The sequence below is a fragment of the Candoia aspera genome, chromosome 3, assembly GCF_035149785.1.
Source record: "Candoia aspera isolate rCanAsp1 chromosome 3, rCanAsp1.hap2, whole genome shotgun sequence".
NCBI lineage: Eukaryota > Metazoa > Chordata > Lepidosauria > Squamata > Boidae > Candoia > Candoia aspera.
This window is the reverse complement of record NC_086155.1, coordinates 163,233,362-163,294,309: the sequence shown is the minus strand read 5'-3', so window position 1 is coordinate 163,294,309 and position 60,948 is coordinate 163,233,362. Positions and strand designations below refer to the sequence as shown.

The window sequence follows — 60,948 nt, the reverse complement described above, 5'->3', positions numbered from 1 at the left end:
CCTCTACATTAATACTATATTTTCTGAATTCCTTTCATATTCCACCCTGCCCCTCCAGGCTGCCAACACCATTGAGGAGAAGAGAGCAGACCTCCACTATTTAACTTGGGAAGAAGTGGGGGTCATACTCATGCAATTTTGCTGTAACAATACTATGAAATGACCAGAGCAGTCCTCTATTATTGCATATAGACAATAAAAAGGACTGCGTTAGCACAACTCTGCTTTAATAATATTTTGAATTGGTATCAGTGGGTATCTTTTCTTAAGATGCAGCTGCCCCTCTTTTCCTCATTGCAATGTCCAGAAAATAATGAGGAATTTTTGTTGCTTAGAATCATAAAGTTGAAAGGGGCCTTTTAGGCCATTGAGCCCAATTCCCTGTTCAGTGCAGGAATCCAAATTAAAGCATCCCAGACAGATGGCTGAATCCTCCATTTAAAGACATTGAACAAAGGGGAGCCCACTAGTTCTCTAGTCAAAGGGTTCTTATGGTTAGGAAGGTTTTTTTTGAACATTCAGAATCTGCCTTGCTGTAATTTAAATTCATTTCCCTGCATCCTGCATTCTAGAATGAGGGAACAGGTGTTGACCTTTTTATGTGCGACAACCTTTCAGATTTTTAAAGAGTATATCATATCTCTGTTCAGTTGTCTTTTCTCAAATACTCAGTGCCTTTGATCTCTCTTTATAGGATTCAGTTTTTAGTCTTCTGATCATTCGCATAGCCTTTCTCCTAACCTGTTCCAGGTTTCTATGAAGCCTTCAAATGTGGTGCCTAGTACTAGACACATGACTCAGAACTGGGCCTGACCAAAGCAGAATAAAACAGAAAGATCCCAAGATTTGGAACTAATACTTTTGTTAAGGCAGCCTAAAATTGCACTGTTGGCTCATACTGTATTGTTTGCAATCTACTGTTCCAAACCCTTTTTCACAGCTACAATTATCAAGCAGATATCCTATATTCTGTATGTACACATTTGATTACTGTTTCCTAAATGAAGAATATACTTATTTCTGTTAAATTTAATTCTGTTGATTATGGGCCATCAAGTAGTTTTCACATATGCGTAGCAACTACATAGATAGATTTTCTCCATTATGATCTATTCCTAAGTTGACTATTGTCTGTCTTGCATTAAAGACTGTGTGGCAAATAATTAGGGGCATTATTAATAATTATTCATTTCTTATTTTTATTATTATAGAATAGCAAGGATATTGCTATTAGTTCAGTAAATTAAGAAATGTAATTAAATAAGATTTTTGTTTTTCAAAATCCAACTTTTTTTGCTTCCAGTAACTGGATTTCTGTGTTACAAAGCTAGGTCCCTAATAATTTTGTACCATCTAGTAAGTTTTACATGAACTAGAGACAGTATCGGACAAATTTGATTAACTCTAGCCGTACAAATCCAAATGTTAGCTTTTTTTGGTCCAGACTGACTGAAAACAGAACGAGATAAAAGCTTTATTTTTTCTTTTGGAGAGCTGTTATAAAAACAGTTCTGCCACTACCCTAACTAGTTATGATGTAAATAAATCATAGTTTAAAAAAGGGTATCTTCCACCCTATTAAAAACAAGACTAAATTCTCAATCTACCAAAGTACGCAGCAAAAATATCATTGACAGAAAGGTCAGCCAAGATTTCAACTAAAAATTGCTTTAGTACTTGAGTTCGAAACTATTTTTTTTTCATTCTACCCCTCGTGATCTATAAAATAAAAGTGACTCACTCTCCCAAGGCAGAATGGACTGAACCAACGCTGAGACAAGCGGGGAACAGACATGGGTCTACCATAACCATCGCCCCCCTCCTGCCAAGTCGTAACATTTGTTGTAGCTCTAGACCTCGGAGAAAGTCGGGTAGTAGGAATGTACTACTTTCGTAGGGGGTAGTGCACTCATTGTAACGTTCTCAGAAATGCCTTGGATCATGAAAACAAATACTTTCATTTTTAAAAAAGACAACGATTTTTCAAAGCGTTGAGTAAAACATCACGCTGCTCAGTTCCACTTGGTGAAAATAGCAGTCCCGCCTACCCCCCGTTTTTTAAGGCAGGAAATGGCTCGACCCAACGGGTAACTGCTTCCTCCTTCAAGTTGCCCGTCTTTTCTAGAGATTTTTTTTGGCTGCCCGCTGCGTGAGAGGCCGGAGAGGCGTCTTCAGGCGGGGCCCAAGATGTCCGTGGCGTTCGCAGCCCCCCGGCAGCGGGGCAAAGGCGAGATAACGCCGGCTGCCATCCAGAAGGTGGGCTGTAGGGCCTAGCCCGGGAAGGCCGACTGCTTCGCGTCCCTTTCCCAGTGTAGAAGGGGGTGGGGAGGGGAGAGTCGCGGTTCTGCCTCGTCTCTCCCCGTGCGTGGGCTGAGCTGGAGGTGGGTCGAGCCCGGTGCTCGTGACCTGGTAGTAATATTGGACGCTATCTTCATTTTGATGCCACCCTTCTTTTTTCTCTCCTTGTTTTTGGCAGTCTGGGCGTTTCGAGGCTTTAGGTATGGACTGTGGGACGAAGTGTGCTGAAAACATGGGAATTTGCTCCTCTGTGGAGCAAAGAAACTGTGTTTGCCTGACACGCTAGACCAGCCACGTTGTGGCATAACTTGTACGATCCCAGCTTGTCTAGTAAGCTTGCAGTTCAAACTCAGAATGGGGTTGTGTAAGTCATGGTTTAATGAACCGAGGGAGAATGTATCCTGCGAGCACAGCAAATAGATGGGGATGGGATTCAGTTGTAAATTTAGGTGCCCTAGACCAACTCCACAGTCGTTAAAGCAAGGGAGTGGCTGTGACTTCTCTAAGAGGCCTGCGGGGATAGTGAGGTGGCTTAGCTGCCCTGGGAGCTCTTGTTGATTTTATAAGGATAGTTGTTGAAGTAACCATATAGCTTCTTTTGGTCTTGCTACAGATAGGAATAGTCCATATAACTTCCTTACTTAGTTGAAAAAGAAACCAGGGATAGAGTAAGCCTATCTTCTCAGTATTTTCTAGTCTATTGCATTTCAGCTGTTTTTAATAGCTGGGTGGATTATGGAAGTTTGCATACAACCTTGGTCAATACCACATTGGTGGAAGGCCGATATAAGGTATCAGAAAAGATTTGAAGTGTGAATGATAGTTTATTGTGTTGAGAATTAGCCAGTTGTTTACTCAGTAAGCCAAGATTGAGCAAACTGTAACTAGTGTGCTTTGTGAACATAGCAACATACTTAAAAGGCCTAGTACAGAAGGAAATGAATTAAATGAGAGAGATAAAATGTGTCAAAGGAGCTCAGGTAATGTTTTGGGCTCAAGAAGGTGGGGACATTTTTGACATATATAACAGCATGTTAGTGTTAATTGCCAGTTATTAGTGGAATAAATAATGAGAACAAGAGCCAGCATTATACTAATTCATATGTTTCACAGTAAAGCATGGTGATTCTTTTTGGACTCCAAAGAACCTTAGAGGTAGCCAGTGCTTGCAAGAACAGGATTTTAAGATCAACCAAGGTCATTTAGGTGCTGCCACTTGCTGAGGCAAAGTATTAAAGTAAGATTTAATTAAATAGGTAAAGTAAGATTAGTTTTGAAGCTTTGGGGTACTACTTTTGTCTGAGGATATGTTCAAATGTTTTTGTTGCAAGTTAAGCAGTATAGATACTCAAAGTGTCACTATAGCATAGGATCAGTATGCTTCATATAAAAAAGGATAGAGGACAGCGGACAGACAGTAATGTGTGTATTTTTGTTTCTCTTTTAATATTGTCTAGGACTAAAAAGATGTAGTTAAATGTGAGCTAATGGTTTGTGCTAAGTGCTGTGGGAAATAGGTTAATAGATTTTATCCATTTCTCCTGTGATTTGCTGTTGAACAGTGTTTTTGTAGTTGTAGGACTGGAAAAACTGCTCTAAGAATCTGATTATTACAGCTGCTCATACTGTAGCCTTAAAGAAAAATGTAAAGTTCTTGTTGGTGCATGTTACAAACATGAAGGCTTAAGTCACTGGTACTGTTCAAGGCCTATAGTGGTTTAAAAAAAAAACTCAGCTAAAAAACATGAAATCTTGGGCCATTAATCAGTATCTGCTCAGACTACTTCCTTCCCTACCTATAATATTTGACCAATAATTTTAATCTAAAAGTTAATTAACATTTAATTAAAATTAATGTGAAACATTTCAGAGCTTTCAAAAATGAAATATTGATACTAAATATTGATTTGATTTCCATTAAAAAGTAGCTTGTATGAACCAAGCAATTTTAATTCATTTGTGAACTCTTGTAGCTACTCTTTCCAACGAAAATATAAAGATGCTTTTAATAACTAAAGTAATAAAATTTAGTAGATCTATTAAAAACAATTTATTTTATCTGTTGTAACTGATAGAAGATAGAAGAACTGATAGAAGAACTTTGGATTTTTCCTCCTGAAACCGAGCCATGAAATACAGTTGACACAATGACAGAAAACAGTCATTTATTTAAGAGTAGTGAATGAGAATAATATAAAATTGTTTTCAAATGTTGACCATATTTAAGTGAAGCTTTTTCCTATTCTGATTTTGTATAACTGACTTGTCCAATTCTGATATTCTTAATTCTTCTTTCCAAAGCTAAATATATCTACTTTGAAGGAAACTTTTGCTTTCTATGCAAAGTGATTGGTGTAGGTGTGTGTCAGACTGGTATGATAGAACAGTTTTCATTGTCAAAACTAGGCTGTTTCTTGCTTTTTTGTTCCTTTCTTTCAACTAAAAGAAAAAGTATCAGAAACTGTAGCCCTATAAAGAAGTTGGAGAGAGATCTTATAACTCAGGGAGCCTTTTTTGATGTAGTTTTTTATTATGAATATGATTATGAAAATTTATTAAATTTGTATGCCGCCCAACTCCTAGCAACTCTGGGCGGACTCTTATGCAACAAAGAGGTCTGATTTTACATTTTCTTGCTACAGAAGATCATGCAGGACTGCAAGGAGAGGTGTAGAGGCTACAACAAGGGAACAGGGCAAGAGCTCATCCCTGCTATTGCCCTCCTATTCTGTTCACTTGGGTTTGTGATAAAAAGTAATATTATGAAGCTGAACTCAAGACTTCTGAAGAGATGCCTGTTAAGCATATGATCTTATTAGAATGGGAAAAATGATAAATTATAGCTTTAATTTGGTTAGCAATCTTGTCATAAGTAATTGTAGGGAAATGATCAGTCTTTTGCAAAACTTCCAGAAATAATGCATGGCTTAAGTACAGCTGTTAAAGAACATATTTTGGCAAACCAAAGTTACTAGTTTTTTAAGCTTCATTTTGAATATCCTTCTTTAAGATAAAATACTCAGGTTAGATCTCAGTCAGCACTAGAATATCTCATTGTAAAAATCTGTTCTGTTATTTCAGATGTTGGATGACAATAATCACCTTATTCAGTGTATAATGGACTACCAGAATAAAGGCAAAACTTTGGAATGCTCTCAGTAAGTTAATGTTGACTTCAATAGTTCCTTAGAGAAGCTGCCATAAGTGGACACAGCCATAAACTGGGCATTATGGGAGTCATGGTCCAGTATACTTGGCAGGGATTAATTAGGGGAGTATTAAGTCAAATCACTTTGAATCAGCCTGGACTCCTAGTGATTGTATGAATATGTCCACACTGTTTTCATGGCAACAATACAGAAGTAGTTTGCCATTATTTTCCTGGAGTATTTTAAAAAATTTCCCTGTTTAGTGTACATCACAGGGATCTTGTCCAAGTCCTAGAATGTTTGGGAGAACAGGTCTTTCTGGTGCACAAGATAGGTTGAGCAAAGTACTGCATAGCAGGTATTTAGAAAAATCTGAATCAGTTTCTAATTACACAGTATTAGTATCAACTAAGCTGTTGGCAATAATATATTTGAGGCAAATTTTTTGCCACTGGATTGGTTTTGTAACATAGAGGTATGAAGAATTGTTCAGTAGGTAAATTAAAATAAAAGTGTTCCTCTGTAAACTTAGAGGAAAGCAAAACAGGCCTTAGCTGAGTGTTTTAAAAAGGATACAAATGAAAAGGTCCTGTCATTTTCTTTCTCCAGTCTGGTTTTCCTAATGGTAGCATACTTCCAAGTAGTGTGAATTTTAATTCTCAGAATTCTCATCATGTCCTTGAGTTTGGGATTTCTGGGACTGAAGTTAACACATTGGGAAGGAGCCCAGATTGGGAAAAAGCTAGCTGATAGGATCTCACTATTCAGAATCAACATTATGTTAAGCCAAACTGTCATTTGTTTCTGGCTTGGATGGGAAACCCAATCATTGTGGTTTGCAAACCATGGCTTAATATATGTGTGAATCCAGGCACTGTGATATAATCAGTCTCTTCCCTCCCAACAGTTAAATTATGGCTTAGCTATATTTGTCAACCCACCCACTCAGTCTTTTGTACAAGAAAACCAGTACAGTCAGTCTTCAACTTAACAACCACAATTGGGATCAGAATTTCTATCTTAAGTCACTGCAGTTGTAAGACGAGTCACCATATGACCAGACCTGATTTTACAACCATTTTTACTGTGGTCGTTAAGCAAATCACCATGTTCTTTAAGCAAATCCGGCTTCCCCAATGGATGTTTTTTGCTGGAAAATGGCAAAAAATGTTGCAAAACACAATCACATGACCACAGGATGCTGCAACTGGTCATAAATGCAAGCTGATTGCCAAGCACCTGAAATGCGATCATGTGACCATGGGGAGGGTGCAACATTTTGTGACACTTGGAAGTGCTTTACTGTCTTAACTTTGGACTGTTGCTAAACAGAATGGTTGTAAGTCAAGGACTCCCCGTATAGAAGATTTTTATGTAGAATTATTGACCTCAAGGCTGTGAGTGAAAGATAGGTAAAGGTTTCCCTTGACAGTCGTGTCTGCCTCTAGGGGGCGGTGCTCATCTCTGTTTCAAAGCCAAAGAGCTGGCGTTTGTCCGTAGACACTTCCGTGGTCATGTGGCCGGCATGACTAAACGGAACGCTGTTACCTGCCTGCCAAAGCGGTACCTATTAATCTACTCACATTTGCATGTTTTTGAACTGCCAGGTTGGCAGGAGGAGTGAAAGATAGCCCTACCCTTAATTAGTAGCAAAAATATTCTGTTACCTTGCAAATTACCTTATTGACAGTAGATTATTGAATTATTTTATCATTTCTGTACTTTTTCCCAATTATACAGTTGAAAATTATAGAAGTATACAGTTATTATAACCTATATATTGGTGGAAAGTGGTAATATGGATTTTTTTGTAACTTCAATTTTTAAAAAAAAATCTTTTGTTTAAAATTAGGTATCAGCAGGTGTTGCATACAAATTTGGTCTACCTAGCCACAATAGCAGACTCCAATCAAAACATGCAAACTATATTGCCACCAGTAAGTACCATGCAAAAACAATTGCATTCTCTGAGAAACAAAGATATATTGAACAAAAAAGTGCTGTAATACATATAGTTATGGTTTTCTCTGTGTAACACTATGAGTATTGTATTTCATGACTATAATTTTTTATAATGTAGAATTATATTATAAAATCTCATGCATACTTAGACATATATCTTTGAGTATTATATGCATCTTTTTGTTAGGTGAGTCCTTGTAATTTTTCATTTGGAATTTTTCAGTTCTAGGTTATCTCTTGAGCATTCAAGTATGAGATAAGTAGATCTTATCCAACTGTTTTGTGAATTCGATCACATCTTTTGTCTTTATTAAAATATTTTAAAAGTCACATCTTAAAATACTAAGTTCATTGGCAAATAAAAATTTCTAAATTCATAATGTTTGGAAAGACTTAACTCTTACTTTCTGTGAGAAATAATTTATGTGGAAGTGTATGAACATTATTTTAATAAAAACTACTAAAATACTCCAGAGGTATACCAAACTATATTTCAGTGTAGAGAAATTTTGCATCTTGTGTTAGAAAAGCAAAATTAGAGAAAGTTAGAAATTCCTCTGCTTATGCAAGGAATTATATAACTTGTAATGTTTGAACCCAATTTGTATGAAAGCTATCCTTTTTTCACAACATTTAATCAATCTAGATTTCTATATTAGCATGCTTAAGTTACAACAATTAGAAGGGCTATGATCACTATCAGAAAGACTATAGTCTTTTCTGTTAGATCCATTTCAAACCATAAGAATCAGGGATTTGCAATTTAAAGATCTGATTACCATTTAAGGATGCTTTAGAGCAGGGGTGAATGAATTCATCTGTCTTAAAGAGTTTTTCCATTTTTGTCTTGGGGCAGTTTGATGTGCTGTAGTTTTGAAGGACATCAGTTCATTGCCATGGTCAGATGACTAGCTAGTGTCACCCCACCTAATTGAGAAAGAGGGCCTATTAGATTGGCTTGCCATAGCTGGGTTTCGGAGGGAGCTGGTGGGGTTAGATAGCATCAATATGGTGATGATACATCTTGATGCCACAGAGACCAAATGATGCTGTCAGAGTCATGACCCAGTGCCTGGAGGACTCAGGCTCAATCCTGACAAGACTAAGTGGCTTTGTTTGTTTGACACCCGGATTCCAGAAACCTTCCATCTTTAGATTTAATGGGTTGTACTTCCCCATGTGAGTCTAGTGGACACTCTGGAGGTTCTCTTGGACTCACAGCTGATGATTGAAGAACAGGTGGCAGCTGTAGCCAAGAAGGCCTTTGTCCAAGTTCACCTTTTACCAGTTGTGCCTGTTCCTGGACTGGGAGACCCTTCAGACAGCCACTCGGCCTTGGTCACCTCTTCATGGACTACTGTAATCCACATGGCATTGCCCTTGAAGACCACTCAGAAGCTACAGCTGGTCTAGAATGCAGCTGCATTGGTTATCATTTGGCTTCTGGGTGCAATTCAAGGTGTCATCTTGCAGAACCTAGGAAGTGTGGCTTCTTGGTGATGGCTCCTGCCCTGTAGAACAATATACTCACAGGGATTCATATTGCTTCTACTGTTTTGACTTTCCACAAAGTGCTAAAAACCTGGTTGTTCTCCCAGGTCTTGTGTTAGGATGGTAGTTGAGCCCCTTTGTGTGTGTGTGTGTGTGTTTTGCTCTTAAGTCTTTGCTGTTGTTCTGTCCCCTGGTGTTCTTTGCTTGATATACTTGTTTTTTTCATTTGTAAGCTGCTCAGAGTCACTGTGGAGATGAGCAGCCAATAAAATAAAATTTCAGTCAGTCTATTTATTTATCTTTTCATAAAGTGAGGAAAAGATGGAACCATGAGAGAACCCCTAGGAAATACTTAGACTGATTGACATCACTGCTCTTTACAGTCGTCTTATAAGTTTCTAGTAGGATAGTCTTCCTTCAGTTCCACTGTTCCCCACACTACATCTGATGGGCTGCCATGAGGCATACCAAGTACAAAATTGAGAAAATGTATTTTTCAAAATTTGAAATATGAAAATGTCACTCAGATTCCTAGGTCTGAGACCAAGCTAGAATAAAACAGTAGCTCCTAGTTTTGCCAGAAAAATTAAATTGTTTGGGGCCTGGGGCTTAGTCAGGCATGAAGGTTGAAAGTCAAAACTAAATCCTGTTACACTTCTGTTGATGACATTAGGGACACAACAAGTTCCGGTTTAGGTTCAGAACTGGATCCAAAATGACAAAGTTATTTTTCAAGTACAGGGAAAACCGATTTTTTTTAAAGCCCAGATACAATCCTGACTAGTTTTACATAACTAGAGGATGAAATAGAAATACTGCTCAACAATAATTGAAGAAGTAGAGAATAGTCGAGCAAGGAATGGAAGAAGTAAGCTCTTCTGGGCTTCTCCAGCAGGGCAAAAAGGAAAGAAAAGCAATATTGTGGATCTGGTCCACCCATGACATATTCCTAATCACCACTCTTTTTGCTTCTACCAACTTTAGAGCAGCAAAATATTCAAATTTCTGGAAAGTATAAGGAGGGCACCAAGGGCAAATACTTTCTATTTAGAACAAAAGCCACCTGTCCAACAACCACTAAGATGCCTTCCCAAGGATTGTTTATGTCATGCCAACTCTTAGCAACCATATAGTTTTCTCCATGACAATCTGTCCCTAACTTGGTCTTTCAGGTCTTCCAACAGTACATTCATCGCCACTGTAACTGTGTCTATGCATCTTGATGCTTGGTCGTCTTCTTTCCTTCCACCTTTCCCAGCATTAGAGCCGCCTTCAGAGAGCTAGGTCATTGCACAATCTGTCTGAAGTAGGATAATTTGAGCCTGGTCATTTGTGCATCAAGTGGGAACACTGAGTTAATTTGTTCCATTTGATTGTTTTCTTGGCTGTCCACTGTATTCTCAAGAATCTTCTCCAATACCAGAGTTCAAAAGCTTCAGTTATTCTTCCTATCTTGTTTCTTAAAAGTCCAACTTTCACTTCCATGGAGTATCACAGGGAATACTATGGCTTGTCGGATTCTGATCTTTTTAGGTATAGACACATCATGGCATTTGAACATCTATTCTTTTAAATATAATTTTACTAAGTTTTTTGATTACAATAGTAAAAGCTAAAACAAACTAACTTAGAGAAAGAAAAGTGAAGAGAAAAAAATAAAAACGTAAGAGAAAAATGAAGAAAAAGAAAAGAAATATATAAATAAGTGACTTCTACCTTAGTCACAACAAGTATAAACAAATTTAGTAACTCTTTACCCCCTATAAGGTTACAAACATATCTCTTCATCCCATATTCCATCCCTTATCTATAAGCAAATCCATAGAACATCAACTTTTCAATCCTGATGTCAGCAAAAAGTCCATAAAGGCTTGCCAGAACTTTGCAAAAAAAAAGTGTCTTATTTTAACCTTGATCAAATAAACTAACTTTATATTCCTTCCTTTTACTTCTAACAGTCTTAATCTTTAATTCAATCAAATATTATCATAGGATTTGATTTCTCTTCAATTTTTTATCCCCATTGCACAGATTTCTTTAAGGCCTCTTTTGTAGATCCTGTAAGAAAACATTTTCCAGGTCACTCTCATTGGTTTATCATTTGTATTTCCCTTTTAATTTTTAAAACTTCAGCCAGTTTCTTTTGTATATCTAGTAAGGTGTCCTTTTCCAAATCATTATCTTGGCCTGTCATTTGTAGTTCCATTTTCAGTACTTCCTCTGTCTTGTCAGATAAATTTGTTGCACATCTGTCATTCCTTCATTGACATATTTTCGACAGACTATCCATATAAGCAGACATCATTACTGACAGTGTTGATATTGTAGTTACTAATTTCTGGCTCCATTCTTCAAAGATCTCCTTTAATATTTCCAATATTATAATGTTTTGTGTCATTTTGTAAGTCCCAGTGTTAACTGACATCAAAAACAGGCTTGGATTTTTTTTCCCTTCTGTTTAGAATCTTTAGTCCCCTCTAGTGTCCAGTTTTTAAAATCATAAAATAACATATTTTTATTACGAAGTGCAATAGCTGGGATAGCCAAAATAAGTCTGTTTCCCACAAGAAGCTATTTTTTATAGTTAATTCCAAAATCTTATAGTAAAAGTCAATATTCCAAATTTATCTGCACCCTTAAACCATTTATAATTTTCTTAGATCAAAATCTGTAAACAGCTTTTTGCTGTTTATTTCAAATTCTTTAAGTTCTTAAGCTTACAATTTTTCTTTTGTTCAAAGTTGAAGATAAAACTCACTTGATGACTTTTCAAACTTGTTATTCTGAAGGTCTCTAATAGCTTTAAGATGGTTAATAGGCAATTTCTGAAAGTGAGGTTTAAGAAGCCGGTCAGACTTTACATCTTGTGAAGGGAACACGTTCCTCTGCTTTCTAGAGAAGACAAAGGGCTTTTTCTCTGAACCAAATAAATAAATTTTTCCACTTGTGTCTGAAAAAGAAGAAAAAAAATGACGGTGTGGCATTTTTTCTTTTCTGCTTTGGAAAATTCTCCTGCCCTTGATTCATCCAGAGAGAAGAGCAGTGCCAGGCAGAATAGCAAGAGGTTCCCCCAAAGGTTTGTGTGGAAGGGATTGCAGAAATGGCAAACAGCCAGGGGCCATAATCAGGAGGAGGAGTAGAGGAAGCCATTAGGCAAGTAGTGAGGCATCAAACAAATGAAGAGTGTATCAGTAGGTGGTTCTGACCATGAAAAGCAAATTTTGGGGGAAGGCTTTGAGGAACCCAGAAGTGGCTGTTGTGCTGATCTTTTCTCTGTGTTGATGTGAAATCTAACTAGAACAATTAATTTGAATTTATCACTGCTGCTGCAGAGAGTGAAACCCAAGAAACAAGTGCTTAGCAGAAGTATGCCAACTAACTTCCAATTAAAACCTAAAGATCCTGCTCCCAAATCACTTTGAGATTATATAGAAGGAATGTATAAGGCTCCCCCCTTGATAAACAAAAAGCTGTATCTCCTTCCCCAGGAGACCACTGAATGACTTGGAACACCTTCTGGAGACCTATGTAGTAGCCCTCATCATTAACACAGTGGTACAAAGAAAGGGAACCGAGGTGCTCACAGATCCCACGGTATGTAGAGCCAATAGGGTGTTGAAATGAGTATATGAAGTAGGGACCTTGGCGATCAGACCCCTGGCTGTTTTTTTTCCATAGCTGAAAGCACATTTCATCAGACTCTAAATGCCTCAAGGAGATTATCAAGGTTGTAAAAACAGCTAACCTGATCAATGACACAATTCTGGATGGGCTGCTGAAGTGGCTATGTGTCAGGCTTTGTGGTTTGGACACTGTCAGGAAGTTCTTCAGTCAAGAGCTAGCCTTGCAGTCAAATCTTTTGTGGAAAAGAAATTGTTTGGTGAGTCCATCAGCTCTAATGATGGAGAGCAGAAATAGAAACGGTATTTCCCCTCAGCACTAAGAAAGAAAAGTAACAGATACCTTAAAAGACTTTCTGTCTCCATTCAGTCTAAAGTACATATCAAGCCTTTTTCATTTTGCAAACAGGCAAAATGTATGTATGAGAATTAAAGACTATTTTAGCAAGTCTGGATGGAAGTCAAAATCCCAGGGGAAAGGCAACACTGACTCATGATACTCTCTCCCAATGAGGGGCTGGCTGAAGAGTTTTTGACCGACCTGGGGTTTGTCATGAAGGGACAAATGGGAACTAGAAATGATTCAGTGTCAGAACAGTGACATTAGGATGGGTTTCTTCCATCACCCATTTCCAAGAATTTGGAAAAGCATAATAGGTTGATGAAAGGGATAGACTACCTTCAGGACATATAGGGAGTAGAAAAATCCTGACAAAAGAAAGGTGGTTTGGCTATTCTGTATTCTGTTCAGTCCTAAGGAAGCATGGGAGTAAGAGCCATTCTGAACCTCTAACCACAGTTCTATCTGACACTGATCCTTCAGAATGGAGAGTCAGATCCATGATGGAGGCATGATATTAAAAAATGATTTTCTAGTATCTGTAGACCTGTCAGCGATATATCTGTATATTCCCATCATATTGGTACACCAATAGTTCTTCATGTTTGTATATGCGAAGGAGCAGTTCTAATTCAGAGCACTTCCATTTGGTCTGGCTTCAGCAGCCAAAGCATTCAAAAAGATGGTGGTAAGACTGATGGGATACAGCGGTGTCTTTTTAAACAATCTGCTCATCAGAACCCTCTCAAAGGAAAAGTATAGAAGAGCATCAACCAGACCCTACAGTTCATAATCTGGAAAAGTTTACTAAAATCTTCAAGTAGATATTGCACCTTGCGGTCATTAACACATAGGAAAAGAAGCTTTTTGTGTTATAAGAGTAGACCATAATGCTCCAGAATGCAGTAAGAGAGGCTTTGGTAGCTGAGAGGCAACTTAACAGCTCTAGCAGGGCTGCATGGAATGATTACTGAAGCGTAGATTGCTGTACTTATGCCTGCTTCCATTCCAGACCACTTCAGTGGATCTTCCTGCCATATTAGGACCCCATCACTAATTAGGCATGCTTAATCCTAGAAATTCTAGACAGGGTGACTAAGTCCTTGCATTGATGGTCGTCAGTCTGCCGAGGGGAATGCTGCTCAGAGAGCCAGTCAGAGACCAAGCCCATTGGAAGAACTGCTTTACCCTAGTGTAATGGTTCCCAGACAAGTTGGTAATGCACATTAACTGGCTAGAACTGAGAGTAGTATGCTTGGCATTAAGTGCATCTGGGAAAGGGGGGTTGTCATTTCTTAATGTCACTATAAAGGCCTATACTAGGAAAATACTAAATTGAAGGACCTCCAGAGAGAGATGTCATGCCTGATCAGTTGGTTGGAGACACATCTGGCTTCCCTGGCTGAGCCTATCACAGTGACAACAGTCACTACAATCCCAGATTTTCCCAAAAATTTCAGAGGGATAGAGGACCCTACTAGCATCATTGTATACTCTGTTGGAGCCTCAGACTCTGACAGCAGGGACTCTGTTGGAAGACATCTGCAGGGCGGCAGTTTAGTGGAGGTTGCTGCCTTCAGGAAACCTTACAAGGTAGATAAACTTGCTCAGTGGAGGCAGTACTGGGTACTGTACTGGGGTACCCTACTGTTTAGAATACTGTAACTTATTGCCCCCACCCCTATCCCTGGATGTTGCTTTATCTATCTATCTATCTATCTATCTATCTATCTATCTATCTATCTATCTATCTATCTATCTATCATCACTGCCCATCTCCCCCAATGGGGGACTCTGGGTGGTTTACAATAAAATAACACTAAAAACATAACCATCTAAAAATTACCATTAAAATATACATAAAGGAATTGTGTATTCCTTTCCTGTCAATTTCATCTTCAGTTACCAGGAATGATACTTGGATTTACCATAGGGTACCATTTTGGTCAACAGAAGATCTCGTCGACCGTTAAAGAACTATAATAGTAGTAGTAGTAATGATTGCATGTTTTTTTTCTGGTTCTTACAGTGCCATATGGTGTCAGTAGTTACTTGAAAATGCTTATTTGTAAAGTACTTTTTTTTTTTTTTTTGCAATGAATAAAGATGTTGATAGGTTTGTTCTTAGCTGAATAAAATACAGATGACTGGAGGGGTTCTTTCCTCTGGATGTAAAAGTCTTAGCTTTGCCTTCTTGTTAGAAGAGGTAAAATTAACCCTTTCCTTCAGGTCCATCTTCCAGTGAGCAGAATGGTAAGTGCCATTTTTCAGATTATTATCAAAAAAAGTGTGGGGTTCGTTCTGCAGGGGTAGGATCTGGGGTCTTTGGAAGAGTGATGAGTGGGACTTATCCGTTAGTAAGATTTGCCAAAGAAAGGATGAAAGCTATTATACTATATAATGGTCAAGTGTAAACATAGTATTTTTAACATTAAAATAATGGTAATTGCTTGCTTCTACCCAGTATCTAGTATAAGTTTTACTACATCTTTTCCCTGTAAGAGTAAGTTTAATGGCTTATGCTTCTGAAACCTCAATTCTGAACTTAATTCTTTTTGTAAAATTGGCAGTTATTTCAAGTCTGACACTCATAAACATGTTAGATTTCTAATGAAAACTTGAACCTTTTGTAATTTGGTATTAAATAGATCAAGATGAATTTTGATTAAATAGTAATATATAATGTGTATCAGAAGGAGAAGAAAAATATTCAATCTTAAGGTTTAGAGGGTTTTTTGGTAATTGTTTTGAGACAATGTGGTAAATTTTATAATGATATCAGTCTTCTATAGTGGTATGCTTTCAATTATAGCAGTTTATTGATGTGGTAAATCATCTTTTTTAATACTAAAAGATTATAGTTCTAGATTGAGAACCTATAGGGTAGTGTGAATATGACAAATTGTTTTGCCATTTACAAATATATAATCTCAGAAACCATCCTCTCAATTGTTTAACAAATTTTCATTTATGCTTCTTGATTATGAGAGTCTTTCCTCTCAAATGGGAGAGAGATTTATGGAAAGTTGGATTGGACTTTGGAGGTTTTTATCACCAAGTGAAGTTGTTAATCAAATCTTTAACCCCTAACATTTATCTCTCTATATTAAATTCTCCTAGAATAGAATCTACCACATCTGACCATTTTTGTTTGGTAGTGTAAGCTTTCAGAGTTACTCAACTTTTCTCTTGTTACTTCTTTAACATTATACCAAGGAAGGCTGTTACCTGAGCTCTGTTGTTGGAGCTAAAACAACTGGTAACAGTGAGCTTCTAATAAAACAGATGCTGACCAGAAGTATTCTTTTATATGTGTGATTTAGTGGCACAGGGCCTGACTACCCAAGGGACCATCTGTCTCTGGTAGTTTTTGCCTATCCTGTAAAAATGGACAGAGTTGGCATGCAATAGTGTCATCTGATTGGAGCCAGGAAGTGGGCCTTCTTTGTCACAGCACCTGCTCTCTGGGTAGCCCTCCCTCCCCCCAGATTTGTATAGCCCCTAACCTGTCCTTATTAAAACAGAATAAGAACATGGCTTTTCCCCCAGGCCTTGGGCTAGGGTAGGTGAATGTGTATCCTGACTGTTTGGTCCAGATGGCATCATTCTTTCTTCTTTATTGTACTGTTTTTATTGTTGTATGCCATCCAGAGTCACTATGGAGTCAGGCACCCCTATGAACTTGAGAAGTAAAAAGATCAGTCTTTGATCCCTTGCAATATATTAATAAAAGGGAAGGCATAATTTTAATTTTACATTTAAAATTTTTACAAATTTTACAAATTAAGTTAGTGTTTACGATGGATGGAAAAATGGATTGAAGTTATCAGTTAAACAAGGACACAGTCATTCAGAAATGCAACATTCTTCAAAACTGTGTAAAACATAATAGAAGAAGATTAAATAAATTTAAAAAAAACCAAGGACCATGATGTAGCTGTAGATACGTCTATGTGGACATGTGCTGTATATTTGTTGGATTGTAACCTGCTTTTTCACTAAATTACTTTTCAGCCACCCACACAGAATATGCCAATGGGTCCTGGAGGAATGAATCAGAGTGGCCCTCCCCCACCTCCACGTTCTCACAATATGAGTTCAGATGGTATGGTAGGTGGGGGCCCTCCTGCACCACACATGCAGAACCAGATGAACGGCCAGATGCCTGGTAAGTTTTTCTAGAGATATTAACACCGGGGTTGCTCAGCAACTGAAACAACATGTGTGCTCAAGGGATAGAAGATTGTTGATGACAAAACTACTTTGAATGCCCTTGAGTACAAGTTCTCTTAGAGTTTGTTAGTTACAGAGCTACGTGACCTGTATTCTATGTTTATCAGACTGCCCTTGGGCATTCCTTTGAACTGAACCAGCTAAATTTAGTGTGCCTGAAACCATACAGTATAGATGCATTAGAAGGCTTGCCAAAGAAAGATAATGACTTATGGATGAATGCATTCTCATTGGAATAAACTATTTAAAATAATCACTGTTAAATTAGTTTGATGAGTAAAATTTTAGTAAAATTTTGATTATCTTCTAAGTCATTTTCTGCTAATCTTCTGCATGACAAAACAAATGGAAATGACAAGCTATTCTTTTGGGAGTTCACATGAAAAATACCTCAGAACTATTTTTCAGATCTGAAAACAGCTTTTTTTTTTTAACAGAATGAAGAGGTATACAATATCACTGTTTTTTCGTATAGTAGTGGTCTATATTTTACTAAACCTAGCTATGGAGATAATTGCTTCTTTAAGCAAACATTTTCAGATAAGGTAGGAAGCTTTCTTTGTTGAGAGGCAGTTTCTCAGGATGTTTATCAAAATGTCCTGGTATTGCTTTTTTGTTCTAGTTTCTTCTAAAACTGTTATTTCACCTTATTTGTTCTAGTTGTTTAGTATCACCTTGCCCTTAACTGAACTCTGTTTACCTGTAAAATTCCAACAGCAGATTAAATTGCTAGGCTGCAAACCTAAGCATATTTTTAGAGAAATAATTTCACAGTCATGGAATTATTCATGTGAGTCTTCCAAGTAAACCAGCTTAGCATTACTTTTCATTGTAACACGGAAAAATTAATTCATACCATATCCAGCTAATGAGCCCCTGATTTCTCTTGGTCTTCATTCTTCTGAAACCCAAAATGAATGTTTTTGTCTCAGCGTAGGGAGTATTTTAAAGTATGCGTATTGTACGTCCAAGTTAGAACACATGCACAGAAAAACAAGGTTCCTGTAATTTTAACCTTTGTGCAGTCAAACACATGAAGAACCAAGAAAAGCTGTATGTTCGTCACGTCAAGCAAGCAGCTAATTTAAGTTATTCTATACAGTTATTTATGTAGTGCTTTGTGCATAGGTGTTCTCTCCGTGCAGGAAGCTAAAATTTTGTTAAAATGGCTTCATTGCTAAGATAGGTATAATTGCCAGAAATGTTTATGCAGATTAAGTCATATAAGCCTTTTTTACTGGTGTAAATAATAAATACTAATATAGGTATTCTTTTTATGTACACTGATCTTCTCTGTACTTAGGGCATTAGCTACTGAGTACATCGCTTCCCCAGCTAGCAATGTCTACATGTCAGGTTTGGACATCTGCCATTGGAAAAACTACTTTTGCCGTTCTTTACTCATACAGGAGCCTGTTGGAGTTAGAAGCCTGTGTAATTAGGACTCACATAGAGAAAGGTTCATGCCTAACTGCATGATTTTGGAGGCAAAATCAGTGGCAAAGTTTCTCTGCCCTTTGGTCACATAAGGATTCATTAATGTAATAATGTGTGAAAAGGAACAATCTTTAAAATGAGCCAGTTTTACCAATTATAAGATGATGTATGCATAGTAGAAAAAAATGTAGCTGAAATCATACCTCCCAAACTTGGAGATCTTTTTGTAATTTTTTCTGCTATTCTTGTTTACAACATTACCATGTTGTAAAGGGATGTTATCCAAGAAACACCCACTGAATTTTGATTTTCATACTTTATTTTTCATTACCTTTGTAGCCATAGGTTTATTGAATGGTACTGGCAACTATCTGGCAAAGAAAAGCAGGATGCTTTCTGTCAAATGTGTCATTACTCTTGCTAAACACTTTTAGACAGTTTGTTCTACCTACAGGTAATCCTCGTTTAGCGATTGCCTCATTTAGCAACCATTCGCAGTTACAAAGGTGATGAGAAAGTAACTTTGTGACCGATTTGCAGGTCTGTAAAGAAAAGGAAAGCTGAAGTAAGGTCATAAGACCACTTGACAACTGCTTCGCTAAATGACCAAGTTGCTGGTCTCAATTGAGGTTTGTCAGAAAATGATTTTTTTATTACCATTTATTACTGCCATATTTGCAAATGGTCACTAATCAAGGTAGTCACTAAACAAGTGGGTGTACACTGACACAGATTTAATATAGCATAATTAAATTGCTTTGTTGTCAGCTATTAAAGGCAGAGAATAATTATATTTAGGCTGTAGAAGTTGCTGTCCATCTCCAAAACTGTGTTCGGGCAATATTCTAAGTCGGAATCCTCCACCAAACGAACAGCATGCCAATGAACAATGTGCTGATTGTTCCCACTGGTTATCCCTGTGACTGTGTTAAGATTAACAAATAAGGGGAGCTGTGTCATCTAAATCAAAGACTGTTTAAAACATTACATTAAAACAATGTAGAGTACGAGCCCAGGCAACCAGCTTGCCATACGTGAATTCTGTTCCTGGTTTGTTCTCAGCTAGGGGTAGTTTGTTTTTTCTGCTGCTTTCTCTGGTTTGTTCGCTAATTTAAATCAATTCTGATTTGCCATATTCTCTGAACCACACTTTGATTTCATTCAAGTTGGCTCCTAACGAATTTAGTATAGAAGTATAAGTAGTCCTCGCTTAACAACCCTAATTGGACTGGAATGTTCATTGCTAAGCGATGTGGTCATTAGGCCAAGCATGACATATCTGCCCCACTTAGCAATGGCAGTTCTGGTTGTCCCGGTTGCATTTGTTAGGCCATGACCTTGTTGTCGTTAGGTGAGGACATCACACTTCTCCTGCCCTGGTGCAATTGCCTTCTCTTCAGCTCCCCCCACCTGCCTTTCTGCCCCCTTTTGGCTGCCCTGCCCTCTGCCACCCATCGCCACTGCCCCCAGCTGACCTTCGCCATCTTCTTCCTCCTGCTGCTGACAAGGCACGCCTGGCAGAGGACCTCATGAAAGGCCAGCAGCTGCTTTGGCTGGATGCATCTTGTCAGTAGTGGGAGGAAAAAGACAGTGAAGGTCAGCTGGGGGCAGTGGTGGAGTGCAAGGTGACCAAACGGGCAGAGATTGGGGGGGGGAGATAGGCGGGTGGGGGGAATTCAAGTGCATACTGCGGTCATAAATGTGGCCAGGCTACCAAGCACCATTTAACTTCTTACGGTCGCTGAACAAATGGTTGTTAAGTGAGGACTACCTGAATCATCAATTTAGACTTCAAAATTAGGGCCTCACCAAACATAACTCCCACTTATATTTCTTCCAGAAACAAGCTTTTCTTCTGACAATAATTATCCTCCTATACCCTGACCTATTTCACATATTACATTGTGCTGCAAGTAACTGGATTCTAAGAAACACTAAGCTAAAACCAGACACACATTATGACTTAGTGTGATGTTAACCCCGATGACATTTGAGGCAAAATCTGATTTGGCAGAGAATATTTCTAAATTAATTAGATATAATTTTCAGTGAAACAGAATTTAATCATAGGTAGTCCTCACTTAGTGACCACAATTGGGACCAGCAACTTGGTCACTAATTGAAGCAATTGTTAAGTGGAAAATCATATGACCATGGTACATTTACGACCTTATTTTCCCCTTAGTCATTAAGCAAAGCGCCAAGGTTGCTAAATAAAAAATCACATGACTATTTTACTTCCACCTTCTGTACAGTATTTTTTAAAGTAATTTTTGGCACCCCTCATAAGACTTTTCAATGTGGAATGATAGTTTGCACCCTCTAGGCCAGGGTTTCTCAGTCAGGGTTCCATGGAACCCTAGGGTTCTGTGAGAGGTCACTAGGGGTTCCCTGGGAGATCAAGATTTATTTAATTTTTTTTCAAATTCAGGCAACTTCACATTAAAGTTCATTCTTTATTTTTAGTTTAAGAACACTGTTACTGCATCTATATAGGCCAACACATGACATGAATATAATAATTTTGTAACTTGTGGCCTATATTTGAGCCTGAATGTACAGGGGTTCCCCGAGGCTTGAAAAATATTTCAAGAGTTCCTCCAAGGTCAAAAAGTTGAAAGGCTGTTCTAGACAGACACTGTGTTCAAATTCAATGCCAAGCCTTTCAAATCCACTCCTTCCTCGCCTTCCCTTCCCCCACAAAACCAGAGCGCACCCTTCCTATCTCTTCCTTACCCTTACCCACGCACACACAGCGCCCTCCCTCTTTCACCTCACCAGCCTTTGTGAAATCTTAGATACATAAATTGTGTTGCAAAGGATCCAGTTATATGGACCATCTGTATTAACACTGCTTGTCACAAGCAAAAATTTGCACTTGCAAATGGTGATCACATTACTGTGGGACACTGATGGTCATAAATGTGAGGATTGGTCGCAACGTTTTTTTCCTAACTGTTGTAACTTGGAAAAGTCACTGCTTGAGGCAGTTGGTAAGGAAGGAGTACCTTTAAAATAAGGACTCAATCTTAATTTTAAATTTTTCTAAACAGATGGATTAAAAAGGGGGTTGGAATAGATGGACACCATCTATTTCTTATTACTGAATCCCATGAGTCAATAAAAGATACCTAAATTGTGATGTAAAATACTGTAGACAGGTGTTAGGAAAGTTAGAATTGAGGAATAGAATGCTTTTTTGTTATCAGTAAGAGAACTGAATTCTAATTTCTCTCAAAAGTTTCTGATTTTCTTCATGTTAATAGCCTTAGGATAGACTTTGTTAATACTGCTGCTGTTAAACAATTAGGAGCCTGAAATACTTGGACCAGACTAAATGTATACCTAGTTCAGAAATGCATACCAGGAACATCTGCTGAGATGCATTTAGAAACTCACAAAGTGGGCATGAGAGCAATAGCCTTTCACTTATTTTGTGCATACCAGCTTGATACTGTACTCAGACATATAGGTATATAAACTGTCGTACATTCCATTTTCAGGCACTAAACAAATGCAGATTTGCAATTACTATCATAACACAGTATTTCTAGTTTTGTGGTATCCTTACTTTTAACATACTCTCTTGTTCATTGTGGATAACACTCCCATGAAATAAGTCATTCCTTATTTCCATTATATTTACCAACTATTAACAAAAGAACTTAGCTTCCGGTGCTGCTCTTTCCATAGAAACCAGAACAGTGAAGACTACAGGTAGTCTTCGCTTAACAGCCATTCGTTTAGTGATGGTTCAGATTTGTGATGGTGCTGGAAAAACCAACTTACGACTGGTCCTTACACTTATGACCATCATAGCATCCCCATGGTCACAAGATCACAATTTAGGTACTTGGCAACCTGTTTGCATTTATGACCATTGCAGTGTCCTGTGATCATGTGATTACCATTTTCAACCTTCTTGGTGGCAAGCAAAATCAAAGGGGAACCACGTGATTCACTTAATGACCACATGGTTCACTTAATGCCTGCGATGATTCATTTAACAACTGCCACAAAAGAGGTCATAAATCTGGTTGGATTCACTTAATGACCACCTCGCTTAGCAACTGAAATTCTGGTCCCAATTGTGGTCGTTAAACAAGGACTACCTGTATTAGGTTAATGGCAGCTTCTTAAGCTGTTAGGAAAATCAGAATCTGCCCCATTTATCTACTCAAGAAGAAGTAGCTGCTATCCCATTCTCATCAGGGAGGAGTATCTCCTGTATATCTTGAAGATGTGAGTAGTAATAGAGTCTTTTCTAATCAAGAAGTGCAGGGCAATTAGAAATTAGAGAATCACATGAGAATCTTAAATCAAAGAATTTAGAATCACTTGAATTCTAAGCTTCAGTGATGGTGTTCTTCTGTCTGAATATTCAAATCATCTCCCAGCTCACATATTTTTAAGGTAAATACTCCCTTGAGTGGAGTTCTCCTGATGACTTTATGCTGGATTGCATATAAAAAGAGATGTGATCTGAAAATTAAGAAAATAAGTAACTGTTTAATGTATGAAGAAATAACTGAGCCTCATAATTCCTTTACAACTTATATATTTTTTAAAATTCATAACATTTTGTCTCACTGTAAAAGTTCTTTTCCAAAAATTCCCCTCAGGACATCATCTTCTATACATCTAGTAAATGTTGGTATATGCAGCTTTTCCCCTTGCTTTTAAAACTTTTGTTTGCTTTCTTCTATGTTTGTTTATTTGAAGAATGAATATATATAATTGATAATTCTTGATCTATCTGTTAGAAGATTAGGCTCTTTCCAGTCAATATTATGTCAAAATTTTCCTCAGATATACTTTTGGAGAGAAAAGTTGCATTTTCATGTTCAATATTTAAATGTGGTTTCCTTTCCTAGCTGGATAGTACATGTATTGTTTAATGTAATATTTGAAAAGAATGTATAACAGCCTGTGATTAGGTAAAACAAAGGAGAAAAATTAGAAATTAGTCATACCAGAAGTACAGTGAAACAAAGTAGTTTTTGTGTGATGTCTAAGTGTAATCAGCTGGATTCCCAGGAAATTCTGGAAGTGTTTCCGGCTTAAAACAGCTGTTCTGAGTTTGGTGAGCTCTGAATGGAGTGGTTTTGAGCTTGAAATGCTTTCAGAATGGTTGACAAAACCTATTTCAAATTTAAAATAGAGTGTTTGAACTCAGATCATGTTTGAAATATTGTATACATCTCTTTAAAAAAAAAAAAAAAGCAGTGCATTTATGAGACTACAGTAGTGGACACTAAAGCTTCAGGGTAGGCAGCCAAGTATCCTTCAGGTATTTTGTCATTTTTTGCCAGTTACTATGCTGTTGTATGGTGCAGAATGGTAGGTGGCAGCATTGCAGCTGAAACTCTCCCCACGACCTGAGTTTAATCCCAGCGGAAGCTGGATCTCGGGTAGCCAGCTCAGGTCGACTCAGCCCTCCATCCTTCCGAGGTCGGTGAAATGAGTACCTAGCTTGCTGGGGAAGGTGACAACTGGGGAAGGCAATGGCAAACCACCCCCGCTATAGTCTGCCAAGAAAACGTCACAAAAGCGGCGTCCCCCCAAAGGGTCAGACATGACTTGGTGCTTGCACAGGGAACCTTTCACATGCTGTTGTATGGAGTTGGAAGGGCTGCAGGTTTCAAACCCTGGAGGACATAGGATATTAGCCATGGCATATAATTTTGTTCAGTTTTATTTGTTCAACCCTTGCTGTAAAAAAGCCAAACTATTGAATAAAGACTTTCAGTTTTTGTTTCCTGACATAATTAGGAGATTGAGATGTTCATATTGTCCCAGGTTGATAACATAATACAAACAAAATGAAAATGCTATCATTGAATACAAAAATCTTTAGATGAATATTTATGATGTATAGTTAAATTATTTGTTACCTATTACAGCAGCTGCAGTCTAGTAGATTTTCTTGGCAGTTTTCTCAGCAGTTTTCAAACTTCAGAATTGGTATGCTTCCTGTTCATATGAATTTACTGCTGTTTAGAATGGCCCTATTGTGAAAGAACTATTTATGAAATTGTAGATATTTGGTAGAAAATGTATTATGATTATCCATGATATTTTTGCAGTATGAAATATTTTATTTTTTTATTATTTATTTTAAAAGCACTTTTGTTTTCTTCAAAGGAGCCAACCACATGCCTATACAGGGACCTGGACCAAGCCAGCTCAGCATGACAAACAACTCCATGAGCATACCTTCGAATAGTCATGGATCAATGGGCGCCTATAATCATTCAGTGCCATCTTCACAAAGTATACCTGGACAGAGTCAGATGACAATAAGCCAAGGACAACCTATGGCCAGCTATGGTCCCAGGCCAAATATAAACATGCCCCCAAATCAAGGTAAAGAAATAGATTGTTGGCCTACCACTAACAGTAGAATATCACAAGAGGCAGTGCTTTAAATTTTTTTCTAAGGGTATTTACATGTGCTGATTTTACTCACTGAATGCTAATAGGTTAGCTTTTATAGTCAGGAAAAAAAAAGAAAATAGTAATAGTATGATTCTTCTTAACCTTTTAAAATGATTTCTGTCATAATACTGTATATCAATGAGTTTCCGTTTTTAGTGTCCTAAAAAGCTAGTTTGTCCTTTGCAAGACTTTCTGACCACTCAGGAAGAGTCTACATCTGTTGTTGTCAGAAGCTTCGCTGGTGGTTGTGCCAAAGAAAGCCGCCTCTCTGGTTACATCCTATCTTTGAGCAATCACACCTCCTACAATCTCTCTTCTGACTTCCTGGTGCTTTATTTCAATATCAGTGGGTTTTACTATGATGACTGTAAGCTTCTTAGAGTGTTTCCATGTACGCTGTGTAAAGCAAGGATATACATGTTATTTTATAAATCTACATTATATACAATTTAATTTTGACAACAGTCCCTTATACATTTCATAGAACAAAGTTTTAAAAGTTTCTTTTTTCTCACTTCTACTCCCCACCACTTAATTCTGCAAAGAATTGTAAATATGGCAAGTAACGAAATGGGAGAATTTGAAGGCTTATTTCCATATTTTTTCACAGTGAAATTATTATGAAATATGATTATAATTATAAAAATTATGAATGCTTTGAATTGAGTCATAGAGTGATAATACCATTATGCAACATAAATTGGATGTTACGGTGGACTGCATTAGAAGCAGTAGATTTTCAAAAGGTTTGTTCAAAAACAGTTATGCTTAATGGGATAGTACTTATATTTGATCCAAAGGAGATTGAACAGTGATTAGTTTAGATAAGTAAAAAGTTGTGAAAAGCAAAGTAATGAAGATTAGTTAGGGTGTTAGTTACTAAGAATATACCAACTGCTTAAGCACTGAGATCAAATCTCAGTGATTTTCAAATATTCTATGAAGTATATGCCATAATACTGACCTCTCTTTGTCATAAAATAAGAACAAACATTTCAGGGTTTTTACCAGATCTACACAGAATAAAGAGAATTTTTCATGTCATACCTGTTGAATGTGCCTGCAAAAATGCATTTATTAGAGGTTATACAAGCAAAGTAAACCAGCTAGTCTTATGTGAATCCATTTACACTGCATGCACAATTATTAGGCAAGTTGTATTTTTGAGGATGAATTTCATTATTGAACAACTACAGTGCTCTTGGTCAATCAACAATGTTAATAGACCTCAAACCTGACTATTTAAGAAAGTAAAAGTGAGGTTTTGGCTTTCTTAGGACCATATCTATGTGTGCACAATTATTGGGCAACTATTAGTGTGCAGAATTATTATGCAACTAAATGAAAAACGAAAATTCCCCCATCTCACTCGTTTATTTTCATCTGTTAAAGTGATGATAATAAACAACTCAAAATTTACAAATAAACATTTCTGACATTTCAAACAAAAAATCAGTGACCAATATAGCTACCCTTCTTTGCAATAACAGTCATAAGCCTTCCATTCATGGAGTCTGTCAGTTTCTTGATCTGTTGACGATCAACTTTTTGTGCAGCAGCAACCACAGCCTCCCAGACACTGTTAAGAGAGGTATACTGTTTTCCTTCACTGTAAATCTCCCATTTGAGAAGGGCCCACAAGTTCTCAATAGGGTTTAGGTCAGGTGAGGAAGGGGACCATGTCATTATTTCATCTTTGAGGCCTTTACTGGCTAGCCATGCAGTGGAGTACTTTGATGCATGCGATGGAGCATTGTCCTGCATAAACATCATAGTCTTCTTGAAAGATGCAGACTTTTTCCTGTACCACTGCTTGAAGAAAGTGTCTTCTAAAAACTGGCAGTAGGTTTGGGAGTTGATTTTGAGTCCATCTTCAACCTGAAAAGGTCCAACTAGCTCATCTTTAATACCAGCCCATACCAGTACTCCACCTCCACCTTGCTGGCGTCTGAGTCAAAGTGGAGCTCTGTGCCTATTACTGATCCAGCCATGGGCCCATCCATCTGGTCCGTCAAGAGTCACTCTCATCTCATCAGCCCATAAAACCTTTGAAAAATCTGTCTTCAGATATTTCTTGGCCCAGTCTTGCTGTTTCAACTTACATGTCTTGTTCAGTGGTGGTCGAGTTTCAGCCTTCCTTACCTTGGCCATGTCTCTGAGCACTGAACACCTTGTACTTCTGGGCACTCCAGGTAGGTTGCAGTTCTGGAATATGACAGCACTGGAGGATAATGGGTTCCTGGTAGCTTCACGTTTGAGTCTTCTCAAATCTTTGGCAGTTAATTTGCGTCTTTTTTTCTCAACACGTTTCTTGCGACCCTGTTGACTATTTGCAACAAAACATTTGATGGTTCTGTGGTTACACCCCAATATCTTAGCAATTTCAAGAGTGCTGCATCCCTCTGAAAGACTTTTTACGATTTTTGACTTTTCAGTCAGTTAAATCTCTTTTTTGGTCCATTTTGCCTGAGGAAAAGAAGCTGCCTAATAATTACGCACACCTTGATATAGGGTGTTGATCTCCTTAGGCCACACCCTCCCTCATTACACAAATGCACATCACCTGATATGCTTATATCCAATAAGCATTCAGGTTTATACAGCTTGGAGGTGGAAAATATGCATAAAAATGATGATATGGTCAAAATACTCACTTGCCTAATAATTGTGCACACAGTGTAATCTCATGCTTCATCAGTTAGCCACAGCAAAAACAACACAGATTTTGTAGGTAGCCATTTAAATAGATACATACATGTGCATATGTCTTTTTGTATATATGTAGGTAGCTTGGGACAAGTAAAAATGGCACATTATTTATTACTAAGAAAAAAGGTACCTGTGATTATAAATTGGTAGATTATGTATGTCTTACATGCAAAGAATCCTGTGGCATATTTTCAGAACTTATTAAAACATACACCGGGTGCTATTCTTGAGAAAAATTAATATTACAGGATTGAAATTAATGTTAAACGTTGCTGTGCTTTCTATTCTTGTAGGTCCCATGATGCACCAGCAACCGCCTTCTCAACAGTATAATATGACCCAGGGAGGGGGACAGCATTACCAGGGACAGCAGCCACCAATGGGAATGATGAGCCAAGTTAATCAAGGAAACCATATGATGGGACAGAGGCAGATTCCTCCATACAGACCTCCACAGCAAGGTAAGTTAAAAGTTGCACTTTTTTTTTTAGTCTATCCATCTACTTTCTCTTAGTCATTGCAGGCATAAAAGCCCCCTTTGTCTCAGCACTTTGAGGCAAATTTTGCTTGCTGTAAGCATCCTGACCTCTAGCTGTTGACAAGTCTGTCATAGTACATTTCACCCCAAATAGTATTTGAGGCTAAACAAATCGCCACTTTGCAAATAAATGTTGAAATCTGTATTTCTGTCTCTGAAAGGGCAGTTTGTGTGTGTGTGTGTGTGTGTGTGTGTATATATATATATATATATATATAGTATATAGTCTGTATGTTTTGTGAAATGTATATTCACATCTGATATATCATGCAATCAAGGTGCTCTCTGTAATACATACATGTATTATACACAAAGCATTAAGTAAGCTTTCTGAAACAGTGCTCTGGGTGGGGGAAGGCTATAGGTGAGAGGGTTTCTCATATTACATTGAGAAATTAGTGAGCGTGTTAACAGAAAAAACAAGTTATTTACATATTGACTGGTTGTGGTTTTTCAGGCCCACCACAGCAGTACTCAGGCCAGGAAGACTATTATGGGGACCAATACAGTCATGGTGGACAGGGTCCTCCAGAAGGCATGAACCAGCAATATTACCCTGATGGTAATCTCTCATAATGTTAACTTTCCCATTTTATATATCTGCCCATTATTAGTGATACATACATAAAACTACTGAATGAGCAAAGTTTTAGTTGCTAATCACTAGAATACTTTTATTTATTAAAGTTTTCAAGTTCCATAGTTTGAAAACCTGAAGGATAATATTAATTTATTGCTTGCTCAAAATATTCATAGTTTAATTCAAGTACCAAAACACAGATTTTTATAAGAATCCCCTCATTTGGCTAGAGATATGACAGTTTTTTTCACTACAGATGAGATGGTTGTTATGTAACATGTTGTTTAAGTACTTTGCTTATAAAAAGGTGTTTTAAAAGTGAGATTTAGCAGAATCTTGTCTGCTAAAATAGATTCATCCTAAAATCCTTAAAGAAGCAATGCTCTTTCAAAAATATTTTTTTTCTGCATGTTTTCTTAAAAGTGGCACAACTATATGCCCCAGATTTATTTATTTGTTTATTAGATGTTTAATCCCACCTTTCATTCAGGGGCTTGAAGCAGCATACAAAACACTCCTTCCTGCTTTACTCCACAGCAAACCTGTGAGGTAGATTGGGCTGAGACAGAATGATTGGTCCTACGCCACCTAATGAATTTTTGTGGCTAAGGCTGGATCACTACCTAGGTCTCCCAGTTCCAATTCAATATTTTAATCCTGTAAACCACACTGTCTCTCAAAATTATGTAATATAATTGTAGATGATATTGGTTTTTCTCTAGGATTTTGGAAATTACAGAGTTTTTGAAGTTTAATACAATGAATAGGATTACAAAACGGTAACAAAGTTGATTCTTTGCATATCCTGATAATATACTGAATGGAGTTTCTGCTTAAGAAATCAGATTTTTAAATTATATATTTAGAGATTATGATTAATTACAAACTGAATAAATACAGATGGAAATTGTAAGAGTTGGAATGACACTTTGTATATATTAAATTCATGGTGGGTGGTAGACTATTTTTTCAATGCAATTCTTATTTCACAGCAAATGTTTTGTTTCAAATTAATTTTATTTTTTGAAAAATATAAATGTGCCCAAACTGTTTTTGCCAAGTTTTAAACAACCTATTTACCACTGGTGACCATCATGATATGGTTTACTTAACTCATATGTCATGAATCAGTTTTGAACACATTTTGCTAGACTGACCCAGAATCTATTTTGTGGCATGTAAGAGTACGGTAAGATAAGTTGCATAGAAAATACCTTTAAATTCTTGTTAATCATTTTTAAAAGTCATAATAGGTTCTATCTGACTGTTTTAATGCATAAAGTAAAAACATAATGACATAATTTTAGTAATCTTAAGATACTGCTTAAATAATTGTAAAAAAAGTCTCCTAAGATTTATTTGCAGCTAGATGAATTGAGGCAAAGTTGTGCAACTTCTGTCAGCTCACAGGCCACAACAGGTTTTGTCAAGGTCCAGTTCCAAAAGTAAGAAGGGCCTGGGCTGTTGGGGCTGGGGTCGGGGATTTTAAGAGGTAAAATGACTACGTTAAGCATCTGCAACAGTTAAGGCTGTCATTTTTACCCCTAATGTCCCTGAGTACGTCCCAAGTTTACAGTACCACTCAATCTGGGAGAGTTTTGGAATGATAAAAGGAATGCTGGCAGGCCATATGTATTCCTTGGAGCATATATGTTGCAACCGTGAATTCTGTTATATTCGAAATGTGTGCAGTACATAATGTGTTTATGTGTAAAATATTATTTATAGATAGCCCCTCTTTAAGAAGCTGTGGAGATGATACACTGCAGAAAAATAAACTGCTGTATAGTTGAATTAAATTTGTGATGCCTGCCCTTAAAAAAAAAAAGAGTAAATAAAAATGTTAGGCATTTTAAGAAATGTCCTTTTTTCAAAACCGTTGTTGTTTCCAATAGTATATATAAACTAGATTCCTAAATGCAGGTATCTGAGTTATGAATGTGAATGTTAGGTCAAGTGGATCCTATTGGCAGGCGTCTGTCACATTTACTGGTTATGCTTGTATGGTAAAGGACAGTGTCATTTTTCTTTTCTGTTTTTATGAGATTATGTTGAGAGAAGAGGTTCACTATTTTTAACAAATGTGTCATACAAAATTATATAAAGGTTATTTAAAAGTTTATTGAACGTTATATGTCATAGTTCACATTGCTTTTAATAGCATATGCTTTTGAATTGAAAAGTAGAACAGGTGTTCAACAAATTATGGTAATTGAGTTCTTTGTTCATTGTAATTAAATAATTATTTTCATGTGAAAAGCATAAATGATTTCATTAAAAAAAAAAAAAAATTTTTTTTACCCTTTTACCAGAAGCTGTAAGACCATTCCTCGCTGTGATGTTGCTAAAACTACTTCATTAGCCGATTTTTTTTCTTCCAGTCACATGTTAATTCAGTATGAAAGGAAATCCTATTGGTGAATCCTTCTAATTTAATTTGAAGGTTTTTTTTTTCATGTATTTCCAGCTGACACTGATTTTTTCAGTAAAATGAAATATTCATAGGGTTTTCACTCAGAGGCCATTAACGTTTCTTCCTGTCTCTTGTCGAATTGATGTAGGTCATAGTGATTACGGTTATCAGCAACCGTCGTATCCTGAACAAGGCTACGATAGGCCTTATGAGGATTCCTCCCAACATTACTACGAAGGAGGTATCTATATACCTTCACACACACATGTGCAGATACATTCCTTTTCCTCTCCCCTTCCACAAAAGAGCAACATTTCTTGCACAACATAACTTGTTTCCTGCCCATGCAAAGCTCTTGTAGACTTTTAGTTGCTGGCTGTTGAGAATTTCAGGGAACTTGAAATGTTCAACCTAGTTTCCTGCAAATATCTAAACTTATAATTTTAAGTTTGTCATTCTAACAGCAGTAAAATTATTATAACACTATTAGCAATTTTTTTCAATGATTTTATTTAAACATAAACTCATTGGTCCAGTTTATATTTTGTGTGTATGTATACATACAAATATAGTGCCACTAGGAAACAGCTTGCTGATTTGTGTAGCTAGTTTGTGCTCTGTAGCTGTCTTTAATTTTGTCCTTTTTTTTTTTCATTTAGCATAGTCATGGCCTTATCAAGTCATGACATCACGTTCCAGTAAAAGTAATACTCGTTTGGCAGAGATGTGAAAATACTGCAGTTTAGCCTTGCAAATTTGGCTTTAACTGCAGCTTGGCCGAATTCCTTCTGTTTTGGTTTGTTTTCTTTGTTTTCTTAGTTTTTGATATCAAAACTGCATTTTCATTTTGTTTTTGTGGTGTTTGCTGTGCATCTTAAAAAACATGCATGCAGAAAAAACAGCATTTAATTGTTTTTGCTTCACCTCCTATTTTCAGGAAACGCCCAATATGCCCAGCAGCAAGATGCATACCAAGCCCCCCCTCAACAGCCAGGCTATCAACAGCAACAGTACCCAGGTCAGCAGGCTTATCCTGGACAACAGCAAGCTTATGGTAAGTAACAGGATACACTTGTGTGAGGAATCCTGAGTATCAAGCAGGGCTTTGGTCAACCTTTATTTATACTCCTAGTCCCTTCTGTTAATTAAAGACAGACATAAACACATGCAGTAGTAGAAGTGATTGATTGTCTTTGTTCCACTTAGTCTCCATAGTTTTCTTTTAGTTCTTTAAATGTCAATTTACCAGTAACATATATATTAGTAACATAATAAAACATTTCTGCATGTATGTAGAATAGGGGTCTAAAGAGGAATTTGAAAATAAAAGAGATTAAAAAGGGTTTCCGTGAGTTGAGGGTAGAAATGTGAAACCCCGGGGGAAAGTGGGAAAATCGGGAGCTTTCCCTCCCATTCTCTCCCCCCTTTTTTATATATTTTATGAAAATGAAGAAATTGAAAAATTGGGGAATGAATTAAAAGCTTTCTGAAGTCTTGTCTTTTAGAATAATAAATGCAATAAGACAAGGTGTCCTTATATAACTATCCTTTATTCCCTCAAATATTTCTGATAAATCGTAATAGGATTTTATAGAATTTTTATATAGCATGTCAGAGCAGTACAGTTTCTCTGCACAGATGAGAAGCAGTGAAGTACAGTTCTAAAATGGAAGAACAAGATGCATTCTTTCCCCAGGGTGGGTCATCACCATTTTTGTCCAAGATTGAAGGAAGGATTTAGGGCATGATTTGCTTGTTGGCTTCTCTGTTGTTTACTTTTTTATCTAGAAACCAGTTTGATCTGCTCTTTACTAGGCTTCAAAGGATGAAAGTAGAACAAAGGCCCACCAAACCAAAATTTAGAATCCATTTTAAAGTACATTCAAATCATTAAAGTAAATTCATCATTCAGTACATAATTATTTTCTAACTAGCTTATACTCTTACTTTTAACAAATACCAAACATAAGAATTGTATGAATAAACCATGTTTTATACAGGTAGTTCTCATTACCGACCACTTGTTCAGCGACTGTTCGAAGTTGTGACAGTGCTGAACAAGTAGTACTTATGACTGGTCCTTGACGTTCTGGTTGTTGCAGTGCCCCCGCAGCCATGTTATCATGATTTAGGAGCTTGGCAACCAGCTCGCACTTAGGACGGTTGCAGCATCCCGCGGTCATATGATTGCCGTTTGCGGCCTTCCCTGCTGGCTTCCCACAAGCAAGGTTAATGGAGAAGCCAGCAGAGAAGGTCACAAGTCACTCTCTTAAGTCCCTCCAGCCTTCCTGCCCTTGAGCTGTCTACCCTCTGGCCTTCCTGCACTTGCAACACACCATCTACTCCCAGCCTTCCGGCACTCGCACCATGCCATCCACCCCCAGCCGTCCTGCACTTGTGGCTTATGCTGGACCTCCCCCAACTCACACGTGGCTCGCGCCAGCCCTCCCAAGACGTCTCCTGGCCTCTCCTACCCCCCACAGTACCCCAACACTACTTACCCGGGATTCCCACTTCACACTTAATGACCTGTGTGTCTTGGGGTTACAACAGCAACTGGTATTGCCGTCGCTAAGCAGTGCAGTCATGTGATGTCATGCTTTATGACTGCATTGCTTAGCAACAGCAATCTCAGTCCCAATTGCTTTCATAACCAAAGGACCATACATAACCTGTATGTATGTATGTATGTATGTACGTATGTATATTCTGAATTTCATCACTACCCATCTCACTCAGAGAGTGACTCTGGGTGGTTTAAAATAAAACTAAATACAGATTTAAAATACAATAAAAACAGTACTTCTTAAATAAAAATATAAATGTAAATATAAATGTAAAATATAAAATCCAAGATGGAGATATTAAAAGTTCGTAATTTAAATTCAGGAATTCACGGGGACCTCTTCAGGGCACTAACTACCCCCAGGATTGATTATGCTGTAGTGTATGTTCTTAAAATACCAAAGTCAACTTAGATCTAGGAAGGGTGCTATCAAAAGGCTTATTGCATATATTACAAACTTTTCTGGGGGAAAAAAGGGATGAGGTTTTTTCCCCAAGACTTCAAAATTTCTAGAAATTTTCCTCGCTTGTTAAGAGTCCACATTTGTATTATGTACATTTCCATTTGCATAACTAAATCCAAAGTCTTAAAAGGCAGCTAGCCACTTCCAGCTGAATAAATAACAAAATGAAATGGCAGATGAAGAATTGCTGCAAGATGAAAGGTTCTCTGTTGCAAAATGACACATCTGATCCTGTCCTGTAATAAGAACAGTTCTTCAGAAAAGTGACTTTGCAACATGGATTATTTCGTGCCCTGCATATTGTAGTCATCTTTAAAACTGGGGTTTAGAAAAAGTCAGACCAGACCAGTGCAGGAGAGCTTTCTCAGTCCATGCTAAATTTAGACCAGTGATTTCAAGATAAATTGAATAAGGTCTTTCTGGGACATTATCTTAGATGCTTCAGACTTTTAGCTATACATACATTATGTGAGAATGAAAGCTGGAAAGAGGAGAGTTATTGTCCAGTTTAACAAGGAGACATAATATTAAACTATAATGTAGCAATACAGTAGATGTTTCGGTATGTTTCCCTCCCCTCTTTTTCTCCAGTGTGGCTATATGGAGAATATTGATTCATTGAGAAGCTTCAGGACTTCTGTTAAATCTGTGCTTGAGGATACTAGTTAAAAAGTTACTCAGTGAAGTTTGTATCAAAGGGAAATTTATGCCATATTCACTAACCATAGATTAAATTAAGCATTGTCCAGAAATGCAGGCATAAGAGAGAACTCTGATTAATTTAAAAACATAGTTCAATGTTGCTGATTTCTTTGCTGCTGTTGAACGGGAAAAACCATGGGAGCCCAAGTTAGTATTGCATCATCCAATTCTGGCACACAGCTACCAATGCTGTCTCTTAATTTTGCAAAAATGAAGGCCAATAATATACAATGTGCAAATCTTAATGATTGTGGTTTTTCTCCAGTTCAGCTTTCTCACCCTTGAAATGCTTTTCTGGGATATAGAGAAGGTGTCTGCAGTAGGGAGGAATTAGGGATGGAACAATCAAACAGAAGAAATTTGTGCAAGTCAAACTTCCAGTTACCTCTGCCCAAGTTTTCCACTTACCCTGTTTTCTATTTGACTTACCTTCTAAAATATTGAAGATGTGGGTAATAAATGATTTTTTTTGCAAGAACAGTACAAGTAGAATATTCTGTGAGATCAGTGTTATAAATACATCTGCTTGGATTGAAATAAGGCTGCATCTACATAAATAATGTTGATTAGACAGGACACTTCCTTAATGGTTTTTAGATAATTTATAGGTCTTTTAATTAAATTGGATCCCACAGAGTCTTTATGGGAGACATCAAAATATTTAACTTCTTTCATCAATTTTAGAAAAAAGGTTTCACTACAATTTTGAAAATCATGTTTTTACTTGCTTCTAGTAAGTTCACACATTTTAGCCTTAATCCCTGCTTTCAAGAAGGCAAAAATAGTAAGGTTCTTAAAACAAGGCACTTTTCTTTGTACTGGTACTAAGAACTTCACTATAAATATACGTGCTTATAATTTGGCCTCATTGAGCCAAGCCTAATGATTATATTTGTAAATCAAGAAAGATGAGCACTTGGTCCTCAAGGGGGAAAATATAAATGTATTAAAATTGTTATTAAAACAAATTTTGATTTGCACAGTTACATTCGACAATAGTCTTGAAGGTCCTTATCTAGGGAAATAAAAATTAAAAAGATTATGTTTTTAATGATTGAATTGCTAGAATTTCTGTACAAAAAATTGTAGGTCCCTCCCAAAGTGCTCCAGGACCTCAATATTCCAATTATCCTCAAGGACAAGGTCAGCAATATGGAGGATATAGACCTACGCAGCCGGGCCCTCCACAGCCCCCACAACAGAGGCCTTATGGATATGACCAGGTACAGTTCTTGGAGTTACATTTTTTTGTATGTGTGTTTAAATTTTACAGTCGAATGTTACACGTATAAGTATGTTTATGCATTTCATCGAAAACAGTTTTAAATAAGAGGTAAAATCAAGCACCACGTATATACCATTTTTCAATTCTCTTTACTTTTCAGGTGGCCGGTCAAACACTAAAATCAGTTTTCAGAGCTAATAGGCATTACTGTTCATCTGCATCGGTTGATGAATTGCAGTATTCTGACACTCTGTTGGATCCAAAGGAAAGATAATGATTAGTAATCCAATGCATTTCTCTGTGCTGGCTTGTTTAAAGCACAGAGAAATGCATGGGTGACAGGGAGCAGCCGACTGGTACAATCAAAATATTTTATGACTCACCATAACATTTAAAAAAATTGTTTTAATTTTACTGTCTGATATTGTTTCATTAAAATATTTTATCTAATAGCTTATATTTCATTTTTGACACTTACAGATACTATTTTTATCATTCTTCTTGTCTCCTGAGGAACCAGAGTTATATATAAATAAAATAAATACCAATGTTTGTTGTGTCTAAATATTACCTTTGGTCTTTCAGTCTCTTCAGATCAGAAAGCAAAAAGATACAAAAGGGGGGGAAAATCAGCCTCTTCCTGTGATATTAGTTGGGCCTCCAGCTGGTTGGAGAATTAATTGTAATCTCTAACCCCTGAACATTGACCATTGCTGATGTTTTTTAAGGAAGTATACTGAGCAGAATCTGATTCTGTGACTGCAGCTACAAAAGTCAAAAATTTTGTGTACTGAGTTTCCCATAGGTTGCATGGCACAAGGGAAGATGGTAGGGGGGTATCCCTGCCCTCTTCCCCATCTCCCTCTGGCCCCTGTGCCCAATTGGCTGGCGGTAAGGGTGAGTGGCGATTGGCTGCTTTGGAACCAAGGCCAAAATTTGAAATCTCTTAATGGCAGTGGGCAGTGAGTGGAGGATGAAGGGGTGACTCAGATGCCTACTGGTGAGGTAGGGCTGGCTGGGGGGTGCTGGTGGTTGATGGGTGAGCCTTCTTCCTCCCTGGAGAGAGGGGGCCCTTGGGGACACTCCAGGATGAGGAGTGGAGATGCAGTTTTCCTCGCAGTCTGCAGCTCCCTTTGTTCCTCCTCCCCCCAGCAAAGTGGCAGGCAGTTCCATGGGTCAGCGGAGGAGGAGGAGGAGGAGTGATTTCCAATGCTCCCTGCCAGCTTCTCATAAGCAAAGTCAATGAGGAAGCCGGCAGGAAGTTGAAAGTTGCTCATGCTCACACTGCTTTTTTGTCTGCCCGTGGTCATTCTGTTTCTCTGTTTAGGTAAGGAAATATCTCTTAAAGGGTGACCCAACGGGTCATGGGTTGTCTAGTTCCTTAAACTGCTCACTTCACCATCACAATTTTGTCTTCTCCTTTTTGACCCACTCATTTTTCCTTCATATATTTGTTTTGCAGTTTGATCCTGATTCATTCTCTCTGCATGACCAAACAACCACAATGTGTTTTTTTCATATCTCCTCATGTTCTTCCCAACATATGAAACAGTTTCTTCCATGTAACCAACAATCTTTATTTGAATAAAATCACTTCCTTGCCTGAAAAATTCCCTTTTTCCATTTTGGGCCACAATTTTATAATAAGCTGTTTACCAATATGAAATAAATATCAACATACTTAGATTGAAAAGCGGGCACAAAGAAATACATTTTATATTTATGGTGCTTTCTAAAAAGCTCTTTTGGGAGCCATATTTTGCTCTCTTTTTTGTAATTTCTTAATACTCCTTTCTCAGCTCTTTTGTATTCAAGGCAAGATATATTTTAAGAAACATTGCCAGGATCCAAAGAACAAAACAATTAGTTTTGTGATTCCAATGGAATTACGGTATTTGGGTTTTGAATAATTGCCAGTGAAATCATATAACAAATAATTGTATGACATTGAAGCAGAGAATACATTCAGAAGCTGTCTGTAGGTCTTGTATTGAATGCATGAATGTCTGGTATTTAAAGCAGGTGAACATGTTTCAGGTTTGTAAATCTGATTGAACCTGGCCCCAGTGAATAAAAATTATCCCAGAAAATAATGGATCAGAAAATTCTAAGAGTAATTGAATTTGAAGAAGATTTAACTGCCACTTCCCTCATTTCGCTCCTGCATGAGGGGCTTCCCCTGATGGAACTAGACATCTAGTCTTGTAGAACAAAAAAATATATTGTTTTTATTAGCGGTGTTTAGAATATTTAGAATACCAGAAGTGTTTGAACACTGTTCTGACCATTCTGGAAGTGACCCTAGTTCCAAATCCTTCTTCTGAACTTGAAACAAGACTCTTTTCTATTAGGAACACTTCTGAAATGGACGGAATACCTGATAAATCCAGAACAATCTGTTTTAGGTCCAAAACCTATGACATTCAAAAGAATTGCACACTTCTTTATCTAGAAGTTCCCATTCATGCTGGCATAATGTTCTCTTGAGATTCTGCTTGGAAAACTTTCAGGTAGATAGTGAACAAAATAATGGTGAATCTCTTGTTTATATTAGAATTGAGAATTGATGAGAAAATGTTTTGGAATATCATTTAGCCAACATTTGCATCCTTTGCCTGTCTTAGGAAACTGGTTGCTTGTATATAACTGTCAATTTATTGATATACATGCAGGTGCATATTAGTAGTTGACTAACATTTGTGTTCCTATCCTCAATTATCTCTCTATATAAAATGACCTAGAAAAGAACACAAAAGTAGCATTGTTTAACATTATATCTATTGTGCACTAAAGCCCCACTTTTGGAAGTATAATAGATGGTGACAGGGACCCAGACTTAAGGAATCATCCCACTTTTCAAGAAGACTGCTTGGCATTTCCATTATCATTTGCACTCTAGGTAATCTCATTTTTGAGGTTTTAAAAACTGGTTATTTACAATAGTTACCTATTTATAATAGATTCTTCTTCGTTGGTTTCAGTTTTTTATATCTAATATTATACTGTTAGATCTTTATGGGAACGATATATTGCTGAAAGTACAATTCCAACTTCTGGGAAGACACTTGAAATAAGAAATTAACCATACTTTAAAAGAAGTCAGTGCTAAGAATGTATGTATTTTACTTTCAGATTTTTGTCCTGTTATTTAGGAGAAGAAAGAATTGCTTCCTAGTTACTATCCTCCTTTTTCAATTTATAGGGGCAGTATGGAAATTACCAGCAGTGAAAACAAAATTTTAATAAGCAGTACCTGTTAGCAGCCTCATCGTCTCTTTGGCATTGTCAACATCTTTTGAAGAAAATCTTCAATTGCATCTAATTTTGGAAAGAAAATGACAACCTCGCCTTGTTAATAAATAGCTGTATTGCAATATATTGCCTATCTAGGTTAGCTTTTCTCAGCTAATTGTAAACAAAAGTAATTGTCCTTATGGAAAAAAATACATCTGTACTCTAGATGGCAATATTGGACAGAAAATACACTCACAAACAATTTTGCAGCGAGCTTAGAACTGTATATCAAACAAACTGTTACAGACTGAAGTATGTGAGCAGTACTGTATGTTTATGAAGGTTAAGGGAATTTAGTATTTTTCCAGAGATTCTTTTGTAAGGGGAAGGGGAAAATTTTTACAGCAGCAATATTTTATATATTATGTTTTTTCATATGGAATATGCAAGGCAGTACACTACAAACTGGGCAAGGTCAGAAACCCAAATAGATGAGAAATACAGACTGGGATGTGAGGATGATTTTTTTTGTATGAATGTGTGTTAGTCTTAATGTTGGATAAGAAGGCAACTATGTATTTGGCAGATCCTGATATGAAGACACTGTATCCCAACTACTGAAATGATGGAATTATCATGGAACTTATAACACTGTCTAGTATAAAGTAATTAATTTTAAAATACTTTGTGGAAAACTGTTTGTAAAACAGTGGCAGTTCCCTTTACTTTTTCTTCCACTAACACAAAAAGAATTTGCAATGGCCTTGCAATGATTTAAAATAAATAGAGCTGTGATCTTTTTTGATTGCAGTAGCAATGACTTTGAAAAAGTGTTCATTTAGCCTGGCTTAAATTTACAAAGTATTTATAAACAAATTATAGATAGGTTGACATGTATTTTATTTCACAAGTGTATTTAACTTCTAGTACTATAATTACTATGTAACAAAGATAGTATAGCGGCTTTTGTAAAACTTGTCTAAACTTTCTCATTCAAGAGTGAATATCTTTAAGAGAGAAGACAATTGTGTATGTCCATGTTTGTACTGGTTATTATGAGACCAAAAGTAAGTTTTAATAAGTTTTTTAAAATGTCAAATTTCCTTATAAACTCTGTAAATTCTGACCAATACCACATGAGAGAATTTTGCTATCCAGATCAAACACAGAGCCACAGGGAACACAAAATTCTGTAAGACCCTCCTGCTATTGTATTCGAGGTGCATTATTGAATTCTGTGTTGCAAAGCATACATACATTCAGACAGATATTTGAAAGTATGTTAATAAAGTCAGCCCTGGAGTTACTTTGTGTATTGGTATGTTTTAACAGGGAAATAGCAGGAAGTACCTGAATTAAGACATAAAAATGCATTCCTCCATAATTCTAAATAGAGAATATTTTTTGTCAGTTAAATATTAAAATCGAGTTTTGAACTGAAGATGTGAGAACATTGATATGACTAACATGCTTTTAGGTTCAGTGCCAATTTTCCACCACTGTGTACTTCATTGCTATTTAAAATTGTACTGCATCAACTCTTTAACAGAAGAATAAATTATTTGTGATTTTAATTTCCTCATTTGCTCTTTTAAATTAAATCTCTATCACTTGTATTTCATTTTGAGACTTTTGTATGGATTTCTATTTTCTTTTTAGTGGTTTGTATAGGATAACTAAATTATACTTTTATTCTAGAACTTTATCACAATTCTCTCAGAATCATGATCTGTGAAGCTATAATCAAGATGACTGAATTAGATAAAAGAGACAAAAATGCTGAATTCAACCTGTTACAGATACGTTCTCTTCAAAATATGCTCAACTGACATTAAGAAATAATTTGTCTTTCTAGACAATCTTGGCTTCCTATTTTTTAAATGGAAACTAAAATTGCAGTTTTAATAAGCAGAATTTTCTCTGGGGTTTCTCTCCTAGGGAATAATACATTTTCAAGATTTAATTGTTTTATGACAGTCCTGTTCTTATAAAGTGTTTAATTGGTGGTGACAAACATCTTATTCTGCTGTTGTGTTAAAATAGCAACTTGAGATAGCTCCCTTTTGTCTTCTGTTTTAATTTATTCTGAAACCTAAACAAAGTGAAATACAAAGTATGATGCAGTGTGTGATACAAGTGGCTATCCTCTAAATGGAAATCCAGCACCAAAATTTTATCTAAATTAAGTTATTCTAGTTAGAAACAATCAGAAGTAGGAAGCAATTTAAGGGAACAAAAAAAGAGCTAGAATATTTCTATTTTTCCCAGACAAAAAGAAATCATCTGTAGGAGACTTAAGGAAAATGTATTCCTAGGATTCAGGGCATTATAACAATTAATGCAGCATCACACACACACACTGTGTGTATATATGTGTAGAGAGTGAGTGTGTAGTTCTTGGACAGAAATATTTTTGAAGGGTTAAATCACTTGATCATTGTCACAAAACTAATCCATAGAGCTAATCCAGAAATTACTACATTATTGAATGATGTTTATTTCAAACACATTCAAGTTTTAGCACAACTAGATGAATGGCTGCAGAAGAAGTCCATATCCAGGACTTACATATAAGTAAATCCAGCTTGTCTGCTTTTGGTATACAGTATGAGAATAACGCAAAGAATGCGTTTTTCTTTTCAAAGAAAATAACAAACCCAATTAAAACCAGATATGACAACCATATTAAATATATAAGCAGTATCTATCTTGAACAAGAGCCAGTTTGATGTAGTGTTTAAGGCACCAGGCTAGAAACCTGGGGACCATGCGTTCTAGTTCTGCCTTAGGCACGAAGCCAGCTGGGTGACCTTGGGTCAGTCACTTTCAGCCCTAGGAAGGAGGCAATGGCAAACAACTTCAGAAAAAACTTGCCAAGAAAACTGCAGGGACTTGTCCAGGCATTCTCCAAGAATTGGACATGACTGGATTTTTTTAAAAATTCTTGAACAAATCAATAAGCATATATTCAGTAACTAATAATGTGGGATTATAGTACTTCAAAATACTCTGCTGTGCTAACTTTCTGGTAAATTGTTTTAAGCAATTTTCAGCATTGTCTTGCTGAACATTTTAATCTTAAGTGTACAGATTTGTTTATGAATCCAGTGTGTTCATGGCATAGATCCAACTCACATTCTTCAGTCTATAATGTAGTGCATTTGACCTTTTGTTCTGAGCTCAGAAAAGATACTCTGGCAGTCAACATCCTTTTGTGAAGAATGCACCTGCATTCCTTTTACCATTAACTTTATATGGAAGCAATGGCTTATTAAGGCAGTTGTCTATTCAATTGAGAAGAACAATAATTTGCGGGAAATTGACTTCTTTCTACATTTTTGTTTATGCAACTGCGTTGGCTCTTGGCATTGTTTTATTTTAATTTTTCCAATTACAGTGTAATTATACTTGTTTTCATGAAGAGAAATCCAAGTGTGAATAAGAATATTGGAAGTGGCCATGGTTGTATTACCTTTTGGACCAGCAGCCTATCTCAGTATAGCAAATGTTTAATCCAGTTGGGTTTTCTCATTCCCTGGATATACCCTATAGTTTCTTGGCACTGTGTTTTGCATAACAGAATTCTTAATTTGAATAGAAACATTTGTACCATTACCTTCAGCATTTTCTTGTATGGTGGTGGTTTGGGGAAAAATACCCACTTTAAATGAGGGACCAAAGCAACTGGAGATAAAGTAGATGCACCTTTATTGGCACACACAAACTACAGTGTTCCCTGGACTTGCCACCAAAGAACTGCAGAAGAGCCCCAGGTAAAGCAAGGTTACAGATTTTATACATTTGGCTTGTTATACTACATAAGAAAAATAAAATATTGTGAATCGCACTGTGACCCTTATACACTGGAACGTCTTTGGTAAGAGATTGGGGGTGACCTTACTATAATGCCTCTGCATTCTTTCATAGTACAAGGATTCTATTCTAGATACCATAAGCATGTTCTATAAACAGTGCTTATTGTATCTGCATACTTCCTCCTTTCACACCATTCCATTCACGCTCTAAGGAGTGACAGTTGTCTAGTTTCCGTTGTCTGTCTCCACTCCGTGGTCACAGTGCTAGCTTTTATTTCAGTGTGCAGTTTTACTACAGCTATACTTTCAATCATGAATGGACTATTTCTAAAATAATAGAAGAAAAAAAATAAAATGAATTTAACCACCACAGTGTGAAGGTCCATTATAGATAAGGAAAAGCCAAACAAGTGTTCTGGTGTCAGATGGGCTTACTGTCACATTAATACTACTGCTTGTAAAGTAGTAGATATGGTGCACACCCACTGAATTGCATTCTGAGAAGCCGTTTCAATAGGATTTAAAGCATGAAAACAGCAACTCGATGCCTGAGTTGACATACAGTATCTTAACCCATAATTTATTTTATGTTGTTTTAGCTTGACCTGTTGTCAGAATTTAGTCATTTTGATTGGTGAATCATATTTCATGCCTTAGCACAATGTGTACACCTATTCTGTGTTAAGATCTCAGCTCCTTGAGGCCACAGCAGAATCTAGATTTTACAGGTTTCGGAATGATTGGAGATTGGAAAACCTGTAACAAGTCTATCTAAACTTCAGGTGGGATGTGTCTCTTTCCTAACATGAGGATGGTTTGGTATGCAATATGAAACAATTATAATATGCATTATATATAATGATAAATAATTGCTTGCTGCTTTATTTGGTCATGTAGTTGTTTTTGTTTTATTTATGTTGTGCTATCACTCTGCTTAGAGAGCCAATTTGGTATAATGGGTAAGGCACTGGGCCAGAAACTGGGAGACTGTGAGTTCTAGTCCCGCCTTGGGCATGAAGCCAGCTGGGTGACCTTGGGCCAGTCACACACAGACAGCCCTAGGAAGGAGGCAGTGGCAAACCGCTTCTGAAAAACCTTGTCAAGAAAACTGCAGGGACTTGTCTAGGCAGTCTCCAAGAACTGAACACAATTGAATGGATTAAAAAAAACCAGTCTGCTTAATACTTCAAAGTATTCAGCAAGAATGATCCACAACCCTAAGAACATGCATTCTGTATTTTAACTTGTGTAAGACAATAGAAGGCAGGGAAGGCATAACAGAGGGCCAAATACAGAAATCGCCTATGTACAGAATATATAACTAATGCTCATTCCAAAGGCTATCAGTGTAGTTTGCAAAATCATCATTTAAAACATCCTGCTTCTCTGGTTTGCCTTGAAAAAACAAAACTGTAGCCTAGATGTGTGATCACAATACTTGCATGTTCATCTGTAACTGAAATTTATATGCATCCAGTAACACCAGACACCAGGATACTTACACAAACATGACACAGTGATAAATGAAGAAGGGCAAGGGAGGGGCAGAGAAAGAAATTATGGTTTCCCAGGAAAGTTGGCAGTGGAAGACGCTTGGTTCTGCTGTCACTCATACTGAAGTGCTAATATAGAATGGCCATCTATTTCTGAAAGAAATCATTTGATTCATCTGAATTTTGTGTTTTCCCCAACTGTTATCTTAATCTTTATTCACTGATTAACAACTATTTGAGTATGTGTGTGTGTGCACACAGACTTACTACAGTAACATTGCTCTCCTCTTGAATTTAATGGAGCTTACTTCTGATGAAACAGTCATACAAAAAGTTTTCTGTGGCACATGTGTCCAGCTCTAAACACCCTGAGGATACTTACATCTTTTTTCCAATTACAAAAGAAAATAGTTACTATATTTCCAAAAGCTTTTAAACATGCTTTTAAATATTATCTCTTAAAATGTTTAGAGCTTTTGAAATATTTCCCTTTCAATGTGCAGACTGACAGTTTTTTGCAGATTTTTTTTTTGTTAAGGAAAGAAAAAGTACAACTTCTGCACCCTTATGAACTGGATTCCTTAAAAGACATTAAAAGCACTGAAGGTAAGTCCAAATTTCAGAGCATACCATGACTCTACCTTTTGAATGAAAGAAAAAATCCTATCATAATCTACAATTATGTCTACATTTCTCTTACCACCTCCACAACAGGGTGCCTGTTTTTATCCATACAAGCTGGTACTTAGTCTTCACTCCTACATAAACACAATCATTTTGCAAACATATTCTAATATTAATTACCCCCTTGGCACCAAAAGTCAGGATTTCCTGATTCAACCCACTAATGTAAAATGCATTAGTGCAGTTGTTAGCTCCAAGAGTTCAGATTTAGATTCTCTTAAATAAATAGTGATGGGTGGGGAAATCTGTACTACTAACTACCATGAAGTACATGCTTTTTCTTGGGGAAAAAAAAGATTACAGTCACTCTTACGTTTTGATACAATTAAAAATTATTTTGAAATTAACTGAATATCCAAAATTATACTTAAAGAATATTCGTATAATAGCTTCATGTAGCTTTGGTTTGGTTCTACATGAAACTTTGCTGTTTTACAGTTGGAAAACTGATAGGTGCACTTACTTTACAATCAGGTACATCTTAAAACTTAAAGCAGAAATTCTGTTTTGTAGACTGTATTACCCCGCTCCCTGCCCCCATTCCAACTATACCTACCTACCATTTAAAACCAAGATTTGACCTGGGCTAGACTGATTGCATCTGTATTTCTCTAAGGAGCTCTTTTTATTCTCACAACAACCCTTTGGGTAGGCCAGACTAGAGAAAGTAATTAGTCCAAAGTCATCCCAGGAGCTTCATGGTTGAGTGGGGATTTCATCTGAGATCTCCCTAGTCTCAGTTTTGCTCTCTAACCACTATATAACATTTTTGAGACAAGTGGGGAGTGTAATCATGGCATCTTTGTAATGTTTAATCATAATTTATGGCATATGATAAATAAGAATAGATTCCATAGAAAGCATGACAGAAATTATATAACATCAGATGGATGTATAAAATCAATATGCAGTTAGTTAGTTAACTGATAATTAGATAATACAGATACTTGTTTACCATAATATTACTTGTTTACTATGTCAGTTTCATTATCTTTATGGTTGATGTATGCAAACCATGCAACTTCCATTTAAAGAATAACAATTTCTTTTTGGTCATCCTTAACTTGTTTAGAAATACTGTATAATGTTACTGATTCATCAGTGAATACTATGTTACTAAAGGATTGTGGGAGGGGGGTGAGATCCAGCAATGATACTTACAGAGATTCTCAAAAGAATAAAAGTTGGCAATTTCACCTGCAACCTAACAACAGAAATCATGCTTTTTTCTTTTTTTATTTTCCTAGACATACATTTTCAAGGCTATTCAAACAAGGATACGGTGTTTTGATGCTTTAATGTGAGGTGTCAAGTACAATATTAAGAAAAATATTAAGAAAAGGGTCTAAGTATTTTTCTTAACAGATTTTATGAAGAATGAGAGTTCTTCATTACTCTCCTTAGTAAGTAGGTAGCAAAAGCTTCTGCATATACAGAACTAACCTAAAGAGTTGAAATAGTACTTTTTTCCCCAATCCAACTTGTTTGTTTTATTTTTAGTCTGATCAGGCACAGGAGAGGGAGCAGATAGTGCCAAAGCTCAGATTAGAAATGAAAGCAAACTCGGAAAATCAGTAGGTTCTCAGATACTACTGTGCTGAGTGTCATAGAAATGCCTATTAAGGCACCATCTTCAAGCTTGGAAGAGCAGAATGAAGCAGTTAAAACCTTGGGCTTTGCCGATTTCCCCCCATAGTTTTTGTAAGAAAATAATATTTAAGTTGGGTTCTATACTTTCTGCCATTGCTTCTTTTTATAAGCAATGGCAGTTTTGGAAAAACTTTGCTACTGATCTGAGGGACAGAATACAGCAACCAGCTCTACTTGATGGAGTTTTTAAAGGTTAATAAAAGAACTCCAAGCAGCTAACAAAAATCTTGCAAAGTAGAAGTGTGAACCAAAAGAGAACTTGCACATTAAGCGTAATTACGTTCAGAAAAGAATTCAGTGTTCACGCAGTAGTTAGATGAAGAGAAAGAAAAGGTAGCTTACATTTATTCAGTAGATCTGGATACAAGTAGCTTCGTAGTAGAAAGTACTTATTCATCACTGGTTTTTTGTAGATATTTTTAGGGAAATAGAAATGTCTGCATGCAAGTGAGATGAGAGGACAAGAGCTGCATTCTACAGCACCTCCTGCTTGCAGGTGTGCTAAAAGGTAATAATGGAGATTGTTAATCCCTAAACCCAAGAAGAAGGAAGAAGTGGAAATCAGGTGACCCATGTGACATCCCACAAGCACAATAGAGATGTGTTTACTAGAAAGACCCCCTTATGCTTATGAGACAATGATGAATTGACCCCTGATAATTCCAACACTACTGAGGTCACCACCATACTCCGAGACAGTAAGGCCAAAACCAGCTAACAATTTATTTAAAAGTTTTATATAGCCACTCATCTTCTGCACCATAACCTGAGTGGCTTATAAACTATGATCTGACCTGGAGGGGAAAAAAAGCTTAAAATAAGAACCCAATGCTGCTTAGGCCATGGGTTCTTATCAGGATCATGCAGAGTCCAGATACCTGCTGATGACTAGCTCTTCCAGAACATAGGCTTTGTTGAATTACAAGCAGAAGTCAATTTACTTGAACATAACTCTAATTCAATGTATTAAGCCTGTAAAATCAGCCCAGATTCAATTTGAATTGGAGGTTCAAGAATCTAAGAAATGAGATTTATTATTCAAAATTTGATGGCAACCTGATTCATTTCAGGCCCCTTTGAGTTTCAAGATTAAATCTGAAGAGACAAATACAACTATAGGCTATAATGGAGAAACTTCCAAATGCCTACACCTGCTTCCATCTTTGGAAGCATGGGATGAAAATGGTAGGCATAGAAGAGCATTTAGAGAACTTAAACCTTACCTAGCAAGGATAAGAAAGGACATCACAACAGCCTCCAAACTGTCTAGCACAGATCTCATAGAAGACTTCAGTGAACAAAGTGTCCTACTCCACTCTAAATATGCAAATTTCAAAATATTGTTAAAAAGCTGTTATCTTTCGACTTGCTTTTCTAGGGTATCTCAGGTTTGTGCTTTGGGATTTTTGGGGTGTTAGGAGGGAAGACATATTTAGTTGAAAAGCCTGGCCATTCCTGCCAAAGGACTTCCTTGTCACAGGCTTTGGTGGAATGGCGGGTGGGTAGGGACATTAATTAAACTTTTACTACTTCTGGACAGAATAAAAATTGTCTGGTCTTCAAGGGATGGTAGACTTTGCTGTCTCTGATTATTGAATGTCTTGAGGTCTCATTGTGTGGCTGTTCTGGGAAAGACTCACTCATCTCAGTCCTTAGTGAGATGCCACACTGTGTGGGGCACATTGGCAAAGTCTGGACATTTCTTGGCATGAGTGGAAAGAATAATCCCTGATGTATCCTTGTGGGATGACATAGCTTTGCTGTAGCAATGTGCTAAAATGCATTGATTTGACAATGGAACAATCTGCAGAAATACAGAATATTTCATCCCCGTCTCTGGAACATACTGAACATCCTCCAAATCAAGCTGTTCTGGAATTTGCCAGATTAGTCTTCTATGTCAAACTATTTCTGGTTCAGATGTTTTAGTTTCATAAACCAAGTTGACCTAGAACAGCACAGTCTGAAAAAGATTTGGCGGGAGATGGAATTCTCTGAAGTCCTCAAGAATATTCTATTCCTGAATTGACAAATTATTCACACCTCTACTTTGCTGCCTGATTATTGACGTTTCTAGGTCAGGGCGGTGGCTAGTTGACAATATTTTGCATTGGTTGAGGGACCAGAAGCTGAATGGCACAGTCATAGAGATAGGAAATCTACAGAGAACTTTACCACTCATTCACATTTTTAAAGCAGTAAAAGTTTGGGCCAGTGTCTGGCATCCATTCACTCATCTTCAAAGGCTTAAACTTGCCTCAAACTTACAGAATTTAAAAGTAAGAGCAGCCTTGAACCCATATTTAAAGTGTTGAGACCTGAGTTGAATTCCAGTTGTGTTGACAGAAGCAGCACAGAAGTATTATATACATTAACACAAGAGGTAGCAGAACTGGATATCATGCTCCCCAGTCAAACGTTCCCAGAACATCTGATTGGATTCTCATGCATGAATGGAGTTAACACGTGTTGGGACTTGCAGGTCAGTAGAATTGGGAGGGGGAACGAGCCAGGAGTGTGAAAGCATCTTGTTTGGCATCCAAGGTCAAGCTGCCGAGCCATTGGAGACATCTGCATGAAGCTGAACTGACTGGCATGAAGGGGGGGGCTGCATGCCTGAGAAATGGAGGAGGTTTGAACTCATTGGGTTGTTTAACTTGGGGAAAATGCAGGAACTTTCATTCGCAACCTTTTCACTGTTCTGTATACTACTCTCCATTAAAGGGATTTCTACTATAGTCATGTATGAATCGAATTTAATGGCAGGTTGAGTAATAGAGTCATTACACTGGAGCTTATGGGTGACCAGATTAATTAATTTGAGAACTAAAAGTGAATTAATCCCAAAACAATGTTTCCCAAAAGCTTGGATATGCAGTTTACTCAGGGGAAAATTTTCATTGACCACTCACTAAAGTCAATATCAGAAAGAGCATCATACCAGTCAATCTACCGCCACAACATTTTCCATATAAAGAACTGAAGTTTCAATATTTCTATCATCTGTAAGAATCCCAAAGCCAAAATGCTTTGGAAGGCTGTGAAGTGCTTAGAGCTATTCAATCGTTTTAAGGCATGCCTTCACTTTGATGCGTGAATCTACTTCAGTGAGGTTATTGATGCTGGAGGTGTGAATTTAGTGACATTGACTCTTCAGTATTTCATGACTTACAGACCACAAGAGTGCAGTGGAGTGCAGATAGAATTAAGGATTTAGTCTATATCCCTTCTACCCACTAAAACATTGCTTATTTCAGGTCATTTCCTTCCGCCTTGTTCCAAGGCACACAGATAGAGCCCATGCTGTTTGACTCTACTCCTGGCAGAATGTAGTTAACTAGATGCTGGGCTTTGCCTACTTTTACAGTGTAAGGTAAAGGTAAAGGTTTCCCTTGACATTAAGTCCAGTCGTGTCCGACTCTAGGGGGTGGTGCTCATCTCCGTTTCAAAGCCGAAGAGCCGGCGTTTGTCCGTAGACACTTCTGTGGTCATGTGGCCGGCATGACTACACGGAACGCTGTTACCTGGCCACCGAAGTGGTACCTATTAATCCACTCACATTTGCATGTTTTCAAACTGCTAGGTCGGCAGGAGCTGAGACTAACAACGGGAGCTCACCCCGTCACACGGATTCGAACCACCAACCTTCCAATCGGCAAGCTCAGCAGCTCAGTGGTTTAACCCACAGCACCACCACGTCCCCTCTACACTGTATATCTTTTAAATAAATATTCCGTTATAGTAATAAAATCAGTTTCATTAATCATTGTTCACATTCTCAGGAATGTTCAGACAAAGAAATGTGTCTGCCTCCAACAATTCAATCAAAGCTTCATCAAACTAAATAATCCATCTGAAGCTCTGCAGAGCCCTAAAATTTCTGCTTTGCTTGGAAGGAGGGAGTAGGGTTGCGCAAATCCTTTGAAAGTTCTGGAATGTATCGGAACATAAACAAGACATCTCTGTCTGAATCATTGAAGCAGCTGCATCTTTTTCCAGGCTCTCATAGCTACTTTGGGAACTATTTCCAGCTGACTTTCATGCTCATGTGCATCTACAGTCACTTTTCTTTGCATTTTTAACAAATTGAGAAACACCTTTTTCAAAGGATATGCATAACCCTGGAAGCCAAAGGGCCAAGCTTAATTATTGCCATTTCAAAAGGATCCCTCTGGGTCAAAAAGAACATATGGCATGCAGTAACACTTGCTGGGCACAGTGGTGGTATGCACACATGCTAAACCACTGTTTAAGTCCAGTTGCCAAAAAACCATAACTGGCTGGATTCTTATTTAGCCATAAACTATGTTTTATGAACTACAATGGCTTGTTTCACACATTGCATTAAACCCTAATGTAAATTGTTTGGTTAGGCCTAGGGCTTTTGGTATGATTTGTAAAGCAACGTTTATGGCTTAGTGTGTTATATAAACAAACTAAATTGGGATTCTTTAATAAGCCATGATTTAACAAACCATAGCACAGTGCGATGTTCAAACTAAGCTTACATATAAGAAGGAGATTGACAGAACCTGAGGAATTACTCAAGCCACCAAATGCCCAGAATCCATATTCAGCAGAGCCAGCAGGGAAGATCTGACCTTGCACGAACTGGTATTATACTTCCATATTCTGTCTAGAAAACCTCCACATCTGCTTTAAGTCGCCTTCGTAGCAACACTATCACAGGATGGAGGCCAAAAGTCTAAGTGAAGATTCCGGATTTAATTTGTTCCTGTAACAGTCTTATAGAAACCTTGATTTGTACCTTAAAACTTACTTGGACCCAAACCCACTCTGTAGATTGATTTTGGTGTCTAGTGTCTGGAGCTCTTTTTCTATTTTGGCTGATTTAGGGACCCTAACTTTCCTCTGCTTCATATCCTGGCTGTTTGAAAGTTAAGTTAATAAAAGGCAGTACTGAATATTTTATTCTCTTTCTCAGGGTTAATAAAAACATATTGTGAGAAATATATAATCTGTACAATTAGTAGAATTTGGCTTTCATGATGGAGTGCATAGATTTTGCATAGATTATTTGTCTTTGCACATGAGATTTCAAAGTTTTATTTTAAAAAATGTTGATGTTGATCTGGCAGATTGATTCCAGAAAACAGTGGTGGTGGGAGCAAACTTCTACTAATTCTTTGCAAAACTGATTCCCACAAAGTCCTATTTTGTTCTTCACATTGTATAACATAGTGTTTATAGGTTGGTTACAGTCCAGATCTAAAATGTGGACTGTCTAAAATGGATTTGTTTGAAGCACTTGAAGCCTGTATGTCTAGAATTATATACAGATTGAAGAGCAATCCATGGAAGTTCAAACTGGACAAGTTGTTGCTGATGGATGGTTCTGTTGTCTTGGAAATGATGTCCACCTGCTTTCTGATGGTGCTCTTCTTTTTGGGGGTGCATTATGAGATATGTTCTTTCTGTGGACATTTAAGCAAAGTTCATATTTAAAATGGAATTGTATGGCCTTTCTTGAATAGGAGCACATTTCCAGTACTAACAGCTGATTTAGGTATTTCTAGAATGATGTTGCTTGGACTATATTTTGAAGACCATTCAGAAACTTCAGTTGCTTCACAATATAGCAATCTAAAATACCTGTTATGACCAGTTAAACCATAAGCCTTATACATCTTGGAATGAAAGAAGTAATCAAAGAATGTCTTCCCATCATATGTATCAATCAAATCTGACCAAAGTTGTTTACTGGTCCAATAGCCTGCTTTTACAGGTCCAACAGTCTGCTTTTTTGTTTGTTTGTTTGTTTGTTTTGCATTGGGGAATTTAAGCAAGTATTTTAGTGTATGGATTTACAAACAGAATCTCATCCAGGAATTGATAAGACCGGATCAGTCTCTAGAATATAAATGCATCATATAATATCCTCAAATCAGGCTCAGCAACATGGCACTCTTAGTCCTCTTGAAGTAAAAATTAAAACCAGTGTTTTAATTCTACATAAATTTAAAGGCAAGCATTTTCAAGAATTCTAATTTTAAGAAATTGGAGGAAGGGTGTTCAGGCCATGGTACAAGCGCTGGTCCCTGTTAAGATTGTCAGGGTATACTCTGGTCATTTTCTAAATAGTATGGATGATCCTTTTTCAACTGAGGATAATGAAAAATAAAAAAATTAAAGTAATAAGCAATTCATCAGCATACAAGTAACATCTGAATCTTTCTTTTGTCTCTTACTGAAAATTGATATGTAATGTTTGTTTATAGTACTAAACTATTACTCAATAGGCAATGGTTAGCAAATTAATACGAAGACTTCTATTAAGGATTTGAAAGGAAATGTCTTATGTCCCAGTATAGACCATTCAGTAATACATGGCTCAGAACGAAACAATTTAGTTTGTTCACCTTTAGATTGTTTTATATTTTAAGCTTATAAAACAAAATAGTGCTTCCCCATCAGATTTACAGTGGCTGTCTCCTATTTAGATTCTTTAGGACTTTGAATTTATTCCTTGTGAACGCAAAGGGCTTCATCCTGAAACAATGGAGCAAGAAAATATACTTGATAGCAAGAGGACTGCCAATTTAAACCCTTCCATTCTTGAAATATAAGCCATTTTCTTATTCTTACTTTCCAATGAAGGACTGCTGTAGAAACAGTTATCTAGCCAAGGGAAGCATGATGACATTTTTAATGGATTATAGAAAAAGCAACAACCTTGATGCAAGTTAGTGAGCACTAGGGAAAGACTAGGTGTTCATTTTCTTTTGGGTGTATTGTTTTCAGTTGGGTGTATTGTTGTTTAACTTCTAGGTGTATATACATACATACATACACACACATGGGAAATAGAAATTGCGTAGAAGTTGTACATAATCCATCTTATAGCCACATGGTCCAGTACAGCTGATATAAATAATGCAGATGGATCCAGTAAATTCACAGTAAAAATTCTTCATATCGTAACATTTGGGGGGAAAATTAATACTGGACAGGTAACTGATCATTTAATTCCTGCTTATACCTATTCTTGGGATACTTCAATGATAATACAGACAAAACAAATACGGATATATTATTAGCTTATTTACTGAAAGCAAGATAGAAATTTCTGGAATAATTTATGTTTCCACCTACAATATATACAGTACTTGCATAAACATATCATGTATACATGTTTATTATACAACTTTACACATTGATTTGGGAACAAGTCTTCCCTAAATTGTGTGTGACTTCTTGCCAGATGAATGACCACTGGATTTGCAAACTTGACATTTTCAAACTACTTTATAAAGTTTAACTTCTAGTTTCTAGAACAAACCTATGCCCACCTCAATGCAGCATCGACTCAGGCTGAGAGGCAGACTGGGAATACTGTTAGCCTTATGTCCATCAGGACCATTTCTTGAAATAGCCTCAGGTGTACAGTGGTCTTGGAGCTGCTCACAGTGTGTTCATCAAAGACCTGCTGTGACAGATCTGCAAACAAATTTCAGTAAATTTAAATGTGTGAGTAAAGTAAATCAGTCATTGGTATGCCAGCTTGAATTGTCGTCTTTGTACGTTCTGTATCTAACTAGAATAGCATTCAGTTTTTGAAGCCTGAGGGTGTAGCTCAGACATTTTGTAGCTGTCCAGCCTACTTCATGCATTCTTTATTTCTGCCAATCTTAGCTTAATAAAGCTAGCTGAAGGGGATGGACAGGGTAGATCCAGGAAGTGTCACATACAACAGTGCATGGCAGAATGATGCTGCCATCCTTAAAAGAGGGAGTGGGCCACCCATTGTTGAAGAAGCCATACCTCGACCCACAGCATTACAATAAATCCAGGGGTAGTGGCTTAAGTTGCTGCCAGTTGGTGAGGGGCCTTCATCCTGATTTTTAAGGATTAGGACCATTATTCTTTGAAAGGCATTTGATGTAGATGCAAGTGTATGTGGAACCTGGTTAAACTAAGGCAGACAATCTTGTGTAATAAATGCTATCCTGTGTAATAAATGCTATGCTACCTAGTATCATATATTCATGTGGTATACCCTGATAATACTCATGCTCAAAATCAAGAGAAGAAAACATGTTTGCCTTATTCATAAAGTAATGCAAAGATTTCAGTAAATGGAACTGAATTGCTGTTAGTCACAATGGGGTTGAATTCACTTCTCCAAAGCTTTTGTGAATGCAAAGGCCTCCATATTTTTAAAGATCATTAGTGTGGGCAAAATGTATTCAGGCAAACTAGTCATTTCAAGGAAAGGGTCTATTTTTTTTATTACATACTTAAGATCTTCTGTTATAGATATATTTTCCTCTAAAAATAGTCCTTAGACTTGGCTTGTATTAATGTGCTGCTTAGCTACAAAAATCAAAGTTCCATTAAGTGAAACAAATTTCTGACCAGTACAGAAATGCCTTGATGAATAAATTAAAACATTTCAGGTATGTGGTGAACTGATGCCATAGTGAAACTCCCAGCCTGTAAGTTGCCACAAGATTCTGTTTTTGCTGCACAGACAAACATGACCACCCACTTGAAAACTGCTGGGCAATACAGATGTTCATTTCCAAAATCCATATTCATATGCAGACTAACATATACAGGAATTTCATAGTGATTGTTAATTTTTTTCCAATACATTGTTTAATAGGTACTTCAGAGTGGAATCACTACAAGTTAAATAGAATTGTGCAGTAGAGAAATAGCTAAACCGGTTGCAGACATTAGTTTAATAATCTCTTACTTGCATCTGTGGGTAAATACATGAACAATACACACAATTTTCATCATCCGGTATATGTAGGACTACTTTTTTTCCATACTGATATGAATAACATATTTCTCTATAATTCCATGTACTTTGAAGTTGGAAACAGTGATGCTTGTAGCTTAGCCCTGCACCCAGTCTTTTGCAGTGATAGAAATGAGCTGTTTTAAAGAAAGTATCTTATTTTCTTGTTGAAAAATCCTGGCAAAACATGTACTTTAAGTTTGCTGGGTGTGTGATTTTTCATTTGCAATTTGTCTGATATTGAAACTTTCTGCAGGGGCTCCAGAATTAGTATATTCTGTATCTTATTTCAGAGCTTTTTGTTTCTAGCTGACTCAGTTTGGTTTTGATTTTTTTTTCCGGGTGATTCTAGAGACATGAGCTGTCTTATGTGAGTCATTGTGTTTTCTCAATACACTGATCTCTAATCATCTCATCTGCCATATTTCCAAATTCACATGTAACAATTAGTTCCCTCAGAGCAGCAATATACTGTAATGATGATTCCCTTGGTTTCTGCTCATGCTGGCAAAATGTGTAGCAATTAGCTATCACTTTGGGCACCAAAAAATCCTTTAATGTAGTGAGTGTCAACTCATATTTAGCATATCTTAAGAAGAGAGTAGAATATTCATTGTCCCCTTTGCACAATGGCATTGGAAACTCATTATAAGATTGTGTTTTAGAAACATTTCTATTGCTTATTTATTTTAATTATTGCACTTAAACACTACATTTTCAACAACAACAACAAAAACTCAAGGTGGCATACATAGAATAATTCTCCATCCCACCATTTTATCTTCAAGCATCTCTTTGAGGAACATTACGCTGAAACCTAGTGATTGACCCAAGTTTCCATAGTCATCTGAGCGGACTGTAGATGATACTTAAGTCCTAAGATGATACTTAACATGATGCTTAGAGCTACCAGCTACCAGGGCCAAGAATGGTAAAAGATGCCGGGAATTATATTTCAGCAGCATCTGGAAATCTGGAAAGTTCCATGGGAAAGCAATTTCACTGAAATGCCATATCCATTTCTCCTCAGGCAATTAGCGAAAGACCAGGTTCACACATCACATTACACTATAATGTGGTTTGCCTGTTTGTGACTTAGTGCATTATGTGAATCTAACTATTGAGGTTTGTAAACTACATTTTAAGGGCTGCATTTAACACTGGGAATGGCAAAGTTAGTGGAGCTACGAAGTTGGGTGGGGCATTGTCGGAGGGAATTTGGGATATGGTTTTTACTGTTTTACTCAACCTTTTTGCCTTTTAGAAATTGCTTATAACTTGTTATGCCAAATGTTCTGTGCATAATGGTGTGCAGGCTGCATATTAAATCACTCTGTGTTGGGTGTCCCAGTTTTTATTGTTCGTATTTTCTGTTTCCATAAACTGCCTTGAGTTCTATGGAAATGAGTAGTATATAAAATCTTGCAAAAAATAAATACATAATATAATAATCTACATGATTGACTGATTGATTATGTGCCAAGTTGCCGTCAACTCTTAGCAACCACATAGATAGATTTTCTCCATGATGATCTGTCCCAATCTATATATTTAGGTGTATGAAAAAGGCTAGGTCTAAAAAGGTACTGTATGAATGACCATAGGAACTTTGGTCAATCTCTGGGTCTCCATCCTCAAAGGGATGCTTTGTATTGTATGTAAAAGGCTAAATGGAAGAGAAGCTTTCCATCCCAGTTTGCTTTCTGGCAGGGCCTCACCTCATTTCAGCCACATCTGTGCCCAGCCCAGCTTTGCTTACATGTAGCCCCTATTTATCAGCAAAATTTTCTCCTATGGAGGTGTCCTTTTTGTTTAAAAAGTGTTGAGGCATGCTGTTTAATTTTCCTCCTTTTTTCCTTTCCCCTTGGTTTTTGTCACCTTTGGAAGACAGTTCACTGTAACCTATGGGCATTGCAACGTGGAGGTAGTTGCAAAACACACATCTCTGTTACACGTTTTCATCGTTTTCCATGTCTAGATGCATATCAGACAGGATTAAACAAGGCAATGTGGCTGCTGCCCGGATTTATTTCAAAATAAAATGCCACGTTAAGAAAATAATGAACTTAAAACAAAACTTTTCCCACCTTTCATATGCTGAATAAAGATCTCAGTTCAGTGTCTTTCTTTCCTTGGCACAGAGCGGTAGTTTAGATCTTAATTCCCTCTCAAGTGACTTAATGGTACTGTATTGCTTAATTATAGCAGTTGCTAACTCCATCCGCTAAGATGTAACACTGGGACCCAAACATCTGCAAGATTTAGAAAGAACAGAGGATGCTGCATAATAAGATACCATTTTTGGCATTATTTGGTTTTTACTTATGTGTCAGATACTGAGCTAGTAAGTATTGCTGGAGTTATGCAACTGTGGGGGTGGGTGTTGTAAGGTACTGTATGACATTGTCAGCATGTATATCTGTAGGTATACATCTGTGTGTGCGGAGAGGGGGAGTGCTGTCAGAAGCAAAATATTACATAATGCAAAATCTATTCTTGTTTACTAATGTAAGCATTCCAGAGAAATCCCATATAGTCAGGTCTTTCCCATAAGCAGTGCACAAGTGATGAAAGGACAATGACTTCCAATGGGTCAGTATATAGTTAATATTATTATTCTTATTATTCAAATAAGAACCAAATAATCTCTACCATTTTGGAACTGAAGTCCCAAAAATGTGTTTTTATTTATTTTTTTTACTTTATGAAAAAGCATTAAATATTGATGTCACTGTTTACCTAATGAATTAAATGCAAATATATATGCATCTGCAGTGCTCTCTCCATTAACTACACAAAATGGGACAACTTGCCTCAGATAACAGATTTGGCACATATCATTAAAACAAAACAGGACAAGACAAGGAACTAGATACCACCCTATCAGTTTTTTGGCATAATTGTGTATGTGCCACTGGGGCAGGGGTAGGCCACTAGTTTGATCACTTCCCTTAATCTGATACTCCCCAGATGCACTGGCTGAATATTCTGGAATTGTAGTTCCAGCACATTTGGGGTGAAAGTGCCAGGTTGGAAAGCTTGGTTTAGAATTTCTGCTTTGGGCTCATGGCACTGTTGCAAATCCTTTGTGTACAACTCTTGATTCAGCCAGCGTTATTTAAGATTATTCTTTTTAATAACTCTCCATGATTTGCCAGTGTATAATTCAACCCAAACTTTGTGGCTTAGATCCAAGCAAATGGGATGGGATTTGGTGTGCTGATTCTCTCTGGAATCTGCCCTCCTGGGCTTTTCTGGAAAAACCAGTCCTGAGAGTAGTGGGTCTTTCAGTACAATGTAAGATGTAATGTGAGGACTGCACTGGAAGGCCGTATTAGTGGAGAACTGTGGCTGGAAGGGCAACTGAAGCTTGGAGGAGCAGAAAAGCCTTCTCACAGAAGAGAGCCTCCAATATAAAAATGTTGCCTTTGCTAAAAATCTTTAGAAGGTTGCTTGTTGCTGGTTATACGTATATACAGTATAACAAGAGGATTCCATTAGAAGACAGAGAACTTAGTTCCAGCCAGAGTATCCTTCTGTAACAGTTCCCAAATAACTACAAACAAAGTTACTCTAATTCCCATTTATAATGTTTTTCTCCCCTGTAGGAGAAGGAAAAGTTACAGTTATTTAAAATAGTTTCTGTTGCTATAGAAACTGTTTCCCAGGCATCAGTAGACATAGTTCTTTCATAATCTTTTGTCCATGACTGTCAAAAGAGTAGGAGTCACAGGTGTGCATGCAAACATATGAATGTCTGTCTGGAACAAACCGAGAGAACACGTCAATGTAAAGAGTATAATATCCATTTGCTGGTGTCTGTCTGTGTGTCTTTAACTGGATATCGCTCTGTAGTTGCAGAAGAATGTTAAAAATGGAGTGCCAGAATTATATTAAGAAAGGATTTTTAGAAACATAGGGAAAATCTGAACTTTCAGCTTGGACCATCACCAGGATAAACCATCCACTACTTCCTGAGTGCGGGAATGGATGACATTGTCCTCTTCCTCTTCCCAGCCCATTGCAAAGGCACTCCATGCTTGCATTTTCCACCTTTGGTTCAAAACTGCTGCTTTCCAACCTGAGCTACCTTAAGCCCTTTAGAGCAGATGGTCTCCAGTGCTTTGTTCCATTCTGCTAACAGCCCCAGCTCTGATCGGCTGCAGTGCCTGTCATGCCCCCTCCCCTCCAGCAGGCACGTGCTATCCTGGGCACCCATTTTGTCCTGGACTGCCAAGCTGCTATGATCTCTACTGATTGGGAGTTGCTGCTTTTTGAAGATAATCTTGCAGTTGATCCAACATGGCCCATTAAGTCAATGAATAATTATCAGCCCTAGATGCTCATGCTCCTTCAGGCCTTACATCTCCCAGGGAGCACCCTTTGGGTTTCTACCAAGGCTATTCAAATCATTCTCCCCTTGCTTTCCCACCCTGCCTGTAACACCACAAATTTTCCCTTCCCTTCTCTTAGTTTTTAAAAACATCTTTAAGTTGCAACTAGGAATTTTGCTGCTTTGTTTCTATGAAGCTGAATTGTCGGTACTTCCTTGCTATAAAATTTCCATAGACCTACAGGAGAAGAAAAGAATGAAAAAACAAACTATTCCCTATTGCTGTGATTACTGAAGTATCAGAGCAACAATGGTACCATAAGGGGGACAGAAAAAAGAAAGGGCCTGGGTTAGTGTCAAAGGAGGTGATGTGGAAATATCTGGAGAAGCAAAGGAAAGGCACAGGGATTAGTTAGGAGGGAACAATCCTAAAATCCAAGGGCTCAGGCGAGTAACTATAGGCACTTAGCAACTTGTTAACAATTTTGGTTGCATGCCTATAATTTTAGGGAGTAAAGTTTTCAAAAGTACTGGAAAAAATTCTGAGAGGAAGTATATGAAGCAAGTGATACTTGTAACAAATTTTGCAGTGCAAAGTGGTCTGTGTTTGAGATTGCAGACATCCAACCCTTAATTCTGATTCCATTCCATCCCCAACAGTCATCAGAATCAAGGCCCACTGAAAATGACCAGTTCTTCTTGCAATGTTTGGGAAGTTTTCCCCATTAACATCTTGTTAAGAATTTTTCCCCTTAATCATGATTTATACTTTTGCAAACAATAAAGTTCCTCCAAAACTTCTGTTTCA

The 60,948-nt window shown here is 37.2% G+C and overlaps 1 protein-coding gene across 5 annotated transcripts; it reads left to right on the top strand.

Moving 5' to 3' along the window:
• The first annotated feature begins 2,116 nt into the window (after nt 1–2,116).
• Nucleotides 2,117–41,019, top strand: SS18 (SS18 subunit of BAF chromatin remodeling complex). Of its 5 annotated transcripts, XM_063299209.1 has the most exons (11): nt 2,118–2,256; nt 5,380–5,456; nt 7,300–7,384; nt 16,875–17,028; nt 24,675–24,896; nt 27,971–28,138; nt 28,673–28,777; nt 31,357–31,449; nt 32,146–32,262; nt 36,029–36,162; nt 39,367–41,019. In XM_063299209.1, exons 1-11 carry the CDS (start codon nt 2,188–2,190, stop codon nt 39,391–39,393), a joined length of 1,251 nt encoding a protein of 416 aa, XP_063155279.1. In that variant the 5' UTR covers nt 2,118–2,187; the 3' UTR covers nt 39,394–41,019. The 5 variants fall into 5 exon arrangements, with proteins under 5 accessions (XP_063155283.1, XP_063155279.1, XP_063155284.1 ...); XM_063299210.1 differs by lacking the exon at nt 31,357–31,449 and having other exon boundaries at nt 2,121–2,256; XM_063299211.1 differs by lacking the exon at nt 31,357–31,449 and having other exon boundaries at nt 2,125–2,256; nt 28,673–28,782; nt 32,151–32,262.
• Nucleotides 41,020–60,948: the final 19,929 nt, after the last annotated feature.

Bases quoted from the DNA above. Each gene is read 5' to 3' on its own strand.
- SS18 (XM_063299209.1), top strand. From the start codon at position 2,188: ATGTCCGTGGCGTTCGCAGCCCCCCGGCAGCGGGGCAAAGGCGAGATA. The intron at 7,385-16,874 runs GTAAGTACCATG...ATTACTTTTCAG, and splicing joins TGCAAACTATATTGCCACCA to CCACCCACACAGAATATGCC. The intron at 24,897-27,970 runs GTAAAGAAATAG...CTATTCTTGTAG, and splicing joins AAACATGCCCCCAAATCAAG to GTCCCATGATGCACCAGCAA.